We start from the raw sequence: 71785 nt of genomic DNA on the forward strand, positions 1-71785 counted from the left end.
CCCAAGAGGGTGGCATCAAGGAGTCGGTCTCCTGGGGCACTCGGAGGACCCAGGAGGTGCCCTGCGAGGTGACGATGCCCCTGGAGCATGGCCACTCCACGGAGATCCCAGTGGTGCAGACAGGAGAACCAATGAGGGCTCCCAGGGCTGGGGGGCCGAGTTGGGGGTGGGGTGAGAGTGGGAGGGTGAGGGCGAGAACAGGATGGGGGGGAGGCTGGCATGGGGGAGAAGGTGAGAGTGGGATGGGGGTGGGTGTGACTGGGGGGCTGCTGCCCCCCCAGGCTGTGGATGTCCAGATGCACAGCATGGCCCTGAGAGGCCCTGACGGGGAGCCCCAACCCGGGCTGGAGAGCCAGGGCCGAGCGGCCTGGCAGCCGCCTGGCAGCGGAGACTCAGGTGGGTGGTCTGGGAGGGTTGGGGTCATGGGAGGGGGGTGGGGGTGAGGAGAGTTGGCATGGAGGAGCTTGTGTCCCACACGCGGGCTTTGCTGGGGTGGAGCCTCCCCGAATGCACTGTAGCCTGGACACCACCGGCCCTGTTTGGAGCCCTCAGAACACGATGCTGGCCTCGAGAGGTGTGGCCAGGCCAGCAAGAGTCCCCACTGCCCCGTGTCACTGGCCCAGCCCTTCCCTGTCTCTGGGACACGCCTCTCCTGCTCCAGCTCTTCACTCCCCCAGAAATCACACACAGGGCCTCCTCAAGCCACCCTTTTCCCTCATGTCCTCTCGGAGGCCCTGGGGGTGACCCTGCTCTCTGTCTGGACACTGGAGGTTCTTTCTCTGGGACTCGCTTGACCACCTGGCAGGAAGCCCCTGGCCTGGGGGCTGCAGCACTGTTTCCCGGGCTGAGCCCTTGGGTTGAGCATTCCTCTTCCAACCCCTCACTCCCCCGTCTCTGCCCACTGCGCCTGGTGCCCTCCTGGCCTGGCCACCTCCCTTCGGTGCCATGCTGGCGCCTCTTCTCCCTCCTTGATGCTTGAGCCCGAGCAGTGGCTCTGGGTGAGCCCATTTCCGTGGGTTGTGCTTTCAGCCCTGGGGGAGCAGCCTCACGGTGCTGGATGGACGGAATGGCACAGTGGTCTCGGAGGCACAGTGGTCTCACCGTGGCCGCCGAGGCAGCTCTGGGCCCCACCGGGGATCCTTCCTGCCAGGCCAATGGCCTCCCTCTTCCTGGCACCCTCCCTGTCCTGTAGGGACGCTGAGGCCAAGAGGCCTCCTGGGCCCCGCCCGGCCTGGGAGAGACAGGCACACAAACAGCATTTTGTGCAAAGAGTGCTTCTGAAGAAGCGGTGGGTCTCGGGTGGGCAAGAGCAGTCCAGGGAGAGGGAGGGGCTTGGTGGTCCCTGAGCCCCAGCCCCTCAGTGGGCCTCCCCAGGGACCCTGCCAGACCGCAGGCCAGGCCCTCCGTGGCGCCATGCTCCCCCCTCCCCACCAGCCCCCTGGGGCACAGCCTCCCTTGTCTGGGGAGATGCCCTAACTTCAGGGATAGAGTCCCAGGCCCATTCCTCCCGATGGGACGTGTCCTGTGGCCCGCCCAGCCCCCGTGTCATGGCGGCTTCCCCGCCGCTCTGGGCCTCCCCGGACCCCATTCTCAGGCCGTGCGCCCGCCCGTGTCCCCGCCCGCAGCCGGCCCCAGACGCCAGCCCCATGAAGCGCTCCGTCTCCACTCTGGCGCCCCAGCGCCCCCCCGTGGCTCGTCTCTGCAACGCCGCCCTGGACCGCGCTCCAGCCAGCCAGGCCGCCCCCCACCATCACCACCGCTGCCATCGCCGCAGGGACAGGAAGCCGAGGTCCCTGGAGAAGGGGCCCAGCCTGTCCGCAGACACAGGTGGCGGAGCGTGCGAGGGGTCTCTCGAGGGGCGGGGGCTCGAGCTGGGGGTTCAAGAGCACATGGGAGCACCTCACAACCGCACAGCCAGCCCTGAGCCTGAGACCAGGCAGGAGCAGCCCCCAGCTCTGCCCTGGGACCCTCTGCTGGGGGGGCCAGTGCCCTGGGGGGCCAGGCCGGCGTGGGGTCTGTCTCGCCGCCGGCTTGGCTGTGCTGACTTCTCCTCTCCCCCCGCCAGCACCCAACAGCGCCGCGGGGCCAGGGCCGCCCCCGGGGGACGGGCCAGCAGGCTGCCGGCGGGAGAGCAGGCAGGAGCGGGGCCGGTCCCAGGAGCGAAGGCAGCCCTCCTCCTCCTCCTCCGAGAAGCAGCGCTTCTACTCCTGCGACCGCTTTGGGGGCCGTGAGCCGCCACAGCCCCAGCCCCCCCTCAGCAGTCACCCCGCGTCGCCAGCCGCTGGGCAGGAGCCAGGACCCCCGAGACAGGTACGTGGGCCTGAGGACCCCGCCTCGCCCGCGCTCCCTGGGGTCCGGGAGGGAGCCCCTTCCCGTCCTGGTTCCTAGGCCCCAGCCTGCGCTCCTCGCTTCCCGGGCCCGTCCGTCCCGCCGGGCGGAGCCCTGGCCCTCCCGCTGTCCGGTCCCTTCTTTGCTTTCCTTCTGACAGAGGTGGGCTGGGCTGTGGTCTCCTGGTCCCTGGCCCTGTGCCTATCCCTTGCTGTCACCACCATCCCCAGACTGCCATCCCACCCTCCTGGGGCCGCCCCGGGTCCATCGCAGCTGCCCGCCCCCGCCCCCCGCCGTGGCTCTCCCCTGTGCCGTGCCCTGTTCGCCGTGTCCTTTGACTGGGATTTGCTGTGTTCCCGTTTCCTGCAGGGCAGTGCTTCAGCGAACGGGAGCCCCCTGCTGCCAACATCTGGTGCTAGCACCCCTGGCCGCGGCGGGCGGAGGCAGCTGCCCCAGACCCCGCTGACCCCCCGTCCCAGCATCACCTATAAGACGGCCAACTCCTCGCCCGTCCACTTTGCTGGGGCTCAGACCAGCCTCCCTGCCTTCTCCCCCGGCCGGCTTAGCCGTGGCCTTTCAGAACACAACGCCCTGCTCCAAAGAGACCCCCTCAGCCAGCCCCTGGCCCCCAGCTCTCGGATCGGCTCCAACCCGTACCAGGGGCAGCGTCTGGACAGCGAGGCTGCTGCCCGCACGCAGCCTGAGGACACGCTCACCTTCGAGGAGGCCGTGGCCACCAACTCGGGCCGCTCGTCCCGGACTTCCTACGTGTCCTCCCTGACCTCCCAGTCGCACCCCCTCCGCCGGGTGCCCAACGGCTACCACTGCACTCTGAGGCTCAGCTCTGGCGGGGGCGGCCGCGGGCGGCACAGCTACCACCACCCCGACCAAGACCACTGGTGCTAGCCGCACCGCGACCGGCGGGCGCGTCCCAGGTGATGAATTTTATCATCCGCGCTGGGCTCCGGGGCGCTCGGGCGCTGAGGCGGGGGCAGCAGCCCTGGGAGGAGAGCCTCGCCCCTGTGTCTCCTCCCTCGCGCTGGGCGGAGCGGTCTGTAGAGGGCTGTGGCTCCCTCTCTACCCCTCCCGCGCTGCCTCCCTGGGTCTCAGAGCTCAGAGCCTACCCAGGACGCGGCTGTGTGTGCTGAGCCGCACTGGGTGAAGGGCCCAGCATCCGAGGTGTGTGCTGGGGACGTTTTGCAGGAGGGCTGGATCTTGTGCGGATCATCCTTCATCCAAACGTGCGGTGCAGAGGAGCGGGCGAGACCTCAGGCCAGAGTCGGTGGTAAACCGAGCAGGTCTCGTCAGCCCCCGCGCACCAGCAGTCCGGTGGCGCCCTTCGCACCTAAAATGGCAAATAGGCGCTAGAAACACACGCAGATGCTCTGTCCTCCCAGACACGGTCAGCCCTGACGGGGACCAAATCTGGACCACGTTCTTGCTGTTGGTTTTGATTTTTAGTCACGACACCCTTCACTCGTTTGACTCTATATACTTGATCAGAAAATAAAAATAAAAAACCAGAATAACGGGGAAGGGAATGTTAACATGACTGTGAAACATCAAACCTATAGGAGGATCTCAGCCTCTCAGGATGTGTGTTCTCGGCTTGCTCGAGGAGATGCTCTGTGTCCAGTCCAGGCGGCCAACCAGACCACCCCGGCTCCCGCGGCTCTCGACCAAGTGCCTGACCTCCTAGCCCCTCGCGCAGGCTCCCGGGGCCGGGCCGGGAGGCCTGTGTGAACTGCGAGTGGGCTTTGTGGAAACTACTCCAAAGAGCAACTGAGTAGAAAGCGGATGTAATGGAGAACGTGCAGCAAACATCCAGTAGGTCCGTCGTAGTTGGAATGCAGCGGCCGTTTGCTCTTTTTCCTCGAAGCAGTAGAGGCTGCAGGGCACGGGTAGCACGGCCCGCGTGGGCGGGTCAGTCTTTCTACACGCGATTCTCAGGGACGGGGTGCCTGACAGGCAGGGCGCAATCTCTGTAGTTGTGCAAATTTCTTTTCACAGAAGGCTCATCGGGGATAGGCTGGTGGGAAGCGGGGGAGACTGGGGATGGGGTGGGGACTGGCGGAGCGCCCGCATCTGAGCAGATGAGGGCAGCTGGGAACCAAACGGGAATGAGGCCGGAGCTCGGAGGAAGGAGCAGCTCAGCTGAAGCTGCTGAGCTGGGCATCTGAGTCCACACTCTTTCTGGCACAAGAGGTGGGAAAGCAGGCAGCCAAACGAAGTCCTGCTTCAGGGCCACATTCAAAGGAGAAAGACCACTGTTAGGACGTGGTGCATAAAACACTGGGAGACCCTTTGTTTTGTGAACAAAAGGAGCATTTAGATGAGTAGATTCTGGTGTGTCCTCCATATTTTGAAATGTGAGATGATCTCTTTGCTGGATCATTTGAGTGTTCCCATTGGCTTTTACCCCATGATTCTCCTAAAGAAACTTGGAGTGTGATGTGTGTGTGTGCGTGTCTGTGTGTCCCCGTGAGTGGATGCCATTAACCCATAGGGCTGTGCAACAAAAGACACACATTTATTATTAGAAATAAAACACACAAGACCGCCACCTGTTCTAGGGTTTGAGCATGATTGTGACCAAACCATTTTATAGAATTTCCTTACTTGAAGGCACAACACTCTGAAACTTTAAAATAACAGAGTATTTTACTCAAATAGGATATAATTAAAATCGGAATCTCGGACTGTGCATGTCATCACTGGTTCCTGTTGCAAAGCAGAAGGATGAGTATTTTGGGACTGATGTTTTGTCTCTGGTCCCCCACCCCATATTACTTTGAGTGTATTCTTCTGTGCAGAACCACAGCTGCTTCCCTAGGCCATGCTGGGCAGAGAATCCACTTTTCCAGACGCACACAGCCATGCTGGCTTGTCTGGATTCTTCTAGACACTGGAATTGGTGAAAATTACAGACAGCGGGGGATATACTGTCTTGTTTTCCTGACTCTGCATTTTGTTTCTGTACTGTCTCTTCTCAGCTGTCACGTTTCCCCCCAAATCTCATAGTGAGTTGCCAAATTTGAAGTGCATCAACCAGTTGTCTGCATCTGGAACCAGTCAAGCAGTGGCTGTAGTTTGAATAAGTTATGTGTGCATGTAAAATATATACGTATATACATATATTCAAGTATGTGCATGACATGTATATCTTCATACTTTTTGATAAAATGTATTCATTTGTTAATTTTTAATTATATTTGATATAAATCAAGGGTTTGTTGCAAAACTTTATATTTAAGAACAGTGTTTAAAAAAACAAAAACAGGGCTTCCCTGGTGGCGCAGTGGTTGAGAGTCCGCCTGCCGATGCAGGGGACACGGGTTCGTGCCCCGGTCCGGGAAGATCCCACGTGCCGCGGAGCGGCTGGGCCCGTGAGCCATGGCTGCTGAGCCTGCACGTCCGGAGCCTGTGCTCCACAACGGGAGAGGCCACAACAGTGAGAGGCCCGCGTACCGCAAAAAAACCCAAAAAAACCAAAAAAACAAAAACAAAAAGAGAAGTGCCAACCATGCAACACAACTGGGACTTGCTTTAAAAAAAAATTCTGTGATTGACTAGTTTGCTGCCTGAGTAATATTTATCAGCCAAACTTTGGATTCTGCTATTGTTTCTACAATGACATTTTGTATGAAGCAAAGTCCTTGGATTAAAATAAAACTTAGCAAAAAATCAAAAACAAAACCCCACCATGCTGCTGGGTGATATATGCAAGGGGTGCGGAGCCAGGTGGATGAGCCACCTCCGTGGGTACGGGGCTCGGGGGCGGAGTGCACAGGGCTCAGAAGAAGGTGAGAACCTCTTCAACTTGCTCTGGGCCTGATAGGATGCAAGGGTGGATTAGGCCCAGCTTCACGGTGAGGATCAGGGTACGCTTGTGGCTGGAGGAGCCAGGATGGCTCACGGGGGATGTGGTTGTGTTTTAGGGTTAGGAATACAGTTTGGGAGTTGAGCAGGCATTGGCTGAGGTTTGGGGTGGCTGTGTTGGGTGGGTTAGTGGTTAGAGGTTAGAGTTAGGTTTGGGGTTGAGGTTGGGGTGTAAGTTAGAGTTGGGGTTAGGAATTAGAGGTTAGGGTTAGGTTACAGGCAAAGGGTTTGTCTATATAACTACTAACAGTGTAGGGTTATGTGGGTATAAGAATTAAGGTTTTGTTCAGTCTACTGTACATTAGAGCTCATTTAGAAAAGGCATAATTGAACAGGCTTAGGTTTCAGACAAAAATGAAAATTGTGGTTCTGATTACACTGGGAAAAGGGACTGGAGTAGGGTTCAAGTTTTTCATCTGTTCTGATCTGGGCCTGTATTTGGATTAGGGTTAAGGGTGGTGTAGGATCATGGTCAGGCTCAGAGGTTAGGGTCAGGGAGCAGAGTAAGGTTCAGAGTTCGAGGGTCAGGAGTGAGGATGGGAAGTCAGGCTCAGCGCTCAGGGTTAGAATGTAGGGTCAGGGTCAGGGTCAGGGTTAGAGGCTCAGGGACAGAATTAGAGGGTACATTAAGAGGATGAGGGGCTTCCCTGGTGGCGCAGTGGATAGGACTCCGTGCTTCCAGTGCAGGGGGCCTGGGTCCGACCCCTGGTCAGGGCCCTGGATCCCACGTTCATGCCGCAACTAAGAGTTCGCATGCCACAACTAGGGAACCCGCATGCCACAACTAAGGAGTTGGCAAGCTGCAACTAAGGAGCCCACGAGCCACGACTTAGGAGCCCTGGAGCCACAACTTAGGAGCCTGCCTGCTGCAACGAAGACCAGGTGCAACCAAATAATAAAAAAAAAAAAGAGGATGAGGTTTTGAGGGATAAGAGTTAAAGGATGCAGGCTAGAGGGTCAGGGTTAGAGGGTCAGGTTAGATGGTCTGAGTCAGGGTCAGGGTAAGGGTTAGGAGTTTACAGGTCAAGGTCGAGTATCTAGGGGCTAGGGGTTAGGAGCATTAGGGTTTAGGATTCGAGATTAGGAGGTTAGGGTTAGGGAGTGAACAGTAGAGGTTTGGGTGTTAGGGTTAGTGGGTTAGTGTTAAGCACAACTGGCCCACGGCCCCCCTAACCACACACCTCTGAGTCCTGTAGGGTGGACAGGACTTGCCCGGGGTCACTCACGAGTGTGGGGTTCACCTGGACCACTGGTTATCTACCCCCATCCTGTAACCTGAGAGCAGAAGAACGAAACGTCTGCTCGGGTCACTGACTGTTTCAAATCCAACTCAACCTCAGTCAACGGCTGTTAGGGCCTCAGAAGCCCAAAGGGTTTCCTCCTACCATCTGAACTGGAAAGAGTAGTGCTGGCCCCACTTGGCCTGGACAGCCCAGGTCCAGCACAGGCCTGACTGAGCTCACTCCATGGTCATGCCATGAATTTATACAGAACTTGGTGCAGCGACCTACCAGCACCTAGGTGCTGCCTCCTGAGGGCTGGTGGGGCCCTCCTGGGACTGCAGGCATCTTTTGTCCCATCTGAGTGGGCATCAATAGACATCAAGTCTCAGGACGGCCCTTGACCTCTGACCATCCAGGCAGTCATCTGTGGTCCTCCAGGTCAGACCAGTCTGGTCCCTGTCAAACCTCTGTGGCCAATTACTAAGCTGACCTTGCTGCTGGGAAATTGAACAGCTACCTGGGCAGCACAGACAGCCCTTTGGGATGTTTCAGTTACTAACATCCATGTGGTTGAGAAAAGGGCCTCGCCGTCACAGGCCCATAGCCTGCCAAGCGAGGTAATAACCGTCTAAACATTTGAGTGTGTCCCTGACACAACAACCATACAGCAGATCATGGCCTTGGAATCCTTTGGGCTTCCAGCTGTAACAAATTTTTGATATATATATATATTTTTTGAGTCTTAAGTAATTAATTTATGAAATTCTTTTCTTAAAAGACTTGATATTAAAGAAAAAACATGGGTTAAACATATCTGGGGGAAATTGATATCTTTGCACAAGTCCTATTTGTTGTTCTACACCTGTGTTATTATTCCTTGGGGTTCATATAGTTTATCTTTTTTTTATATCTTTATTGGAGTCTAATTGCTTTACAATGGTGTGTTAGTTTCTGCTTTATAACAAAGTGAATCAGTTATACATATACATATGTCCCCATATCTCTTCCCTCTTGCGTCTCCCTCCCTCCCACCCTCCCTATCCCACTCCTCTAGGTGGTCACAAAGCACCAAGCTGATCTCCCTGTGCTATGCGGCTGCTTCCCACTAGCTATCTGTTTTACATTTGGTAGTGTATATATGTCCAAGCCACTCTCTCACTTTGTCACAGCTTACCCTTCCCCCTCCCCATATCCTCAAGTCCATTCTCTAGTAGGTCTGTGTCTTTATTCCTGTCTTACCCCTAAGCTCTTCATGACATTTTTTTCTTAAATTCCATATATATGTGTCAGCATACGGTATTTGTCTTTCTCTTTCTGACTTACTCCAGGTTGTGTGATTACATCTAGAATCATCTACAGTGCTGCACAGGGCAATGTGTCCTTTTTTGTTCCTTGGCTAATATTTTGTCTGTACTTGTACCAGTTCTTCTTTGTCCACTCATCTGTTGCTGGACTTTTTGGTTACTTCCATATCTTGGCTATTGTAATACTGTGCAGTGCACATTTGCCTTCCTGTGCCTTTCCAATTCTGTCTTCTTTGGTTATAGGTCCAGGAATGGGCCTGCTGAATGATATTGTAGCTCAATGTGTACCTTTTAAAGGCATCTCCATTCTGTTCTCATTAGTGGATCTTTCAAGGGTACGTCCAACTGAAAGTTGAGGTTATGCATTTCTCCAAAAACACTTCAGCATTTATTGTTTATAGGTTTCTTGCTGATGGTTATTCTGAGGTGTACCAACTGAAACCTCTTTGTAGCTGAATTTGCGTGTGTCTCATAATCCGTTGAAATTAAGCTTTAAGGCATGTCCATTTTATTTTTCAAACTGTGATTATAGCTTAGCTCTTCAAAGTGTTTTCTTAAAGTATGTGTCACATTTTGAAATTTATTGGCCATTACCTCCCTCAAGGCATTTTGTGGGCAGGTCTCATTTACAGCCATGCAGTACTTGTTCACATGAAGTGACCATTAGCACAGGTTTTAAGCTGCTTTTGCAGGTAACGGCCAGAGGGTGGCAGCCTTTCTACGTTCCCCATGCTGGTACTAGGGAAACAGACCTTCCTGCCACTGGTGTTCCTCGGTTATAAATTAGAGAGAAATGTGCCCAGATAAACCCCCAATTGCTTCTGTCTCCTTACTTATATTTCATTTTAAATTTAAATTATACTTTTTATTGGAGTAACATTCCATTGTGTACATGGACCACTGCTTCTTGGTGCACTCCTCTGTTGATGGACATTTTCGCTGCTTCCAAGTGTTGGCTATTGTAAGTATTGCTGGAGTGCAGAATTGCCAGTCTGTGAGGTTTTGATTCTCATTTTCTCAGGTGACAGGTCCAGCAGTGGGTATGATTGATTGCCTGGTAGCGCAATGTTTCCCTTTTCAAAGCACCTCCATTGTGTTTTCATTAGTGGCCCTTACCACGTCCCCCTTAGAACGGAGGGTACGCACTTCTCCACAATCGCTTCAGCATTTATTGCTTGCAGCATTTTGTTAATGGCCATTCTGACTGCTGTGAGCTGATAGGTTTTTGTAATTTGGGTTTGCATGTCTTTATAAATTCCTAAAACTCATCATTTTTCCAAGCTTTTTTTGTTTGTGTTTTTAAAAAAAGGAGAAAAAAGTATGCATACAATAAACCTTTTCAAATTGTCCTCTAAGAAGGTTGCCCTCTTTTCAATTTCTTATTCAATTTTCGACCCCAGGATTATTTTGGTGGACAGGTGTCATTACAGAACTGCAAGATTGGTGAATAGTTAAGTGACCATTAGCAGTGGGTTTAAAGCTGCTGTTGTGTGAAACGGCCACTAGGAGGCAGCATTTCTCCATTCCCCAATCTGGGCAGTAGGGCAGCAGAGCCTTTCTGGAAGTCGTGTTCCTAGGTTGTAAATTAGAATGGAATGTGCCAGGAGAAACCCCCATAAGTTTATGTCTCATTACTTCTTGTTGGTTGTCTTAATTTTTGTAATCGGTGTAATGATTAGAATATTGTTTGTCCTAGGTGTACACAATCTGGTTCATTTGTACATTTTATATGTCTATTCATATACAGATCCTCTTCCCATGCAAAATATTACACAGTGTTCCGTAGACCTCCCTTGCTATATGGTCGGTCTTTTTGACACATGTATATAATATGTATTGGTATACATAACACTGATCTTCATTTATCCATTCCACCCACCTTTCCTTTTAGATAAGTATATTTTTTTCCTACATTTGTTATTGTCTTTCTCTGTGGAAATATGTAAATTTGGGTCAGCTATTAGATAACGCCTATAAGTAATATCATAGGATATAGGTCTTTTGCTTTGCAAATTACCTCATGTTCCATGATTATCTCTAAGCTCATTTGTGGTGCCTCAAAGAGCAGTGTTTCATTGTTTTAAATGGGGAACGTTCCACTGTGTACATGGACCACTACTTCATTATCCATTCACCTGTTGATGGACATTTTGGTTGCTTCACCATCTTGGCTATTGTGAATAAGGCTGCAGTGCAGCTGTTGCAGCCTCTGTCTTCCCGATTCGGCACTTCTCAGGTGAGAGGCCTGCTGGTGGCTCTGCTGCATCGAATGGTAGTTCAATTTTTGTTTTTCTAACGCAGCTCCTTTCTGTTCTCATGATTCACTCTTACCACTTTACATCTCACCAGCAGCTAGAGGGTACACAGTCCTCTAAATATCCTTCAGTATTTATTGTTTGTAGAATTTTTGCTGATCGTCAGTTGACAGGTGTGAGTTGTAAACTTTCTGTAAATTAGAGTTGCATGAATCTAATAATTCCTAAGGTTAAGTTTTTATTCATTTTCCATTTTTTTTAAAGAGAGTGAGTCAAACGTACCTCTTCATACTCTCTTCTTGAAACATTTGCCTGTTCTGAAATTTTTTGTCCATTCCCTTCCGCAGCACAATTTTTTTAGGGCAGGTGTCCTTTACAGCGCTGAGTCCTTGTGAGTGTTAAGTGACCATTAGCTGTGGGCTTAAAGCTGCACTTGTGGGAAACGTCCACAAACCAGCAGCATTTGTACATTTCCCACTCCATTTTTGGGCAGTACAGCCTTCCAGGAAATCGTGTTAGTAGGCTGCAAATTAGAGTAGAATGTGCCAGGGAAAACCCCCAAGAGCTTATATCTCCTTTCTTCTTGATTGTTTTTAAATTTAGTTTTTATTAATTATCAGAGCAAATTCGATAAAAAAATATTTTGTTTCTCCTAGGTTTACAGAATCTGGTTCATTATATCAATGTATCTGTCTACTCATCTTTGGAGCCCTTCCCGTGTAGGTTATTACAGAGTGTCGAGTAGACCTTTCTTCGTATTCCATAGGTATTTTGTGATTAAATATTTCATATGTATTAGTACATGTCTCTTAACCCCCATATCCTAATTCATCCATTCCTTACAACTTTCCATCAGGTTAAATGTCCTTTTATTTTCTTAATCCATGCTTTTCCTTCTCTTGGAAATAAGTTTGTGGGTATCAATTTTTAGCTAACACCTATAAGTGATGTCATAGGATGTCTGTCTTTCAATTTTTTTCATACTTCAAGTTGGGTGATGATCTTTAGGTCCTTCTATGGTGGTGCAAACGGCACACTTTTATTCTATTCCATGGCTAATATTCCATTGTGTACATGGACCACTTCTTCCTTGTACATTTTTCTGTTGATGGACCTTTTGGGTTCTTCCAAGTCTTGGCTATGGTTAATGTTCCTGCAGTGCAGGATTGCCAGCCGGTACCTTTTTCATTCTGGTCTGCTCAGGTGATAGGCGCATGAAAGGACCTACCAGATCACATGGCAGCTCAATTTTTACCTTTAAATGCACCGCCACTCTCTTCTCCCTACTGTCTCTTACCAGTTTATCTACCCGCAGCGGCTAGAGGGTACATAGTTCTCTAAAACCTTTTCAGCATTTACACCTTTGTACACTATTCTCCTGGTGATCATTCTGATGGCTGTGTGGTAAAGGTTTCTGTAGATTGGATTTGCAATCTTTATTAATTGCTGACGTTGAGCATTCCCATTCCCTTTTTCTTAAAGAAAAAAAAAAGCAAGAAAAGACAAAATGTGCGTAAAATATGCCTCTTGACTGTGTTTTTGAAACGTTGACGTCTTTTGAATTTTCGGATTGATTTACGACCCCAGGATTTTTGTCTTTGATGGTAGGTGTCTATTACAGGCCTGCAATTATTTTGAATATTAAATGACCACTAGCGCTGGGTTCAAAGCTGCTGTTGTGTGAAACGGCCAGAAGACAGAAGCATTTCTCCTTACCAAATCTGGTTTCTAGGGCAAGACAGCCAAAATGGAAGTTGTGCTGTAGGTTGTAAATTGGAACGGAAAGTGCCAGGAAAATCCCCTTAAGATTATGTCTCATTCTGTCCTGTTCGTTTTTTAATTTAATTACTATTTTTGATCACAGCCAATTTGATTACAATGTTTTCTTTGTTCTAGGTGTGCAAGATGGGGATGTTTTACACATATACATATATCTAGTCTTCTTCAGATCCTTTTCCCATGTAGGTTATGACACAATGTTGAGTAGTCTTCTCTTGGTATGCCGTAGGTCTTTGGTGATTATATATTTCACATGCGTTTGTATATCTCTGTAAACCCCAATAATGTAATGTATCCAGTCCTCACACCTTTCCTTATGGTGGACCCTACGTTGGTTTAATGAATCTGTAATTGCCTTTCTCTGTGGAAATATCTTCATTGGTATCAACTTTTAGCTCACACCTATAAGTGATATGATAGGATATGTGTCTTTCACTTTCTCACTTACAACAACTCGGGTGATTACTTCTAGACTCATCGATGGTGCTGCAAATGGCATTGTTTCATTTTTTCCCCAGCTAATATTCCATCTCTACGTGTAGCAGTTCTTCTTTGTCCACCCATCTGTTGCCGGACTTTTTGGTTACTTCCATATCTTGGCTATTGTAATATGTGCAGTGCACGTTTGCCTTCCTGTGCCTTTCTAATTCTGTCTTCTTTGGTTATAGGTCCAGGAATGGGACTGCTGGTTTATATTGTAGCTCAATGTTTACCTTTTAAAGGCATCATCTCCATTCTGTTCTCATTAGTGGCTCTTTGCAGGGTACATCCCACTGAAAGTTGAGGGTATGCATTTCTCCACACCACCTTCAGCATTTATTTATTTATTTTTGTTTGTTTGTTTTGCGGAACGCGGGCCTCTCACTGTTGTGGCCTCTCCCGTTGCGGAGCACAGGCACCCACGGCATGTGGGATCTTCCCAAAACGGAGTACGAACCCGCGTCCCCTGCATCGCAGGTGGACTCTCAACCACTGCGCCACCAGGGAAGCCCCAGCATTTATTGATTATGGGTTTCGTGCTGAAGGTTATTCTGAGGGGTGTGAACTGATACCTCTTTGTGGTTGAATTTCCGTGTGTCTCATAATCCCTTGACATTAAGCTTTAAGGCATGTCCTTCTTATTTTTCACACTGTGATTACAGCTTAGCTCTTCAAAGTGTTTTCTTAAAGTATGAGTCACATTTTGAAATTTTTTGGCCATTACCTCCCTCAAGACATTTTGAGGGCAGGTTTCATTTACAGCCATGCAGTACTTGTTCACATGAAGTGACCATTAGCACAGGTTTTAAGCTGCTTTTGCAGGTAACGGCCAGAGGGTGGCAGCCTTTCTACGTTCCCCACGCTGGTACTAGGGAAACAGACCTTCCTGCCACTGGTGTTCCTCGGTTATAAATTAGAGAGAAATGTGCCCGGATAAACCCCCAAATGCTTACGTCTCCTTACTTATGTTTGTTTTTAAATTTAATTTATACTTTTTATTGGAGTAATATTCCATTGTGTACATGGACCACTGCTTCTTGGTGCACTCCTCTGTTGATGGACATTTTCGCTGCTTCCAAGTGTTGGCTATTGTAAGTATTGCTGGAGTGCAGAATTGCCAGTCTGTGAGGTTTTGATTCTCATTTTCTCAGGTGACAGGTCCAGCAGTGGGTATGATTGATTGCCTGGTAGCGCAATGTTTCCCTTTTCAAAGCACCTCCATTGTGTTTTCATTAGTGGCCCTTACCACGTCCCCCTTAGAACGGAGGGTACGCACTTCTCCACAATCGCTTCAGCATTTATTGCTTGCAGCATTTGTGCTAATGGCCATTCTGACTGCTGTGAGCTGATAGGTTTTTGTAATTTGGGTTTGCGTGTCTTTACAAATACCTAAAATTCATCATTTTTCCAAGCCGTTTTTGTTTCTGTTTAAAAAAAAGGAGAATGAATTGTGCATACAATATACCTCTTGAAATTGTCTTCTTGGAAGGTTGCCCTCTTTTGAATTTCTTATTCGGTTTTCGACCCTAGGAATTTTTTGGTGGACAGGTGCCATTACAGAACTGCACGTTTGATGAATAGTTAGTGACCATTAGCTGTGGGTTTAAAGCTGCTGTTGTGTGAAACGGTCACAAGGAGGCAGCATTTCTCCATTCCCCAATCTGGGCAGTAGGGCAGGAGACCCTTTCTGGAAGTCGTGTTCCTAAGTTATAAATTAGAATGGAATGTGCCAGGAGAAACCTCCATACGTTTATGTCTCATTACTTCTTGTTGGTTGTCTTAATTTTTGTAATCGGTGTAATGATTAGAATATTGTTTGCCCTAGCTGTACACAATCTGGCTCATTTGTACATTATATATGTCTATTCATATACAGATCCTCTTCCCATGCAAAATATTACACAGTGTTCCGTAGACCTCCCTTGCTATATGGTCGGTCTTTGTGACACATGTATATAATATGTATTGGTATATGTAAAACTGATCTTAATTTATCCATCCCTCCCACCTTTCCTTTTAGATAAGTATAGTTTTTTCCTACATCTGTGAGTGTCTTTTCTCAGTGGAAATATTTTCCTGTGTGTCAGTTATTAGATAACGCCTATAAGTAATATCATAGGATATAGGTCTTTTGATTTCCAACTTACCTCATGTTCCATGATTATCTCTAGGCTCATCTGTGATGCCTCAAAGAGCAGTAATTCATTGTTCTCCAAGGTGAATATTCCATTGTGCACATGGACCTCTTCTTCTTTATCCATTCACCTGTTGATGGACATTTTGGTTGCTTCACCATCTTGGCTATTGTGAATAAGGCCGCAGTGCAACTGATACAGCCTGTGTCTTCCCGATTCTGGACTTCTCAGGTGAGAGGCCTAGCGGTGGGCCTGCTGCGTCGAATGGAAAACGTAGGGAGTAACCAGGCAAGGTCAGTTACCATGGCAGCCCTGGGAAAAACATTACCAAGTGACACTAACACTCCCAGGAGGCTACATTTGTTTCCACAATAAGTAAACCTTTCTCATTTCTAAAGTACTATACTTTGAAATATGCATCTCAGTCACAACTAGAGGTTACTCAGTGTCTGCTGTGACTGGGAGGAAAACAGAAGGGCCTTACACAGTACCTAAAGTAATGACAAGAAGAAACTAGGGGCCACGGGCAGAGACAGACAGGCTCAGACAGGCTCCTATCCCTATGACATTCTGAGGAGATCACGTTGTAAGGGCTCGAGCACGAGAAAGCAGCCACTAACCAGCTACCCTGTCTCAAATATTTGGAGAAAGTCAATGCAAATACATACCTATGTATTATTCTTTTCTGATCATTCTTTCAGTGTAGCCCTTCTGGCTTTGTGCAAAGCGATTCTTTGTTTTGTACCTGAAAGATGAGTGGCACATGTAAATGGATGAAACATGTCAGAGCAGACATCCAAGGAGCTCTTCAGCTAACGAACGAGGAGCTCCGGGTTCTGGGAAAGAATCGTAAAAGTGGTGTAGAATCACAACATCTTAGAGCATCCTTTATATGAAATCCCCTCTTGCATATCACCAGTCACTGGTCATCAGCCTATACATGAACTTTGCAGTGACAGAAAACCCAGCACTCTCTAGACAGATCTAGGCATTTCTAGTTGCTACAGCAGTCCATATCAAATTCACAATCTGACTCCCTGTCACGCATCAGTCCCAGTCTGCCTTCTGCAATGGTACACCCCATGGCACACCTCATCTCTTTTCCATCTGGCACATTTCCCAAACACATGAGGACAATTTTGTTCTTCCTAAAGCTCTCTTCTCCCACGTCACCCTCCTAAACCACTCCTTCCTGTGTTTATGACTTTGAGGAGCCCCCAAGGTTTTCTCATCCCAAGGCCATGACAAGCAATGGCATCAGTGTGCCTGCTACAGATTCTGGGAAAGGGGCAGGGCCACACAAGGGTCTGGCAAATGTGACTGACAACCTGAAGGGAGAGTACATGTGAGAACCTCAGCCTCTCTTCAGTCCTCAGCCTCTATCCAAGGTTTCTCCATAGCACACTATTGACGTTTTGGGCCAGATAATTCTTTTGGGGTGGTGGGGAGGGCTGTCCTATGCCTTGTACGATATGTAGTAGCATTCTGACCTCTACGCACTAGATGCCTGCAGCACCACCACCCCCACACCCTGGATGTGACAATGAAAATTGTCTCTAGGCATTGTCAAACGTCCTGGAGGAAGGGTGAGGGCAAAATCACCCTCACTCAAGAGCCACTGCTCTTTCCAATGACTCTGTTCACCCATGAGGACTCAAAACCCTCTCCTCCGCTGGCTTAGCATTCAACGCTCCAGAAAGTTTATCGGGTTTAAAAATGCTATTTGAAATTTGATAGTATTTATCTCTATAACGGTATCTAATGAAAGTAAAACTCTTTCTCCAGATGTTAAGAACCCCCCAGGTGATTAATCCACGTTTACCTTATCTCCTACCCAAGACACTGGAAATTACAGAAATGATTGGACACCCATTTTCGGTATCCGTTCAGGAAGTACCTGTTGTCTAAGGCTTTTTGGCAACCTGAACAACTCAATTAAAGTAAAATATTCTGCCTGACCGTGGCTTTGTGAGACAAGACACAAACCTGTAGCAGGACCCTCCTCTCTGCTGTTTACGGAATTGAGGTATCTGACTGGAAAGCCGTTGGAGGTGAACTACCCAAGAAAGCAGTGGGTTCAGGATGAGAATTTGGAAAGGGTGACAAGGGAGGGGAGAATGAACCTCAGCTGAAAAGAAAGGGGAAAAGTACCAAGAGATGAGTTCTCTTGACTGAAGAGAAGATACGCTGAAAGCCATCAGCTTGCCCTCGGGGCCCTCAGCTCTCTGGGGAGCTCTAAGGGAAGGGTGAGCCTGGACCTACGACTCCGGACTCCTGGTCTCGGCCCCCCGGCCTGACCATTCACTCAGACTCTCAATAAATACTTGTATTCAAAGACCTTACACGGGGACCACATCTGGGAAAACATCGCCGCACCCTCATCATAAGTCACAGGGGGAGACCCGAACTGGCCAAGCCATGACAGGAGCTGTGAGGGCGACAAAAGAGCACGGCAGGGATCGGACATCGGATCGCCAGAAGCCCTCCGCCCTCCTGGTTCGTAATGCCAGGGCCCCATCGCCGCGTATCGCCGGACCCCGGTCCTGTCTCCGTCGCGCACCCTTCCCCAAGGTTGGCGGGGGTCTGGAGTCACCATCCCCGGTTCGGACCTACAGACCTCGCCGCTGCTGAGCTCTACAGATCCCGCTCCTTCCACACAGTTCGCCGAGTCCGCGGGCCTTACTGAGCCGCGCCGGCCACCGTCCGCGAGGCCTTGGCGCGCCTGTGACGTCACTGTCGTGCGCCTCTCCCGCAGCAAGCGGAGTATGGCTCTGGCACGGCGGCTGCGGGTGTTGTCGCTCGCGGCTCGGTTGCTTCTGGCGCCTCTCCGGGACCTGACGGTCCGCGGTCCCAACGAGCCGCTGCCCGTGGTACGCATCCCGCGGGCTCTACAGCGGCAGCAGGAAGAGCGGCATAACGGCCAGCGTAGCCCCCCCGCGGCCGATGCTGGCGCGTCCTGGGCTGACGCTGATGTCAGTGCGGCGACCCGACTTGAACCAGCCGGCTCACCTCACGCTGGGCTCTTGGAACCCGCGCCACTCTCTTCGTGGGGCTGGAGGAATCGGTGCACCCACGCGGACCATTTCTCCATCGAGTGCGCGCAACATGAGGCTCCAGCGCTGCGGAACCTTTCGCCCAAGGGCAGCTGCACTGAAGTGTGTCTGGAGCTCCCCGTTCTGAGCGCGCTACAGGAGGCTGCTCCCGAAGTTGGCCCACAAACGTGCAGTCGAGTACCATTCCCCCACTTCTTCGCGGCCGCCACATTCTCTGCGCCGCAGAAACCGGCAGTGGCAAAACTCTCAGCTACATGCTACCTCTCCTTCAACGGCTGTTGGGCCAGCCAAGGCTGGACCCCTGTCGTATCCCTGCTCCTCGAGGCCTGGTTCTTGTGCCTTCTCGAGAATTAGCCGAACTGGTGAGTGCCGTGGCCCAGGCCTTGGGCAGCTCCTTGGACCTCCAGGTGCGGGAGTTAGGGGGAGGCCATGGCATGAGGAGGATCAGGCTGCAACTGTCCAAACAACCTCCAGCAGATATTCTGGTGGCCACTCCGGGGGCTCTGTGGAAGGCCCTGAAAACTCAACTGATCAGCCTGGAGCAGCTCTCCTTCTTGGTGTTGGATGATGCAGACATGCTGTTGGATGAAATCTTCCTGGAACTGGTGGATTACATCTTGGAGGGGAGCCATATAGCAGAAGGCTCAGCTGACATAAAAGACCCCTTCAGTCCCAAAGCTCAGTTAGTGCTGGTGGGTGCCACATTTCCCGAAGGTGTAGGCCAGCTGCTGAGTAAAGTTGCCAGCTTAGACTCTCTAACCCCCGTTACCAGTGACAAGCTCCACTGCATCATGCCTCATGTCAGACATTCATGAGGCTGAAGGGAACAGAGAAGGTGACTGGGTTGGTACAGATCCTTAGGCAGCATGACAGAGCATATAGGACTGGCGCCGCAGGAACTGTTCTGGTGTTCTGTAATTGCTACAGCACTGTGAACTGGCTGGGGTATATATTCTGGATGACCACAAAATCCAGCACTTAAGACTGCAGGGACAGATGCCAGCCTCAGTGAGAGCAGGCATCTTCCAGTCCTTCCAGAAGGGCTCCCGAGACATTCTTCTCTGCACAGACATCGCCTCTCAGGGCCTGGACAGCACCCAGGTGGAGCTAGTCATCAATTATGATTTCCCTCTCACCCTGCAAGACTACATCCACAGAGCAGGGAGGGTGGGCCGGGTGGGGAGCGAGGTGCCAGGCACCGTCGTCAGCTTTGTGACCCATCCCTGGGACGTGAGCCTGGCTCAGAAGATTGAACTGGCAGCTCGCCAGAGGAGAAGCCTTCCAGGACTGGGGTCCTCAGTGAGAGAGCCTTTGCACCAGCAAACCTTATTGCAGCAGGCTTATATATGATGCCATAACAGGGACCTTTCCCTCTGTGCTGGATGGGTGAGCACACTTGTCAGCAGGGTGCTCTGGGCTGCCTAGTCACCTTCTGAAGACCCGGGCTGCTGTCTGGCTTCAAAAGGTAAGTTGCTGGCCAACACTTGAGGGTGAACTACTGAGCTTGGCTCTCTGTAGTCTTTCACGTGAAGAATAATGTTGATCTTGGCTCTGTATTATGTCATGGTTTCTACAATAAGCGATGTTTCTATGGGTGCCCCTTAATAACAGTTTCCACTGGGGCAGAATTCAGTAGACCCTGAGAAGATTCACACTCCAAACTACCACACTTAGGACGAAGGCTCTTTCAATTGATGTTTTAGTTTAAATTTTGTTTCCTGCCCCCAAACATCCATTAAGCCTCCAGGAGAAGGAAAAGGGGATGTGACTAGCAATAAAGAGAAATTTTCTTCACAACAATGGCCATGGCAAGCTTAGGCACTTTTGGTGAAATCTCTCTGGGAAGTACTGGCAGAGGAATAAAAGGCAAACTGACACAGAAATATTGCTTGGTGTGCATTTCCAGGCTCTGCCTTCTTTCTCATCTCTTGGTGGCAGGTGGAGGAAGAGAAGAAAAGGTTAAACTTTTTTATAAACCAGCAGAATAAGCTTATAACATCCTCTCACTATCTCTGCATAGGTTCTAGTCTCTGCAGCATTATATAAGCTTTGCCCAAAGTAATGAACTCTTGAAAGTCAAATGTAATACTTCACCAAACAACTTAAAAATGCTTGTGCACTGGAAAGGGTTAAGTTGCAGAGAACACAAATGGACCCAGAGCAACCTTTGCTGAAAGAGAATATTGTGCTAAATGTACAGTCATAGCTCTTTTCCATACGAAGAAACAGTCAGAAGGATAAAAGAACTTGGTCAAAATCACACAAGTCAGTAGGAAAGAATCTGGTTTGTCTGTCCTCAGGGTTGTGTTCTTTAACCACCAGGCTAGCTTTTCTCAAATCTGATTCATGCATAGAATAACTACACACCTCTGCTTGCCTTGAATATTCCCTGTTTATACATATGCCTGCTGCAGTTTTTAATATTGCCCACTTTGACTCCCAAAAGCAACCGAGAATACACAATAATTTGGTCTCTCTATCCATGGACCACTGTGGTGGGACTGCCCAGGAAGCTTATGAAAAGTGCAGCTTCCTGAGCCCTACTCCAGATCTAGATAAGTTTTCTGAGGGTTGGCTCAAGAATCCAGGTACAAGGCTTTTTAAGTGGTTTGGTGGAACCCCCCAGGTGATTCTCTCGCTCTCTTAAGTTAATAAACCGTTTATTCTGCCTCCCCCAGATGCCCAGCCAGGTCCTGTTAAGGTAGGAGTCCCCACACCACATCAGAGGGATGCTCCCAGCCAAGTAATCTCTGGAGCTTTGGAGATTCTGAATGGTCTCATGCTGGCCCACCTGCCATGACAAACCTCCGCCAGAGCAAGCATTCCCCTTCACATTTACCTTCTACCACTCCAAAAGGCAGTCTGCTCCAATGAGGCCTGACTTCGTCTGTCCTAACGGGCACCCACTGATTCAAGCAGTTTAGGGATAGAAGGTGCTGTGGTTCTCGACCAGGGTGGCCCAACCTCTAAAAGGGTAGTCCAAGCAGTCTCTACCTCCTGGGCACATCCCCTCTGCAACAGCCCCAGTAAACGAAGGTCCCATCTTTGCTTTTTCAAGGTCGGCAACAGGGAGTCCCCTCCTAAAGAAGGTTCTCTCTCATTGCCACACTATCAAAAGCTGCCCCAAATGTGGTTCCTTCCTGTGGGCCTGATCAGGCTAAGGGCAGAGTTGTCTCTTTCCTTCTCTGAGTCGGACCAAGTTGTCTTACTAACCCCTCTTCACAGTGTTGACCATGATTTTCACGGGGGCTGCTGCTGAGCCTTTATCTCATCCTTTCATGGTGGAGAGAGAGAGGATTATAATGATTTTTACTTCTAGGGGAGAGGGGAGTGTAATGATTATGTTGTCATTTTGTATTATGTCCTTTTGTCATGAATTTGTTTTGAATTTCATATTAAAATGGGCCCACCATTCCCACTTTGTGAGGTCATTCAGCACCCTCATTTTGCACCTTTAACATCTCTCTCAGTATCACTTGGAGATGTTTGAAACGGCATGAGCTTGTCCTCACATTCCTATCAGCTGTAAATCCGGAGCCCCGACATGAACGTAACCATTGAGCAGAACCCCTCTCCACTAGCTGTGTAACACTGGGTAGGCTCCTTAACATCTTGGTTTTTCTAAGCCCTCAGGTGTAAAAATGTGAAGGTTCTATGAATTTATATTTGGGGCAGGACAAGGTCGAGAAGAGTGTGTCTTTGCTTGTATTCTTCCAAACTGGAATGTCTTCCCTCTCTTCCCCATGGGTCCAAATCTCACTTGTCCTTCAGGCCCACTGCCAAGGAGCCTTCCCTGATTCCCCAGTCCACACAATTCTCTGCCTCTTAGGGTCAGTGCCATACAACCTAGCTGTCTCTTTTAACGTTAATATTGCCTCTCAAGCCAATTTCAGAATGTGGGTCTCTCTTGCCCTCCTGGGGCCCCTGGGGCTGTACCAGCCCACCTGCACGCCCCACGTGGGGTGTCTACTAGACTAGGGCATGGGTGGGGAAGCCCAGGTGTGAGGGGCCAGGCAGAGTACCTCTGCCTCCACCCTGCTCTCCTCCACAAAACTGCCCCTCCTCCTGAAGCCTGACCGTAAGTCACAGGTTCCTTATTATGACCTCACTGGGTAGTGATGACCTCACAGGCCTTCTCACAGTTTCCATGGCAGCATAACTATGGAAATGTGCTGCCCTCAGAGAAACTTCCCTACCAGTTCTCCACCAGATACCAATCTCTTTGGTTGTCTGAGAGAGAGTGTCTGACCGGATCGTCTATATTTACTCAAACCTGTGCTCTGTTCCCTGGCTGGGCAGTGCAGCAGGTACACCGAGACCGGGCATCTGTAGAAGAGGCATGGTGTACACACAACCTCACCTGGCTGCCACATGTTCCTGTGGGGTTTGCCCACTATGTAAACCTCAGCACTTTCCCAGCTGTAAGTAACATCAGTGACCTGGGACACCTTCAGGGTCCCACAGTGCTCACTGCTGAGGACAAGTGAAAGGTCATCCCTGAACTAGTGTTCAGGAAGCTTCTGATCTTTATAAATGTTGCCTTCCGCTTTGGGCTACAGGATGCTTCCATTCAGACCCTTTCCTGATTGGCCTCTTAGCAAAAGGCAAGTGCGTTTTTGTTGGCAGATGGTAAACGGAGCAGTTTGAGGAAGAGGGCCACTCCTGAACCGCACCTTCCAACCCAGGCACCTCTGTGCTGTCCTGTACACATCTATATCGGTCCCCTCAGACACATCCCATACTGAGCTGCTGAGTACTAGGGGAGAGGGTGGTGCCCTACTCATGGGAAGACCGGAAGAACCAAGGGGGGTGATGAAGCGCTAGTGAGACGGGAGGGCTGAGCAGACGGTGTCCCAGGAGGCTGGGTGGATGTGAGCCTACACTTGGTACCCAGAACCCGGTTCTGAGTCTCCTGATCACTCTGCCTCAGTACTTGGCCTTGTTCTAATCTAGATAAAAGTATCAGAGGGCTAGAGTTCAGTGTGGTTGTAACAGGCAGTGTAAATGGGGCCCAAGAGGGGTTGCCAAGGTGGGAGGGGTCCTTAACCAATTTATATTACATTATCTTTTTCCAAAACTTGAAAGACGTTTCCATTAAAGCCTCAGAAGTGACACACTGCAAGAAATGTTTTCTCTGTTGTGGAAGGGAGAGATGGAGAGGATCATGATTGCAATTTCTTTCGGGTTCTACTGTTTTCCCTGGCAACGGTGAAGAGACTACCTCACCTGATGCAGCCGTAGGCTCTAGGAATTGCTTTTGCAGCCAGTGTCCCTTCTCTAGGGACTCATAGAGGTGATGGGCCAAGTCTGTGTTTTGGATGTCAAGTAGATTAAAGGTCTTCAGCCAGAAACTGGGAGAGACATGAGAGAGGGAAATTCTGGCAGGAGACTGTGTACAGCAGAAGTGACTGATCAGTTCTGATTTTCTTTGCAGCAGCTGTGGCTCCCATTTCTCCTCCTAAACCTGGTCACTACCATGTCCTCAACCGAGGGTGTGGAGAAACGCAGTTGGGCCGGCATGGGGAGACATACTGCCTGGTTGGTGGCTACCGGGCCTACGGGGATGCTCCTTTGGCCATGCCAGCAAAGGCGGAAGCCGAGAAGCCAGTCCCCAGATGTGCTCCCGAGAGAAAGCACACTCCGGAAGAGTCAGACGAAGATCTCGGTTGCTCCAGACCCAAAATCCGGCGATTGTAGCATGGTGCCAGGAGGCGGACTCCACAGAATCTTGCTGGCTGAACCATTCTGAAGACAGGGCAATGGTTTAACTGCCTAAGACAGCGAATGCCTCTTCCTGCAGTGACCCCTCCCGCCCCCCCCCCACTGCCCACTACCACAGATTAGAACCTGCGTCGTTCTGTCTGAGCCTTCCTCAGCCAGGAGCCTCCCTGCACACTAAATGGCCATAAGCCAGGAGCCTCAGAAAGTGAGGTTTGAAATGAGAGTCTGCCCTGAACATCTCAGGGCGGAAGCTGGCCTGGAAGAAAACCTGGCATTCCTCTGCTCAATCCTCACGGGCCCCTTTGTGAGCTGGAGAAAGTGAAGTCTGCACTCTGCGAGCCGAGGAGGATGCAGGAGCAGAGACAGGGTGCAGAGAAGCCTTAGCAGTCTACCACATGGGCTCCTGCCCTGAGCCATTGTCAGCGGCCACCACCACAAACCAGTGGGGAGCTGGGCTTTTTGAAACTGAAAGCAGCAATGTGTGGCTTCCCAAAGAGCCTCCTGCCTGGGGTCTCAGGAGGCAGGATAGAGAGGCCCATGAAGCCCTGCTCCCTGAAGCAAGAACAGGATGGAGAGTCAAGCAGCATGCACCCTGTCCCGAGGTTCACATGCTCCTTTATTGCCAGGCCTTTCCGTCCCCAGTGGCGTCCCTTACTGCTCAATAAAATGCTTTTCTGTAACAGATTTCTAGGGTCGCCAGTGCTCAGACTTAGGTCACTACCCCTGTGCTAGGCACTCCTGCCACCTGGGAAAGATTCCAAAGGTGGAACAGCTCCAGGGGGTGCCAGAGATCAGAGCAAAAACTTGAGAGGCCGGGGATGCAGGAGTTTGGGCACAGTCCCTAAATCATCTCAGTGGTTGAGCTGCTGTGAGAAGGCACGTCCCCAGTGTGTGTGTGTGTGTGTTGGGGGGAGGGGGTCCCTAGAGGAGGCAGCTAGAGGGAGGGCCTGAGGCTGGAAATGGGGAATGGCGTGCGGCCTCTGAGCAAGCACAGGCACTTAGCCCTTGATGTTTCTGGGAAAGCTAGAGCCACAAGGGCCACGAGATAAGGCAAGTGTAGCAGCAGAACCCAGGTGCCAGGTCTTTCTTCAGAACCTACACTTCTCCACGAGGCCGAGCCTTCCACGCTGAGGTAGGAGGGATCCTGGCCAGAAGGTCAGCCAGCAGCTCTGGGACGAAGGTTGCTGCGGTGGGGGCTTTTCTGCCATGGAAGCGACTTCATTTCCTTCCACACAAATAGCCTACTGACTGAGTTCCTGCTCTGTTGAGTAAAAGGGTGTTGACTCTCCCCAGAAGGTTGTTCAGTTCACATCCCAAAAGTCCCTCTATTCAGGCCCTGGGGAGGTGTAGCAACTCCTGATGGCGCTCTTTCATGAGGCTGGCTGACAGAAGTGGGGGAGGTTCCTGATAGTTCCCAGGCGCTGGTTCAAGTCCCCAGAGAATGGTCATGCAGGTTGGGGAGTCAAGTAGGAGGAGAGAGAAGGTCGGGGGCAGAGAGCCCCCTCCTGAATCCAGAGCTCACAAGGTTACCCCCCCATTTCCAGAAATTATCTCTTCCCCCACACCAGCCCCCATGGCCCAGTACCGGGAAACCGGGAGCCCAGAGCACGTGTGGCCACAGAGACCCTCGCACGCAGCCCTCGGGGTGGGCGGGGCCGGCTGCAGGCAGATGGGGACGAGGTGTGCTCCCGGGAGGCCACGGGCTGCAGGTGGTCCTCTGAGAGAAGCACCTCATTTTGGACAGGAAGGTTAGAGGCGGGGGAGAGCACCCTAGGGCGCCCCCTCGGACCAGTGGGTGTGGGAAGAGGGGCAGGGGCGGAGGGAACCCGCGATGGGAGGCGAGTGGGCTCTCAGCAGAGGCCAGGTTAGCCCGCGGGAGCTGCCTCTGAGCAGGGGGCGGGAGGGCAGTGCCGCCCTGTGGCTGCCGGGCTTCCCGGATCACGGCTCTCCGCACACGGGTCGCAGGGTCCTGTGACTCTGTATCCCCTCCCTCACCCCGCCCCCCTCGCGAGGCCGCGCCGCTGGGTGGCCTGTGTCGACGGGCAGAACCCCATCGCCCGCCCCTCTCAGACCCGCCTGTGCCCGCCTGCCTTGCCCTGCGCAGCTTGAGGCCCGGGGGCCTCGAAGGTCCCCGCGCATGCAGCCAGCGGCCTCTGCTGTGCCTGCTGCTCCTGCTGGGTCTGCTGCTGCGGCCGGTAACCCTCGTGAAGACCACGCTGGGCACCTCCAGCACCCCAAGTCCGCGGGAGCGCACGCGGGCCCTGATGCGGGACTTCCCGCTTGTGGAAGGGTGGCTGCAGTGTGTGCGGGCTGCTGGGGGCCGGTGGGGGCCTAGCCTGGCCCTGGGCAGGGGAGGAGGTCCGGAGCATGTAGCGCTAGTGGGGAGGCTCCCTCACACCACCCCTGGATGTCCTCTCCATCATCTATGGACGCCCTTCCCCTTCTCTGTCATCCCCTCCCTGGTGGGAAACCCTCAGCCCAGGCCTCAGCTGCTCCTAGTATAGTCTGTGTGACAGTGTGAGGTGGGGGACCCCCAGGCTGGCCCAGGCCAGGCAATGTGTCCTGCCCGATCCCAAGACCTAAGGAGCCCACCCATTTGCCTTGACCTCCCTCCAGCCACAACAACATGCCCCTGGTCCTGAGGCAGTTTTACCACAATGGGCTATACCATGGTAATCTGCACAATTTCAGCCATGGCTAGACCAGCTTGGACAGGCTGAAAGATGGTCTCGTGGGTGGCCAGGTACCAAAGGGACACACAAAGTGCCACCATGGCTGCTGGGGAATGTGGGGCAGTTTGGGGGCCACAGAGACCACAGGTTAGTCACATTGGAACGAAGTTACCATAGTGACCTAGAAAGTGCCATGCCATGGATGCTGGGGGCTACAGGGGTCACAGTGAGCCCACCTGACGGGCTTCCAAGTACCACAGAAAAAGCAACGCATTACATGTGACTTCTGGGCACAGTTAAGTGTTGTGCCAGCTGAGGAGGCTATGAGAAGCCCAAGGAGTTCCAAAGCCCAAACTAAGCCCTGGCCTTCCCTCAGTTCTGGTCAGCCTACGTCCCATGCCAGACCCACGAATGGGATGCTGTGCGCCTCATCCTGGAACAAATTGACCTCATCCACCTCATGTGTGCCTCCTATTCTGAGCTGGAGCTTGTGACCTCAGTTAAAGGTAGACGGGGGACTTCCCTGGTAGTCTAGAGGTTAAGACTCCACGCTTCCACTGCAGGGGGGTCGGGTTTGATTCCCGGTGGGGGAACTAAGAGCCCTCATGCTGCGTGGCACGGCCAAAGAAAAGGTAAACAGACTGGTGGTAGTGGGTGTTAGGGACTTCAGTAAGCTACCCCTGCCTCTGAAAATGATCATCTGACCTACGTGCCCCCAGCTCTCAACAATACGCGGAAGTTGGCTTGCCTTACTGGTGTGGAGGGCGGGCACTCACTGGACAGTAGCCTCTCCATCTTGCGTACCTTCTATGCGCTGCGTGTGCGCTACGTGACACTCACCCACACCTGCTACATGCCCTGGTGAGCACCTGAATATATTCAGGAAAAAACGCATTCGCCCTTTTTGGCCAACCAAACAAGCGGGCAATGCAAATCAACACTGCAAAGAAGTCTCACTAGGCATTGGTCAAAAGGGCCATGCTGAAAAAGTGTAAAAACCAGAAATGCAGGGCAAGTCAAGGAGAAAAGGGAGCTTTTTTACGCTGATGGGCGTGATATAAATTGCCAACGGCCACTCTCGAAAATTTTATGGTGTTTCCTAAAACATCTAAAAAACAGAGCTACAGAGCACAGGGCACTTCCACTCATGGGCTTATATCTTGAGAAAACCAAAAATCGACAGGACACAGGCACCCCAAATTTTAGGGCTGCTGTGTTCACAAAATCCTCGACTCGGGTACACCTTAAGTATCTCATGAAAGAGAAAAATGGATAAACAAGTTGTAGTACTTATGTACAATGGAATATCACTCAGCCATGAAATCAATGTCCTAAGGCTAGTAGCAGCATAATGAGTGGATTTAGGTACGATGATTCTAAGAGAAATACGTCACACAGATAAAGAAACTTATCATAAGATATCAGTTATAGACGGAATGTAAAAATCGCTATATGAACTAAATTACAAAACAGAACAGAGTCATACATTTAGAAAACACACTTATGGCTGCTTAAGGGGAAAGGTGAGGTGGGGTGATGCATAAAACAACAGTTTGAAATTAGCACAGATACCATTCAATCAACCAAATATGTAATAGAGAAGACATACTCATTGCTCAGTGAACTGGACTCAACACACCTTATTCACCACAGAAGAATATATCTGCGTAGTAAGAATCTTAAAAAGTATTTATTGATATTTCTCGGTAAGTGAATATAGTGGGTGTAAAGGGGCACAAACACAGCATTGAAAATCAGCTAAATCCCATTATAAATACAAATTACAAAAAAAAGCAAAGATAGTGAAAGAGAGAAATTCTTACAAAATTCATTCAGTGGCTGTGATGCAACCTGGATTGACCACATCTAGACCCACAGCTGGAAGAGACATAAGGCTGGACACTCTTGGGGGCGACCGGATTGGTGAGGTTGCGTGAGCAAATGCAGACCCTTTAAAGTAATACTGCGTGCTACCCATTCCATGGGTCAGAAATCTCCAGGTTCAAGGGAATCTTCCTACAGCTAAAACATGCATGGGAAACCCAGAGGATGGTATACCATATGATCGGGAAACGTTTCTAAAACGCACCTCATTTTTCATCTCGTGGTGCTCGGGTTCGCCATTCCAGCTGCTTTACCAACAATCTCCCCACTTGGAGAATCAGCACCTTTAACCTCCTGTTTCGTACAGTTTGCAATTTGTCCAGAGGTTGAACGGGTAGAGGGGGAACCAATGAGAGATCAGCTCTAGGTGTTTGGACAGACACATGTCACTCTAATTTCCAATCAGGAAGAAGAATTAACCAAAGGCTCTGCCTGCCCCCCGGAACCAGAATAGGGCCTGAAGCAATCCTGCGGTTTGGAGGCCAGCTCCCAAAAAGGCGAGTTGAAAAATGGATCTCAGAGGCACTAAAATTCACAAACCTGCAGGATAATAAATGATAACTTTCGTACCTTATTGAGGTAAGGCAATGAAGAGGATTTGAAAACAAGGCAGAATTGCAGGAAACCGTTTTCAAGAGGTAGATCGGAGTCGCCTTTAAAGCACATGAAAAGCGGCAGAACTTCGACAATGATGCAGTTGGCCAAAATGGGCGTACGTTTTTTTCCCCTGAATATATTAAGGAAAAAACGCGTAGGCCCTTTTTGGCCAACCAAGCAAGTGGGCAATGCAAATCAGCACCACAAAGAAGTCTCACTTTGCATCGTTCAAAAGGGGTTTTACCATGTTTGAAATTCCAATATTTTAGCCTGACACGTTTTTGGATTTTAGAAAAAAAAATATTTTAAATGAGACAAAAAATCTTTTTTATGACCCAAAAAGACAGCAATAGTTTTATATTTTTATCTATTTCACTTGCACACAAAAGTCTCATGGGGTTATGTAAAGCAGTCCTGTTGGATGCTGTGCATGGTGCAAATATGGATTAAAGCTTTGGAATCTTAAGCTTCACTCACCTGAAACTTTTAAATTAGGATGCAAGCAATCCTTTCCAACATGTGAACAGAGAAGGACACTGTCTTTATTTTATTTGTCAGGTAATTAATCTGTCTTTTGCCCCAAGGAGAGAAACACCTGGCACTTCTATCAATGTGTTGTACAAAAATCTTTGAACACAGAGTGCAAGCAGAGGCTGATACAAGATGTGAAAGAAAAAAAAAAAAGAGAGAGAGACCCCTGAGGCATTTTCTCCTAACTTATTGCAATCTCCCATTTAAAATGTGGGAATAATCAATCTCCTGAGGAAAAAGGCCCAAGGAAGCTTTTTGCTTTTGTGGAATAATGCAATCAATGCCTAAAGATTTCATGAGGCAAGAAGAATTAATGAGAATGACCATGAGAAATCAAGAAAAGTCAGATCCATGGATGAAGTGATGTTTACCTCTGTGAATCAATGAGAAGTAGGAGCAAATGAAAAGAAAGCTGAATACAACATTTTCTGAATAAATGTAACCTTTCAGCTGTCACAGACAAATTAATGCTCACTATGATACAACATATTTAGTTCAGAAAGTTAACTTAAATTTAAAGCTTAACAATTAGATTTATTGAAGAAACGAAAACATATTTGTGGTTTAGAATATATAATGTGTTCTGCAACAGATAAGAAGATTACATAAATAAATAGAAATAAGACTAAATAGAGGAAAATAACAAATTAGATGTTAACATTAAAAACTGACACTCATCTAAAGAAAGGGGAGAGACAGAAAGACAGAAGAACTTATATCAAGTATATATTTAAAACTCCTAAATAAGAAGTCTTCAGATGTTAAAAAAAAAAAAGTCTTCAATAAGAAGATAATGTAATAGCAAAGATGGGAAAAATATACCAAAAGATATTTCAAGAAAGAGAGTACAGAACGTTAAGTAAACATATCAAAAGATGCTTGGCTTCTTAGTAGTCAATTAAATGCAAAAAAGTCATACCTGGAATTATCACTCACCAACCAGAAAGTTCAAATGAAAATGACAGGTATTATCAAGTTTGACAAGAATGTGTGTAATCCTTGAATCTCATTCACTGCTGCTGAGGATGAAAAATCATACAAATGTTTTGAAAATATTTAGAAATATCTAAAAAGATAAACAGATGAAAGCTATGAGTCAAAAATTTTACTACTACATGTATATTGAACAATAATTTATACACATACCACCAAAGCTCAAGTTCTAGTATGTATATACCAGGGCAATTCTCAATAGACCCAAACTGAAAATCACTCATACTGTAATACATTTTGGAAAAAATTGATTAATAGTTAAATATTTACACTATGGAATCCTATGCAACAGTGTCAGTGCATGACAACAACAACAGGCAACCATATAGGCATATTCATAAACAACATAAAATAAAAAAGCCCAATCCAAAAGTGATTTTACTGTGCCATTACATTTATATAAAATACAAAATACAGGTAAAGTGATCTTTTTGTTAGATACCAGAACAATATTAAACCTTAAGGGGAGTCACTAGAATTGGACAAGGGGGGCTCTGAGTATCTGGCAATTTTCTGTGTCTGTATCTAGAAGCTATGTATAGAGTGTATGCAGATTTTGAATTTTCTGAAATTTGTCATTTCCTTACAAACCATGCATATTTTTAGTTGTTTTTTATACATAACAAAAAGTAAAAATGATAGACTAGGGAAGGTAATTATATTAGCACTTTAATATCCATGCTTTTCAAGGTGGAAGTGAAAGGTATTAAATACTTGACATTGTGATTACTTCTTAAAAATAAGGTGAAAATTTCAGATTAATAAATAAGACATACTTCTTCATATATCATCCTCAAAGAGGAGGGGTAGAAAGGAGTATTATTATTTTTTATTTAATATAGAACAGTTAAGATAGAAAATAATGAAAACAGACTAGGTTTAAAAAAGAGCACACTGGACTTCCCTGGTAGCTCAGTGGGTAAGAATTTGCCTGCCAATGCAGGGGACAGGGGTTCAATCCATGGTCTGGGAAGATCCCACAGGCTGTAGAGCAACTAATCCCGTGTGCCACGACTACTTGGCCTGCGTTCTAGAGCCTGCAAGCAACAACTACTGAGCCTGCGTGACACAACTACTGAAGTCCATGCACCTAGAGCCCATACTCCACAAGAAGAGAAACCACAGCAAGGAGAAACCCATGCACCACAATGATGAGTAGCCCCTGCTCGACACAACTAGAGAAACCCTGTGCAGCATCGAAGACCCAACACAACCATAAATAAATAAAATTAAGTATTGTGACTTGTGAGATGACTCACTCATGTGGCTGTAAGTAAGAGGCCTCAGCTCCTTGCCACATGAATCTCTCCTTAGGGCTGCTTGAGTGTCCTCATGACATGGCAGCTGGCTTACCCCAGGATGAGTGATCTAGCAGAAACCAAAGCAGAAGCTCCAATATCTTTTATACCTTTGGAAGCTGCACTTTGTCATTTCTGCAATGTCTTATTAGTTAAAACATCAGCCCTTTTCAACTGTGAGGAGGCACACAGGTGCATGATGACTGGGAGATAATTAGGGTATGATTAGGGCCTTCTTGGAGGCTGGCTACCAAGGTGGCTGACTCACCGAACACTGAATTTTGTTTTCTTCGCTGATGGAGAGAAAATGGTGAGTGAATCTCATTGGTGTTCTTTGAGATGTACCAAAGCTAGCTCTTGCTCTCACCCCCAGCTGTGTGGCTGAGAGGGTCTTGGTGCTCCAGCCGGGTGTCAGGCCTGTGCCTCTGAGTTGGGAGAGCAGAGTTCAGAATATTGGTCTACCAGGGACCTTGGGCACCTTATAATATCAAAACGGTGAAAGCCTCCCAGAGATATCCGTCTCAATGCTAAGACCCAGCTCCACTCAAAGGCCAGTAAGATCCCGTGCTGGACATCCAATGCCAAACAACTAGCAAGACAGGAATGCAGGCCCACCAATTATCAGAGAGGCTGCCTAAAATCATAATAGGTCACAGACACCCCAAAACACAACACCGGATGGGGACCTGCCCAACAGAAAGACAAGATCCAGACAAACCCACCAGAACACAGGCACCAGTCCTCTCCACCAGAAAGCATACACAACCCACTGAACCAACCTTAGCCACTGGGGGCAGACACCAAAAACAACGGGAACTACGAATCTTCAGCCTGTGTAAAGGAGACCCCAAACACCGTCCACAAAGCCAAATGAGAAGACAGAGAAACACAGAGCAGATGAAGGAACAAGGTAAAAACCCACCAGACCAAACAAATGTAGAGGAAATAGGCAGTCTACCTGAAAAAGAATTCAGAGTAATGATACTAAATATGATCCCAAATCTTGGAACTGGAATGGAGAATATACAAGACATGTTTAACAAGGACCTAGAAGAACTAAAGAGCAAACAAACAATGATGAACAACACAGTAAATGGAATTGAAAATTTTCTAGAAGGAAACAATAGCAGAATAACTGAGGCAGAAGAATGGATAAATGACCTGGAAGATAAAATAGTGGAAATAACTACCACAGAGCAGAATAAAGAAAAAAGAATGAAAAGAATTGAGGACAATCTGAGACACTTCTGGGACAATGTTAAACACACCAACATTCGAATATAGGGGTCACAGAAGTAGAAGAGAAAAAGAAAGAGAGAAAATATTTGAAGAGATTATAGTTGAAAACTTCGCTAATATGTGAAAGGAAATCGTTAATCAAGTCCAGGAAGTGCAGAGAGTCCCATACAAGATACACCCAAGGAGAAACATGCCAAAACACATATTAATCAAACTATCAAAAATTAAATGTAAAGAAATAATATTAAAAGCAGCAAGGGAAAAACAACAAAAAACATACAAGGGAATCCCCATAAACTTAACAGCTGATCTTTCAGCAGAAACTCTGCAAGCCAGAAGGGACAGGCAGGACATATTTAAAGTGAAGAAAGGGGGAAAGCTACAACCAAGATTACTCTACCCAGCAAGGATCTCATTCAGATTCGACAGAGAAATTAAAACCTTTACAGACAAGCAAAATCTAAGAGAATGCAGCACCACCAAACCAGCTTTACAACAAATGCTAAAGGAACTTCTCTAGACAGGAAACACAAGAGAAGGAAAAGACATACAATAACAAACCCAAAACAATTAAGAAAATGGTAATAAGAACATACATATCAATAATTACCTTAAATGTAAATGGATTAAATGCTCCAACCAAAAGACATAGACTGGCTGAATGGATCTGAAAACACGACCGGTATATATGCGGTCTACAAGAGACCCACTTCAGACCTAGGGACACATACAGACTGAAAGTGAGGGGATGGAATAAAATATTCCATGCAAATGGAAATCAGAAGAAAGCTAGAGTAGCAATTTTCATATCAGAAAAAAGAGACTTTAAAATAAAGACTATTACAGGAGACAAAGAAGGACACTACATAATCATCAAGGGATCAACCTAAGAAGAAGACATAACAATTGTACATATTTATGCACCCAATATAGGAGCACCTCCATACATAAGGAAAAGGCTAACAGCCATAAAAGGGGAAATCGAAGGTAACACAATCGTAGTAGGGGACTTTAACACCCCTCTTTCACCAATGAACAGATCATCCAAAATGAAAATAAATAAGGAAACACAAGCTTTAAATGATACATTAAACAAGATGGACTTAATTGATATTTATAGGACATTCCATCCAAAAACAACAGAATACTCTCTTTCTCAAGTGTTTGAGGAACATTCTTCGGGATAGATCATATCTTGGGTCTGAAATCAAGCATTGGTAAATTTAAGAAAATTGAAATTGTATCATGTATCTTTTCCAACAACGCTATCAGAATAGATATCAATTACAGGAAAAAAATCTGTAAAAGAATACAACCACATGGACGCTAAACAATACACTACTTTATAACCAAGAGATCACTGAAGAAATCAAAGAGGAAATTAAAAAATACCTAGAAACAAATGGCAATGAAAACATGACGACCCCAAACCTATGGGATGCAGCAAAAGCAGTTCTAAGAGGGAAGTTTATAGCAATACAGTCCTGCCTCACGAAACAAGAAACATCTCAAATAAACAAGCTAAACTTACACCTAAAGCAATTAGAGAAAGAAAGAAAAAAAAAAAACCCAAAGTCAGCAGAGGAAAGAAATCATAACGGTCAGGTCAGAAATAAATGAAAAAGAAATGAAGGAAACAGCAAAGATCAACAAAACTAAAAGCTGGACCGCCTGGAGGGGTGGGATAGGGAGGGTGGGAGGGAGACGCAAAAGGGAGGGGATATGGGAACATATGTATATGTATAACTGATTAAATTTGTTATAAAGAAAAAAAAAAGAAAAGGCTCTCATAATTGAGAACTGGAAAAAAAAAAACTAAAAGCTGATTCTTTGAGAAGATAAACAAAAGTGATAAAACCATTAGCCAGAGTCATCAAGAAAAAAAGGGAGAAGACTCAAATCAATAAAATTACAAATGAAAAAGGAGAAGTAACAACTGACACTGCAGAAATACAAAGGATTATGAGAGGTTACTGCAAGCAACTATATGCCAGTAAAATGGACAACCTGGAAGAAATGGACAAATTCTTAGAAAAGCACAAACTTCCAAGACTGAACCAGGAAGAAATAGAAACTATAAACAAACCAATCCGAAGCACTGAAATTGAGACTGTCATTAAAATCTTCCAACAAACAAAAGCCCAGGACCAGATGGCTTCAAAGGCAAATTCTATCAAATATTTTGAGAAGAGTTAACACCTAACCTTCTCAAACTCTTCCAAAATATAGCAGAGGGAGGAACACTCCCAAACTTATTCTATGAGACCACCATCTCCCTGATACCAAAACCAGACAAAGATGTCACAAATAATGAAAACTACAGGCCAATATTACTGATGAACATACATGCAAAAATTCTCAGCAAAATACTAGCAAAAAGAATCCAACAGCACATTAAAAGGATCATACACCATAATCAAGCTGGGTTTATCCCAGTGATGCAAGGATTCTTCAATACATGCAAATCAATGTGATACACCATATTAAAAAACCTGAAGGATAAAAACCATATGATCATCTCAATACATGCAGAAAATGCTTTCGACAATATTAAACAGCCATTTATGATAAACCTCTAGAAAGTAGGCATAGAGGGAACTTTCCTCAACATAGTAAAGGCCATATATGACAAACCCACAGTCATCATTGTTCTCAATGGTGAAAAAGTGAAACCATTTCCACTAAGATCAGGAACAAGACAACGTTGCCCACTCTCACCACTATTATTCAACACACTTTTGGAATTTTTACCTACAACAATCAGATAAGAAAAAGAAATAAAAGGAATCCAACTCGGAAAAGAAGAAGTTAAGCTGTCACTGTTTGCCACTAGAATACATGATACTATATATAGAGAATCCTAAAGGTGCTACCAGAAACCTACTAGAGTTAATCAATGAAGTTTGTAAGGCTGCAGGATACAAAATTAATGTACAGATATCCCTTTCATTCCCATACACTAAAGATGAAAAGTCTGAAAGAGAAATTAAGGAAACACTCCCATTTACCCATGCAACAAAAGGAATAAAATACCTAGGAATAAACCTACCTAAGGAGACAAAAGACTTTTACTCAGAAAACTGTAAGACACTGATGAAATAAATCAAAGATGACACAAACAGGTGGAGAGATATACCATGTTCTTGGATTGGAAGAATCAACACTGTGAAATGACTATACTACACAAAGCAATCTACAGATTCAATGCAATCCCTATCAAAATACCAATGGCATTTTTCAGAAAACTACCACAAAATATTTCCCAATTTGTATGGAAACACAAAAGACCCCGAACAGCCAAAGCAATCTTGAGAAGAAAAACAGAGCTGGAGTAATCAGAATCCCTGACTTCAGACTATACTACAAAGCTACAGTAAATCAACACAGTATGGTACTGGCACAAAAACAGAAATATATATCAATGGAACAGGAGAGAAAGCCCAGAGATAAACCCAGACACATATGGTCACCTTATTTTTGATAAAGGAGGCAAGAATATAGAATAGAGAAATCACGGCCTCTTCAATAAGTGGTGCTGGGAAAACTGGACAGCTACAGGTAAAAGAATTAAATTAAAAGACTCCCTAACACCATACACAAAAATAAACTCAAAATGGATAAAAGACTTAATGTAAAGCCAGACACTATAAAATTCTTAGAGGAAAACATAGGCAGAACACTCTATGACATCAATCACAGCAAGATCCTTTTTGACCCACCTCCTAGAGAAATGGAAATAAAAATAAAAATAAAAACATGGGACCTAATGAGACTTAAAAGCTTTTGCACAGCAAAGGAAAACGTAAACAAGATGAAAAGACAACCCCCAGAATGGGAGAAAATATTTGCCAATGAAGCAACTGACAAAGGATTAATCTCCAAACTTTACAAGCACCCCCTGCAGCTCAATATCAAAGAAACAAACAAGCTAATCCATAAATGGGAAGAAGACCTATTAGACATTTCTCCAAAGAAGATATACACATTGCCAGGAAACACATGAAAGAATGCTCAACATCACTGATCATTAGAGAATTGCAAATCAAAATTATAATGAGGTATCATCCCACACAGGTAAGAATGGCCATCATTCAAAAAATCTACAAACAATAAATGCTGCAGAGGTGTGGAGAAAAGGGAACCCTCTTGCACCGTTGGTGGGAATGTAAATTGATACACAGACACTATGGAGAACAGTATGGAGGTTCCTTAAAAAACTAAAAATAGAGCTACCATATGACACAGCAATCCCACTACTGGGCATATACCTGGAGAAAACCATAATTCAAAAAGAATCATGTTCCACAATGTTCATTGCAACTCTATTTGCAATAGCCAGGACATGGAAGCAACCTAAGTGTCCATCAACTGATGAATGGATAAAAAAGATTTTGCACATCTTCAATATAAAATGGAATATTATCAGCCATAAAAATAAATGAAATTGAGTTATTTATAGTGAGGCGGATGGACCTAGAGTCTGTCATGCAGAGTGAACGAAGTCAGAAAGACAAAAACAAATACTGTATGCTAACACATATATATGGAATCTAAAAAAAGAAAAAAAATGGTTGGGAAGAAACTACGGGCAGGACAGGAATACAGACGCAGACGTAGAGAATGGACTTGAGGACATGCGGAGGGGGAAGGGTAAGCCGGGACGAAGTGAGAGAGTGGCATTAACTTATATATACTACCAAATGTAAAATAGATAGCTAGTAGGAAACAGCTGCATAGCATGGGGAGATCAGCTCAGTGCTTTGTGACCACTTAGAGGGGTGGGAAACGGAGGGTGGGAGGGAGATGCAAGAGGGAGGAGAAATCGGGATATATTTATATGTATAGCTGATTCACTTTGTTATACAGCAGAAACTAACACACCATTGTAAAGCAATTATAGTCCAATAAAGATGCTAAAAATAAATAAATAAATAAATAATTTATACCTCCCCCAAATTAAGTCTCTTTAAAAATAAATAAATAGGGCTTCCCTGGTGGCGCAGTGGTTGAGAGTCCGCCTGCCGATGCAGGGGACGCGGGTTCGTGCCCTGGCCTGGGAAGATCCCACATGCCATGGAGCAGCTAGGCCCGTGAGCCATGGCTGCTGAGCCTGCACGTCTGGAGCCTGTGCTCCGCAACGGGAGAGGCCACAACAGTGAGAAGCCCGCGTACCGCAAAAAATAAATAAATAAATAAATAAATAAATAAAAAATGGGTACTCAATAACATGGTAACTCTAAACCTAAGTATTTTCAATACTACAGCAAAGGTAAATGGATTAATGTCTCCTATTAAAGTGTAATTTTTTATATTATGTGCAACTAAAATTTTTTCCCAATATACAGGTAAAATAAAATAATTACTTTAGAAAGGTGAAAACATTCCATGTATTTAAAAACAGTAAAACGATAAGCATATGATATGCATCTTAGATAAAGTAGTGTTTAATTTCAGAACAATTTGTCATTATTGTAACTAGTACTATTATCCCAATTTCTTAAAAATATTTCAATACTTTTTCTATTTGAAAAAATACTTTAATATTTTTTTCTTTGCTCTTTTGTGGTCTAATACATGGTAAGTATTTAGCTGCTAACATAACTTAAAAATATATGTTGTGGGCTTCCCTGGTGGCGCAGTGGTTGAGAGTCCGCCTGCCGATGCAGGGGACATGGGTTCGTGCCCCGGTCCGGGAAGATCCCACATGCCGCGGAGCGGCTGGGCCCATGAGCCATGGCCGCTGAGCCTGCGCGTCCGGAGCCTGTGCTCCGCAACGGGAGAGGCCACAGCAGTGAGAGGCCTGCGTACCGCAAAAAAAAAAAAAAAAAAAAAAAAAAAAAATATATATATATATATATATATGTTGTTTTTTACAGCCAAACAAAACTGAATCAAGAAGAAATAGATAACTTGAACAGACTGATCACTACAAGCAAAATAGAAACTGTAATTTACAAAAACTCCCTACCCACAAAAATCTAGGATCAGATGGTTTCACAGGCAAATTCTACCAAATATACAAAGCAAAACTTACACTGATTCTTCTGAAACTCTTCGAAAAGATTGAAGATTAAGGAATACATCCAATGACATTCTATGAAGCCACCATCACCTTGATATCAAAACCAGATGGGGGGGGACTTCCCTGGTGGCACAGTGGTTAAGAATCCATCTGCCAATGCAGGGGACATAGTTTCAAGCCCTGGTCCGGGAAGATCTCACATGCCATGGAGCAACTAAGCCTGTGTGCCACAACTACTGAGCCTGTGCTCTAAAGCCCACGAGCCACAACTACTGAGCCTGATAGCCACAACTACTGAAGCCCACACACCTAGAGCCCATGCTCTGCAAAAAAGAAGCCAGTGCAGTGAACAGCCCGCACACCAAAACGAAGAGTAACGCATACTCGCCACAACTAGAGAGAGCCCGTTCACAGCAACAAACACCCAATGCATCCAAAAATAAATAAATAAAGAAATTTACTTAAAAATAAAAAAACACAGATGGGGACTTTTCTGGTGGTCCTGTAGTTAAGATTTTGCCTTCCAGTGCAGGGGATGTGGGTTCAATGCCTAGTGGTGGAGCTAAGATCCCACATGCCTCACAAATAAGAAACCAAAACATAAAACAGAAGCAATACTGTAATAAATTCAATAAAGACTTAAAAAAAAACACAGAGAAAGACACTAGCAAAAAAGAAAACTGCAGGCCAATATCTCTGATAAATATGGATGCAAAAATTCTCAACTGAATATTAGAAAACCGAATCTGACAGCACATAAGAGGATCATACACCATGATCGAATCTGATTCACCCCCGTGTCACAAAGTTGTTTCAACATATGCAAATCAATCAACACGATACACTCCATCAACAAAGGAAAAACACAAAACAAATGATCATCTCAATAGATGCCGAAAAAGCATTTGAGAAACTTCAACATCCATTCATGACAAAAACGCTTACTAAAATGGGTATAAAGGAAACATCTCAACATAATAAAAGCTAATTATGACAAACCCACAGCCAATATAATATTCAATGCTCATGACAAAATATCAAAGAAGCACGGAAAAGTGATGGAGGAGATGGAGAAACTTCTCAGTGTGCAGGTGCAGGATCAACATCAGCGCTAAATCCTGCTCAGCTTATGGTGATTCAAGAGAAAGCTAAAAGCCTTTATGAAGACTTGAAGAAGAAACACGGGAAAGAATCAGAGGGCATATTTTTTTTTTTTTTTTTTTTTCTTTTTGCGGTATGTGGGCCTCTCACTGCTGTGGCCTCTCCTGTTGCGGAGCACAGGCTCCGGACGCGCAGGCCCAGCGGCCATGGCTCACGGGCCCAGCCGCTCCGCGGCATATGGGATCCTCCCAGACCGGGGCACGAACCCGTATCCCCTGCATCGGCAGGCGGACTCTCAACCACTGCGCCACCAGGGAGGCCCGAGGGCATATTTTTTAATGCCAGCCATGGCTGTTTTCATCGGTTCAAGAGTAGAGCCAACCTCAACAAGGTAAAAGTAAGTGGAGAGGCAGCAGGTGCAGATAGGGTAGCTGTCCAGGAACTTCCTGAAACACTTTGAGAAATTATTGATAACGGTGTGCATTTACCCAACCAGGTGTTTAATGTGGATGAGACACAACTGCACTGGAAGAGGATGCCAGACCGAAGTTACATCAGTAAGAAGGAAAAGTTGAGGCCGGGCTGTAAAGCGGCAACGGATAGGCTAACTGTTGTTTGGTGGCAATTCTTCCAGTGATATGAAGCTGAAGCCTCTCTTAGTTTATCATTCAGAGAACCCAAGAACCCTTAAAAACATAGCCAATGACTCTCTTCCTATTGTGTGGAAGCATAGCCCCAAATCCTGGATTACACAGGCCACATTCCAGGACTGGTTTTGCCAACACTTTATCCCAGATGTAGAGAAATATTGCTCGGAGAAGGACGTCCCAGAAAAACATTCTTTTGCTGCTCGACAATGCTCTGGGCCACCCCCCTTTCATGGATGACTTTTCCCAACGTCAAAGTAGTGCATCTGTCACCGAATACTGCATTGCTCATCCATCCTATGGACAAGGAAGTTATAGCGACTTTCAAGAAATCTTATTTATGATGTCACACTTTTTGTCAGGCAGTAGAGGTAAGTGAGAAATCAGGAAGAACCTAGGGACAATTTTGGAAGGACTATAACATCTACAAGGCCATAAAAAACATTGGCTTTGCATGGTGTGAGTGTATGGTGGTCACCATGAATGGGGTTTGGAAGAACCTTTGCCCACAGTTTGTTCATGATGTTTGTGGATTTGAGAAGGCAGATCAGAAGTCTGAAGAGGTCTTCAGCAACGTAGTGACCCTCAGCGAGAAGCTGGAGCTAGATCTGCAAGAGGACGGTTTCATTGAACTCCTTGCTGTGCAACATGAGGAGCTTACTGATGGAATTGGAGGCGCAGAGAAAGGATGAAGAGGGACAGGAGGAAGAAGAAGTAACTGAAGAACTGAAGAGATTCATGACACAGAAAATGCCAAGGGAATTTTCTAACTTTGAGGAGGCACTGTTAGTTTCTGAGGCACAGGGCTCGAACCTACATTGGTACCCAAAGGTGGCAGCAGCCATTCAGAACGCAAACCAGTGCTACCGTGTCATCATCTATGATGAGAAGAAACGAGCTACGACCCAGACATCAATGGGTCAGTTTTTCAAGAGGGTAGATAGAATTAAATCCAGCAAGGAACCAGAACCTGTGTCATCAATGTCAGGTATGAGTGAAATTGGAGCTTGCCCCCTGTCTCCCACTGCTGATAATCCTTCACCTCTACCACCTCCCATCTCCTCTCCCTCCTCCAATCAGTAACTCTTCTCGCCTGTTCCCTCGATGCCAGCCCCAGTATCCCAGCTGTTGTACTGTATTACTGTACTCTTCAAGTCACTGTACTGTAAGACTAAAAATGTCTTCTTTGTTTTTGTGTTTGTTTCCTATATACTGTTTGTGTGAAAAGTATTATAAACCTATTATGGTACAATACCATATAGCCGACTGTGTAACCTGGGTACCTCGGCTAACTTTGTTGGACTTACAAACAAATTGGACTTACAAACGCACTCTTGGAACAGAACTTGTTCATACGTAGCGGACTTACAGTAAAAGCAAAAAAGAAACAGGGACTAATCAAACTTATAAGCTTTTGCACAGCAAAGGAAACCATAATCAAAATGAAAATACAACCTATGGGCTGGGAGAAAATATTAGCAAATGATGAGACTGACAACGGCTTAATTTACAAACTATACAAACAGCTCCTACAACTCAATAACAATATAACAAATAACTCAATGGAAAAATGGGTAGAAGACCTAAATAAACATTTCTCTAAAGAAGACATACAGATTGCCAATAGGCACATGAAAAGATGCTAATCATCACTAATTATTAGAGAAATGCAAATCCAAATTACAATGAGGTATCACTTCACACTGATCAGAATGGCCATCATTAAAAAAAATCTACAATTAACAAATGCTGGATGGGGTATGGAGAAAAGGGAACCCCTCAGCACTGTTGGTGGCCATGTAAGTTGGTGCAGCCACTATGGAAAACAGTATGGAGGTTCCGCAAAAAAACTATAAAGAGAGTTGCCATATGATCTAGCAATCCCACTTCTGGACATATATCTAGACAAAATTATAATTCAAAAAAATATATAAAACCCTATGTTCATAGAAGCACTATTTATAATAGCCAAGACATGGAAACAACCTAAATGTTCATTAATAAATGAATGTATAAAGAAAGTGTGGTATACGTATACAATAGATATTACTCAGACATAAAACAGAATGAAATAATGCCATTTGCAGCAACATGGATGGACATAGAGATAATGATACTAACTGAGGTAAGTCATAAAGAGAAAGACAAATACCATATAATATCACTTACATGTGGAATCGAAAACAGGACACAAATGAACATGTCAGCAAAACAGAAACAAACACACAGATATAGAAAACAGAGTTGTGGTTGCCAAGGAGAGAGTGATGGAAAGATTGGGAGTTTTGGAATAGCAGAAGCAAACTATTCTACATAGGATAGGCAAGCCACAAAGACCTACTGTACAGCAGAGGAAACTATATTCAGTATCCTCTGATAAACCATAATGGAAAAGAATATATATATATATATATATATATATATATATACACATACATATATATATATGACTTAATCACTTTGCTGCACAGCAGAAATTAATACAATAATGTATAAAGGTTGCAGAGGGTGTGGAGAAAAGGGAACCCTCCTGCACTGTTGGTGGGAATGTAAACTGATACAGTCACTATGGAGAACAATATGGAGGTTCCTTAAAAGCTAAAAATAGAACTACCATATGACCCAGCAATCCCACTACTGAGCATATACCTGGAGAAAACCATAATTCAAAAAGATACATGTACCACAATGTTCACTGTAGCACTATTTACAATAGCCAGGACATAGAACCAACCTAAATGTCCATCAACAGAGGAATATAGAAAGAAGATATGGTCTATATATATAATGGAGTATTACTCAGCCATAAAAAGGAATAAAATTGAGTTATTTGTAGTGAGGTGGTTGGACCTAGAGTCTGTCATACAGAGTGAAGTACGTCAGAAAGAGAAAAACAAATACTGTATGTGAACACATATATATGGAATTCAGAAAAATGGTACTGACGAACCTAGTGACAGGGCAGGAATAAAGACACAGATGCAGAGAACGGACTTCAGGACACAGGGCTGAAGGGGACACAGGGACGTAGTGAGAGAGTAGCACTGACATATATACACTACCAAATGGAAAAGAGCTAGTGGGAAGCTGCCGCATAGCACAGGGAGATCAGCTCGGCGCTTTATGTCCCCCACAGGGGTGGGATAGGGAGTCTGGGAGGGAGCCTCAAGACGGGGGGATATGGGGATATATGTATACATATAGGTGATTCACTTTGTTGTAAAGCAGAAACTAATACAGTGTTATAAAGCAATTATACTCTAATAAACATGTATTTTAAAATACCACAACGTTGTAAATCAACTACACTAGAAAATATTTAAGTGAAAAAGATTTTTTGAATGTGTGCTTTATTGTGTGTGTACCACAGGTTCAATATATATGAATTATGTCAAATTGATTACATTGTTTTTCAAAATAAAGAATTTTTGATATTCTATATCAGCTGCATAATATAAATGCAGAAAAACTATATTATTTTTTTCTAAAGTTCAGAAATACCCATTTTGCTCATTCGGTATACTATAAACCACTAACTGTTAAAAAGGGATTCATGATCTCTTTCTTCCAAAGAAATATTTCTGCATTCACACAAGTTTAATAGAATGTTCCACCATGAACTGGCTTCCCACGTTAGAGACACGAGATTTGCATCCTGAAATTTCTTTCTTGCAAAAATGTCCAATTAGCATCCTAGCATTACAGAAAAGAAATGCTTTTTGCCAGATCTCAAATTACATACAACTTTATCACGACATCATGTATGTTTTTTTTCCACACACACAGACTGCATTTTATTTTTACAAGAGAAAAATCAACTGACACCAAACATTGTAAATGGATGACCACAGCAAAAGCAACAATGATTGTAATTACCAAACATGAAACACACTCATACTATTGTCATAATATTGACATTCATTCCAGGAATCCTCCACAGCTCCTTTATTTTGCAGTGAAAGACACCATGTTTTTTTGTTTTTTTGTTTTTGTTTTTTTTTTTGCAGTACGTGGGCCTATCAGTGTTGTGGGCTCTCCCATTGTGGAGCATAGGCTCCGGACGTGCAGGCTCAGAGGCCATGGCTAACAGGCCTAGCCGCTTCGTGGCATGTGGGATCTTCCTGGACCGGGGCACGAACCCGTGTCCCCTGCATCGGCAGGCGGACTCTCAACCACTGCACCACCAGGGAAGCCTGACATCATATATATTTAAATTATCAGCACTCACCTGAGATCTTCAAAAATCAACAAAAACATAATTTTGTGCTCTCTATCATTTATTCTGGTTCTAAGTGGTCATTTCTAAACGAAAGTATTTAAGTATGTTAACATCATCTTATAACATCATATTTCAAATGACTACCGTCTCTCCAAAGATGCAATATGAGGAACTCATAATTAGGCTCTCCAAAGTTTTACTCTGTATTACACTTCTGTATTACACTTCTGCTGAACTTCACACTGTTCATTAACTTCACACTGTTCATTAACTTCACACTGTTCATTATTCTCTGAGAATATTCTTTTTCTTGTATGCCCATCTCACATGCTCTTTCATTTCATGAAGTTTTTTCCTACAATTTTATGCCTAGTTTATTTCTGAGAAAATGCATTATTCCAGATTGATAATTATAGACACAAAAACTTCTATATAATTCCCTGAGAGTTTCAAAAACTCCTTCTTCTTTTTTTTTTAAATACCTAGATTCTGAAGCTCTCCACAAAGCATTACTAAAATTGCATTTACATAGTATCTACATAGTAATCACACATTAATGAATTTACAATTGTATTATGCTTTATTGCTAATTTTGGAGCATAAACGTAGCTGTCTTATTTACCACCCTCTTGGAAATCACTTTAATATTTGCACTTAGGCCTTGAAAGAGAATGGATAAATAAAAACCTGAAGAATATGCAAATACAATTTATATATTTCTCATAAAATTAGGTGATTATCTAACCTTTATCCAAAAAAAAGAAGAGCCCACATACTCTGCAGTCATGATACTCGAGAATGTGTGGTCTTCCAGCAGGAAAACATGCGGTAATCCACGTGGCAGAGTTTACCTGTGACCAGCTGGGGTTAGTGTCCTATGCATTCCTTACATGCAACATATCAGGAGTGGCCAAAGTGAATTTGTCAGTTGTGGCAATAAGTATAATGAAGATTTGTAGCAGGTCATGCTCATATATGCAGCACAGGTACAATCAACATTTTGCTCAATTCTGGTAGATCTAAATCTGTATCTGTTACCTTGTCTTTAACGAGGAAATGTCAGAACTGACTTACCAAAAAAAAAGTGTTTTGTTTGTTTGTTTGTTTTAATTACAGTCACGGTGAGTAAGACATAGCTCAGAACAACTAATGTGACTTAGTGATTCTCTCATCAGGAAATGCAGTTTCTACTTCCCTGTTTATTCTCCACATCTTGTAGTAAGTTAAGTTTCAGTGAAAGATAAATCTACAGGGTGAAAAGAAAAGAAAACTTACATGTGTTGATAAGATCATTCTGACAGGTTTTACCACGTATGTCAGTGTTTCTGGTGATGGACACAAGCTAGAGCTCCCTACTGTGACATTTTCACTGATGTCATTCCCCTTGATCCTCAATTTGAAAGTGGATAAAAATGTTTTCTATGTTTTCTTCTTTAAGAAATTAAATAAAGAATGCTGTCTAGACATGATCCTCTAATGACTTTCAGTCAGTGGTCATCAAGAGAAGAAAAGCACAGAATCTCATCCCCACAGAAGGGTGACATTCAGTCAGGTAAGAAAATTCTCCCCAAAATCAGAGCTTCATCTTTAACATTCAATCAAAGGCTTTCACAGGTGCTTCATACTCTGCACTCAGCCTTACCATATGGGATTGGCTCTGAGAATCTCACACCAGATGACTGACAAACATGTCATAGTGCACTGATCTGGTACCAGATCCTGCCTCTCTTAATGATCTCCCGCAGGGACATTTCAATAATCTAGGATATTTCCTGGAACCCTCTACTCTATACAGGTACACTTCCAAGTAGAAACAGAAGCTTTGATTCTCACTGGGACCCCTGCTCTGTCCCACCAACCTCTCTAGAAATATGATGTTCTAATCTCTCCTGATTAGAACATTGCACGGTCTCTCACTGTGCTAATTTAGTAAAGGTAAAAGAGAAACAAGAAAGAGCAAACTATGTAGGGAGCAATATATAAGATTCCTTTAATGTATTTATCTGATATACACAAACATTGAGAAATACAGACTCATTTCATAACGGTCAAGAAAAGAGGAGGAGGAACCTCCATGCCAAAAGTATATATAAATTGGAATCAATCCTGCATAAGCTCCAGCTAAAGCTTAGCTATGAGGTACTAACTCTTCTCATAAAGAAGCAATAGTTCTCCATCATTTGAAGCACACTGAGGACTCAGACAGCTGGACGCTGAGGGTGTAGTCTCCTCACTCGAATTCTGTACCTGCATCACAGAGCAATGAAATATTCCCAAAGAATTATTAAGGATGAGGTGGGGAGCCGAAATAAAAAAGATGAAACCACAGTCTGCCCTACCATCCATTCTGCTGGATATTACCACCATCTTGGCCCAGTATGACCTTCCCACTTTTCTCTGGGCCTCCCTACTTCCCACCTCCATCCTCTCATTATATCTTACCTACACTTGGAAACGACTCTAGTTTTTCCACTTATCTTCATCAACAAGCAATCCAAATAGCAACTGTGTATATAACTCCTTAGAAACCTCAGGTATGACTCATTTGAACGGATCCTGGGTCACACCTACCTCCTGATCTTGGAGAGTCTCCCAGAGAGTCCAGAGGCAACTACAGCACAGCCTCAGGGACATAGACACTGGCAGCAGCCACTTGGGGGAGCTCCTTCTACCTCGTGGCCACTGGTACCAGCAAGCATAATTTCAGAGTCCTCCCTCTATCTTTTTAGCCTCAGGGTCTAGCCCTACCCATTTCCACCAGACTATAGACACAAGTACTAGGATGCTGCAGGCCAAGCAACTAACTGAGCAGGGGCATAGCCCCATCCACCAGCAAACAGGCTGCTTTCAGACCCTCTCAATGCACAGCTGCCGCTGGACATGGGCCCAGCAACCAAAAGCCCCAGGACCAGCCTCCACACCTAAGTGGAGAGGCACCAGCCCCAGAGTCCTTGGCCCCTCTGACAAGTGAGCCTGCTCTGGCCTTGGAATCAGTCTCACCGTCGGCAGGTGATTACTGCACAGGGAGTGGATGGAGCTTGGACCTACCCAACAGCAAATCTGCTCTAGCAGTGGGATCAGCCTCATACACCAACAGGCACACACCAGCTCCAGGAATACCACAGCCCAGCAGCCTGTGTGACCAGAACACTCACTTGCAGGCCACAAGCAGCCATGGACTCACTTGGGTCTTGACCCTGCCCATCAGAATGACAGCACAAGATTAGGGATACCCCAGACCCTGCAGACAGCTGTGTCAGGAACAGTGATCCAACACCAACTCTGAGACTCCTGGGCCCTGCAGCCAGAACTCAGGACCTGTGTCTTCCTCCCAGTAGCCAGCATCACCGCAGTGACTGGGCACTAGCCCTGATATCACCTGGACTGCAATTCTACCCATAAGTGAACCAGCACTAGATTTGGTGTCCCACAGAGTCGTGCAGCCAACTGCCTTATGATTTAGCCTCACCAAGCAGCACAGACAGCCTCCATACAAGGCAGAGTCTGTCAAACAAGCAGTCTGGGGGCAGCCAAGCCTACCAGACCACCCACAGTAGTCAGCCCACCACAATAGAAGAGCCCAAGTAGCCAACATAGGGGCTACACCTAGAACATATAGTTCTAGTGACCAGGGGACAGTGGGCTTCAGGGACACATAGGACCTCTCCTACAAAAGGCCACTTCTAGAAGGTCAGGAAATGTAACGAACATACTACATACATAGCAATAAAAACAGCAAGTTAAGAAAAATGAGGTGACACTGAAACACGATCCAAATGAAGGAACAAGATAAGAACTCAGAAGAAGATCTAAGTGAAGTGGAGGTAGCCAATCTCCTCAAAAAATAGTTCAAGGTAATGACTATAAAGATGATCAAAGAACTCAGGAGAAGAATGGACGACCAGAGCAAGAAGGAAGAATTTTTTTAAAAAGAGTTAGAGCACTAAAGAACAATAAAACAGAGATGAGGAATACAATAACTGAAATGAAAAATACACTAAAAGGAAACTACTGTAGACTAAATGACAGAGGAATGAATCAGAAAACTGATGGACAGAGTACTGGCAATCACTGAAGATGAACTGTAAAACAATAGATTAAAATGAAATGAAGAAAGTTGAACAGACATGTGAAACATCAAGTGTACTAATATTTGCATTATACTGGTCCCAGAAGCAAAAAGGAAAGAGAAAGCAGTGTAGAGCATACCTGAAGACATAAGAGCTGAAAACTTCCATAACCTGGGAAAGAAAACAGACATCCAAGTCCAGTAAAAACAGTAAGGCCAAAACAGGATCAACCCAAAGAGGACCACACCAAGACTCATTGTAATTAAAATGGCAAAAAAATAAAGATAAAAAGACACTATTAAAAGGAGCAAAGGAAAAGCAACAAGTTACAAACATGGAACTTGCATTAAGTTATCAGCTGACTTTTCAGGATAACCTCTGCATGCCAGAAGGGCGTGGCATGGTATATTTAAAGTCATGAAAGGGAAAAGCCTATAACCAAAAATACTCTACCCAGCAAGGCTCTCCTTCAGATTTGATGGTGAGATCTAAAGTTTTACAGAGAAGCAAAACTAAAAGAGCACAGCATCGCCAAACCAGCTTTATGAGAAATCTTAAAGGGGCTTTTCTCAGTGAAAAAGAAAAGGCCATGACTGAAACATAAAAATTAGAAAAGGAAACTTACTAACGGAAAAACCTCATTGGATAAGGCAAATATTCAACAAAGGAGGTAAATCAACCACGTACACAGCTAATAGGAAGGATGAAAGAAAACAGTAATAAAATCATCTATATTCACAATAAGAAGTTAAGGGACACACAAAACAAGTAGATGTAAAATATAAGGTCAAATTCAGTAACTGTGGGGGAGCAGAGTAACAATGCAGGGTTGTTAGTGTCCACGTGAAACTAAGAGCTCAGCAACTTAAATAATCACACACACACACACACACACACACACACACACACAAACTGAAAGAAATCCAAACATCATATTAAAGGTAGTCCTCACATCACAGATGAATAAAAGGGGAAAAAAGGAACAGTGAAGAAATTAAAGAGGGATTCTAAAAATACCCAAGAGAAATGAAAATGAACACACAGTGATCCAAAATCTATGGGACACAGCCAACGCAGTTCACAGGGGGAAGTTATAGTGATAAAAGCTTATTCTTAGGAAACAAGAAAAATATCAAATAAACAACCTAACATTACACCTGAAGGAATTAGAAAAAGAAGAAAAAAACAAAACTCAAAGATGTCAGAAAGAAAAAAATTAAGAAAACAATACCATATGCAATCACACTAAAAATAATAAGATACCTAAGAACAAACACACCTAAGCAGGTAAAAGACATGTACTCAGAAATGTATCAGCCATTGGTGAAAGAAGTTGAAGGCAACAGAAAAAGATGAGAAAATATAGCAGGTGCATGGACTGGAAGAATTAATACTGTTAAAATAACCATACTGCCAAAGACAATCTACAGATTTAATGCAATCCCTATCAGAATACCAAAGCATTTTCACAGAACTTGAAAAAGTAATTTTAAAATTTGTATAGAAACACAAAGACCCCAAATAGCCAAACAATCTTGAGGAAGAACAGAGCTGGAGGCATCAGGCACCTTTACTTCAGATTATACTGCAAAGCGACAGTAATCAAAGAGCATCGGACCGGAGCAAAAACAGACACAAAGATCACTGGAATAGAATAGAGATCCCAGAAATAAGCCCACACACGTATATTTAATTGATTTATGACAAAGCAGGCAATATGGAGAAAGAACTGTCTCTTCAATAAGTGGTACTAGGAAAACTGGTCAGCTACATGGAAAAGACTAAAATTAGAGTATTTTAGCACACCGTATATAAAATTAATGCAAAACTGAATAAAGACCTAAATGTAGGACCATAAAACCCCGAGAGGAAAATACAGAACATTCTTCAACATAAATGATAGCAACAGTTTTGCGTTCAGTCTACTAAGGCAAATGAAACAAAAGCAAAAATAAACAAATGGGACTTCACTAAACTTAAAAGATTTTGCACAGCAAAGGAAACCAAAGACAAAATGAAAAGACAACCTGCTGAAGGAGAGACAATATTTGCACATGATAAGAGGTTAACACCAAAAAGATGACCAAGCAAGGGTTCATATCTAAACTACAGAAACAGCACATACAACTCAATATCAGAACTGCACCCAAAATATTTTTTTAAAAAATGAGAAGACTTAAATAGACATTTTTCCAAGGAAAAAATGCAGATAGACAGCCAGAATGCACAAAGATGCTAAACATAGCTAATCGGCAATAAAATGCAAATCAAAACTATGAGATATATCACCTCAATCTTGTCAGAATGGCTGTCATCAAAAAGGTCACAAATAACAAAGGTTAGTGAGGATGTGGAGAAAGGGAAACTCTTGTAAACTCTTGATGTGAATGTGAAGTAGTGCAGCTACTGTGGAAAGAAGAATGGAGGTTCCACAAAAAACTAAAAATAGAACTACCATAATATCCAGCAATTTCCCTCTTGGGTATATCAGAAGAAAACAAAAACACTATTTAAAAAAAAAATAACTGCACACCAATGTTCATAACAGTGTTATTTGCCATAGCCAAGATATAGAGTCTAAGTGTTCATCAATAGGTTAGGGGATAAAAAAATGATATTTACGATGACTTCAGCAAAAAATGAAATGTTGCTATTTGCAAGAACATGGATGGACTTGGAGGGTATTATGCTTAGTAAAATAAGCCGCAGAGAAAACAAGCCTGGTAGGTTATCACTTACACGTGGCATCTAAAACATTGAATACAACAACAACAACAATGAAACAGACTCACAGATTAAAGAACAGACTAGTGGTTACCAGCAGGGAGAGACAGGGTGGAGGAGCAAAATAGTGGTAGGAGATTCTGAGGAAGAATCCACTATGTATAAAATCAATAATCTACAGTGACGTTCTGTATAGCATGGGGAATAGAGCCACTCTTTTATAATAAGTATAAATGGAGAAGAACCTAAACATTTATGAATCACTATGTTGTACCTCTGAAACTAATATAATAATGTAAATTAACTATAGATCAATAAAATATAAAGTAAGAAACAAGGAGAGAGATTATTAGATAGAAATCAATTAAATAAACACAAGTTTTGGAAATCAAGGAATTAAAAAACAACATGTAAGACAACTTTGGCCTTTAAAGTGTATGATCTATTCATTTAAAAGAAATCATTTAAGTGGTGAAAAATGGTACCCATTCTCACAATTTTGTATATCTAGGATAAATTATTATCTACAAAAATATGTTAGAAATATTCACTCAAAAAGAAAGAGAAAATTTGGATTAACCCATTTTAGTATACAAATTTAATATCAAAGTCTCTATGTAACATTGATGTGAATAAGTTCTGTTAGCCACTTCTAGTTTCTTTGTGATGTAAAACCTTTTTTTTTTGTTTTTTTTTTTGTTTTTTTTTTGTGCGGTACGTGGGCCTCTCACTGTTGTGGCCTCTCCCGTTGCGAAGCACAGGCTCCGGACGCGCAGACTCAGCGGCCATGGCTCACGGGCCCAGCTGCTCCGCAGCATGTGGGATTTTCCCAGACCGGGGCACGAACCCTTGTCCCCTGCATCGGCAGGCGGACTCTCAACCACTGCGCCACCAGGGAAGCCCTTGTAAAACCTTTTAAAGCATAAAAATCAGCCTTTCTACATCATTCCATTAGACATACATAGAAGTTAAAAGAAATGAGAAGACAGAAAAATCAACCAGGAAGGTGAATTTACCGAGAAACAGCCATTCGTTCTCCCTCCTCCTTTGCTTTTCCTCCTTTTCCAGGTCTCTTTCGGTTCCAATAAAGAGAAGTCTTGAGAATTCTGAGAATATTTCTTTGAGGGCTTCAAACCACCATACCTACGTCCTCTGCCACAACTACACACACGGGAACAAAAATAAACCTCTGCTATCTACTCGTGTAGGAGAGATTCACGCAAAATAAACTCCTACATGGAGACCAACAGGTGGGTTTTCTACCTGTTCTTTATAATGTCCTTCCATTATAGTAAATCCCACACATTATGAGGCAGAAGGGGTTATGTGAGCTCTTCCTTGAAGTCAAAAACCTTGCATTCATTTCAAGTACCTGGTGATCATAGGGTAAAGCCAGGGAAGGTGCCATCGCCCTCGGTGGGGGGCGGTGAATGGGCTTCCGCAACCATGCACCTCCTGATGAACAGATTCTGAAGAAACAAAGGGCGGTCACACCGCAGCCAGCCTGTCAGACTGTCGGGCCACTGGGCAACCCCACCAGTCTGGAAGTGCCCCATAAGTTGCTCAAAGCAAAACTCTGCCCCCCCGTGAAGCCAGGCAATTTGGGCCAGAGAGTCAGAGGAGACCGGTAATCAACTCCTCCTCTCTGCTCACCTCCTTGGGGTTACAGCAACCCCATCTCCAAACCCAACTCTGATCCTGGAGTGCCAAGGTGGGAGCGCAGGTGGGCTCTGCCGGTGCTTCAGCGCCTTCTGGGAAGCCCCCTAGTTTGAATATGATTTGAGTTTGATCCTGAGAAACCATCAGAACTTCCCACCAGAGATAAATGAGGAGATTCTGGCCTTTATTAGTGCGTACGGTGAACCCGGTCGTCCTGGCTGTACTTGCCAACCCTCCTATTTTACGCACCTATGTTTATCCACCTTCCTCCCTGTGAGTACCTTTCACTAACCCTGAGCTCAGACTCCTGACCTATTACAGTGACTTTTTCAGTCTTTCTTTAAAAATGTACAGGTAGGGCTTCTCTGGTGGCGCAGTGGTTGAGAGTCCGCCTGCAATGCGGGGGACACAGGTTCATGCCCCAGTACGGGAGGATCCCACATGCTGCGGAGCGGCTAGGCCTATGAGCCATGGCCGCTGAGCCTGTGCGTCCGGAGCCTGTGCTCCACGACGGGAGAAACCACAACAGTGAGCGGCCCGCGTACCGCAAAAAAAAAAAAAAAAAAGGACAGGTAATAAAATGAATTTAACCTAGAAGCAGCAGCTCAGTAAGGGAAATAAAATCGTCAGAAGTTATCTAATCACAGCCACAGCCATCCAGGGCCCTGTCTTATCTGCTGGGGCATAAGAATGGGACCTTCCTAAACTTGAAGGGCATCCAATCAGATAAGTTGATTACGCTCACCTCTGGCTCTTGGAGGGACTGCTAGGCAGTCTACCCAGTGTATACTGACTGCAAAACACGGTCATGGTTTTGAAACACCTATGCTCCAGGAAAGATTTTTGTGGTTCATGGGGAAGGTTTCTTTTTGACATCAAGCAAAAAATAAGTCACCAAGCCCTTTGAGCACAGGGCTTCTTAAGAGGGAAGTAGAAGGAAGGAATGGGCAGAAAACATGATCTCCTCGGAAGTGCAGGGCGTTTTCCCAAAAGAGTAGGATTTAGTCTCAGTTTAAGGAGAACACCTTTAAATAGCTGGGACAGCTCCAAACTGCAGTTTAGGGAACGAGTGCTCCAAAAGAACAGTGCTTTACAAGTCCTGGCCAGGCAGCAAGAGGATGAAGAGTTGGTTTTGCATAGTTTTGAACGCAGGAGTAAAGAAACCGAGGCATCTCTGACTAAAAGGGCCTGAGATCCTATGGCATCAGTGGGTCAGTCAGTTGCAGGGAGCAGGGGGTGTGGGGGGCGATATTTCTCTCTCAACATCTCCCAGGGCAGCCACCCCTCCCAACCCCACCCCCCTACTCCCTTCACCCTTCCTCCCTCCACTGTTGGGTCCCCAGGGACAGCACTTCTTAAGCTGGAGCGCTCAAGCACCATCTCTGCAGTCTGGATTCTTCTGGAGCCTGGCAAGTTCTGGGACAGGAAGCCAGGTCTGCAAGGCCGCTGGGGTGCAGTCAGCCCTGGAGGTCTGGAGGGGAAATGGAGCCCTGAAGCCCACCCACGTCCTTGAAGCCGAGGGAGGAACACATCCTTCTAACAGTACTTCTCAGGGGTCAGCATGCTCCCCACCCAACAGTGATCCATACTCACTTGAGGCAACAAGGACTGCCTCTAACTGGCCCCCTCGATTGTGCCTTAAGGGTCCTCGCACATGTGTGATAGCGCTGGCCCTGGATCTCTTTAGTCAGCCTAGGCCAGTGCTGCCGGGGTCCCTCCAGTCCCATCCCCCAGCCCCTCCCTCTGGGACTGTATCTAATAGAAGAAAGAGCACAGAGGAATTGGCTAAATCAAGGGACCTGGGAGCCTGGGTATGAGTTTGAAGACCGAGAACCTAAGGCACAATTACATATTATTGGAGACTCTTGTGGGGTGTGTGGGGTGAGGTTAGGAGGCTGAGAGGCTGAGTCGACCTGGTGAGTCCAGCCCCAGGACACCACACAGCCCCGTCCCCCCTTCCCTGCCATCAGACAAGGGGTGCCGCAACTCCAGCCGGGACTCTGCACTTCCCCCTCCCTGATTCTCCTCCAGAAGAGAAGGTGGTCCCGCTCTGAGGGCAGCGGCAAGACAACGGACCAAGTCCCCCCCGCACTAAGGCACTACTGGAAGCTCTTCCTGCACAGCAGTGCTGGCTTGGAGCAAACCCGAGCAGCGCCAAAGTTGGTCTCGTCCTGCAGCGGAGGGACGCAGGGTTTAAGTCAGCTGCCCTGGCTTTAAAGCAATCAGCCCCCCCTTTAGGTCAGGTGACCCGACTTTAAATCACTGTGTGCCCCTCAAGCCTGCAACTTCAAAAGTTGGGAACTTCACTTTGATCCCAGCACCTCACATAGCTGAATGCACACTAGTCACCCCCAAGCCTGCCTTAGAGGCAGGATATAAGGTAAGGGGATGGGCGTGCACTCATGGTGATGAGGGTGTACTTCATGTACCAGAAGGGTCTAGGCACTCTGGGGTACAGCTAGCAGTGCACGATACAGCAGCTCCCTGGCAAAGCTGGTGAGGCCCAGGGAGAGCAGACACACCCATGCGTGCAGAGGTTCCAGGACGGGAGCTGGGGCACAGCCAGCCAGGAGGGTGTGAAAGTGGAGGATCTGAGCCTTTTGTGAAAGGCAGACACAGAGGATGGATGAGAAACAAAGACCAGATGAAATATGGATTTGAAAAACACACCCTGCTCTTGAAATTGGGGTGGGGGGGCACCCCAGACTTGAGACTTCTTACTCCCCAGTACCTAGTGCTTTGGCCTTTGCCCAATTACTTATAAAATTTACTGATAATATCTAACCCATAGAATACTGCATTTGTAGTGCTATTGCATGTTAATGTTTCTATAGTGGAAAAATCTTTTCTACAAGAAACAGGTACACTATCTGAAATCAATTAAAACCCCTCTTTATAAAGTACTATATTGGACTTCCCTGGTGGTGCAGTGGTTAAGAATATGCCTGCCAACGCAGGGGACATGGGTTCGAGCCCTGGTCAGGGAAGATCTCACATGCTGCGGAGCAGCTATGCCCATGCGCCACAACTAGTGAACCTGCAGGCCACAACTATTGAAGCCCGTGTGCCTAGAGCCGGTGTTCCACAACAAGCGCAGCAAGAGAAGCCACTGCAATGAGAAGCCCGCGCACCACAACAAAGAGTAGCCCCCGCTCGCCGCAACTGGAGAAAGACCGCGCACAGCAACGAAGACCCAACACAGCCAAAAATTAATTAATTAATTAATTAATTTTAAAAAGTACTATATCCTTCTGTACAACTTCTCTGGGAAGCACAGAGATGGCGTGGGAGAGTGAGAAAGACCAATATTTAGTGCACATCTCTCATGCAGGTGCTCTGCTGGCTCAGATACATTTATCCCCACTTTACAAAGGAGGAAATAAGCTCAGAGAGGTTTAGTAATTTTCCCAAAGCCAAACAGCTATTGAGTGGCAGAACCAAGATCTGAACCAAGTCTGTTACCTCCAAAGCCTAAGTCCTCATCACAACAAAACTCAATTAATATTTACATTTATCGAATTACATTGCAGCCTGGGGAGTTCTTGGCACAATCCTGAATAAGAGTGAGAAAGAAAGAAATAGCATTATTCCTACAGTCAACCAAAATTTTTGGAGCAGCGGCTAGATGCCTGGTCCTTTTTTGGGTTCAGCAGTGATCACGACAGGAAAAGTCGTGCTTTCATGAACCATGTAGTGGGGAGGAGAGACGGGTGCAACTTGGGTGAGGGATTTCACCTTGCTGGGCCTCTGTTTTCTCATCTGGAAAATGGGATGGGTGTTCCTCATTTTCTGGGATTGTCCGGCTGGACATTCTCTGATTCCATAAGAAGCATTTGTTTTCCTGTTTCTTTAAAATTCATTCAAGCCATGAGCCGTGATGCATGTTGTTAGCTGCTCCCCAAATCACTCTTCCCCACCCTTTTCCTGTGATCAGGTCTTTCCCGAAACATGACTCACAATCAGTCAAGTCACAGAACCTAAGGGGCACCCAGCAGAAAAATTCCAACCCTTGCTTCTCAGGAGCTCTGTGGTCTACCTGCCAGGTAAACTTAACTCACCTGGAACAAGGTGGCCATCCCTGGTTTCACATCAACATGATCTCAGGCACAAACCTCCTTTTTTTCCATTTGGTCTTTAAGTTACTTGTTGAAACAACTGTACAAATATGACAAAGGTATAAAATCAGGCATCTTCTGCCCCTAGCGCTTACTAATACATGATGTTCTGCCACTTTAAGGATAAAGATAGAACATTTCAACATTCTGCTGCCCTCATTATTTGTCATTTTTGTTGATATTTCTATTGAATACATCTTTCAAAATTTTAACAATGGAACATTTATTTAGGTTGCTCCAGACCCAGCCTTTAGTGGTAAGGGGTTTTTTGTTATATTTCTATTATGTTTCCTTTAAAGACCATTATCCTATTTAAATGGATTAAGTCAATTCTATAGGCATGTATCTTATGATATTCATGAAATGCATCCATAGAGGGCAGTAGTACAATTGATCACACTTGAGAACCTCTAGTAGCACAGTTAAGTGTACATATTATCTATGTGTAAACCAAAGTACATGCCGAGTGAGATTCTCCTACCCTTTTCACTCTGTGCCCCTCAAGCCGGTGAGAAATGGAATATTTCTTGCCATCTCAGTAAACAAAGGATATCACAGTCATCAGCCCTTGCAGCCCTCCAGTGTGAGCCGCGAGCCCTGAGGATCTCAGGATATGCAAATACAGAATGCAGGCCCCAGAGCGCTGAGGTGCATATGAAAGGAAGGAATTCAGGGAGCCCAGCCTCTGGCATCTCCGCAAACAAAGAAAAGCGCTGCATTCCTCACGTTGGGAGAGCCGGTTTTCCTTAGTTAACAATCACCTGCTGATGGTCCCCATTACCTGCGCCAGTGCCCTGCCCTGTCCCCTCCCCCCGGTCCTTTAGCTCAGGGAGGAAGGAGGGCAGAGGGACTCCGCTGAATAAGGGGCCTGCGAGCCTCGGGAGGAGTTTTTAGCCGCCTTCCCCGCAGTCGGGGGGAGGCGCGCTGACGCTGCAGCCGGGCCCTGCGCCTCCCTTGCCCCGTTTCCCCTCAGGACACTCAGGCCGACCCCCTCCCCACGCCCCACTGGGCCCCGCGAGCCAGGCCGAGGGCAGGGGCGAGAGGAGGGACCGAAGTTCCCGGGACCAGACGCTGGGGGCCGCCCTTTCTGCACAGCAGCGGCGGGTGGCAGCGAACCCCTGCCCCTCAGAAGCTGGTCTTGCCCTGCCGCCAGGGCACCGTACCAGGCGGAGGGTCGGCGCCCACTTACCCGGCCCGCCGTCCGCACGACTGTCGCGGCTTCGGCCTCCGGGGCCCCTCCAGAGCCGGCAGCGTCAGTGAGGCCGCCCTCGCCGCGGGCTCCGGGGCAGTTCCGTGAAGGCGGAGGGAAGAGACCCCGAGCCGGGAGCTCCAGCTCTGCGGAAACGCGGGCTCCGTTCTGGGCGCAGCGGGTGGGACCGCTCTGCCCCGAGGCCTTCTGGGAGGGACGGAGGCGCCGGGGGAGGGAGCCGCCAGGAGCGCAGGGCCCCGTCGGGGGTCCTGGAGGGGCGGCCCGGCCTGAGGGCCCCGCCCACTGTGACCGCAGCCCAGGCATTTTTCCTGGAGTCCTACACTACAAAGTTAGAAAGATACACGGTCTATAGTAAATATTCACAAATGATTGTTGCTGCTGTGCTTACTATCCTATTAAAGGTGTAAAATCCATAAAACACTTTAAGTTCAAAATTAAATATGAATTTTTACCTTTCTAATTATGTCTCTGCTATTCACAATTGTCGTTAATGAATCAGAGACTGTGGCATCACTAGTTAAAAGTGAGCTTGTTAAAAAAATAGAACTCAGGCCCACCGGACCTACTGAATCACAATCTGAACTTTTACAATCTCCCCAGTGTACTTGTGTACCCATGAATAGTTGAAAGGTACATTTCTACCTCGACACGTCTTTTCTGTCTGAGAAATACACACATTTTATCCAATTTGATATTAAAAAAACACTCAAAAATGCATATGCCTGTGTTGAAACCATCATTTTATCATTTCTTTTCCAGATAAGTATAGTCTCTATACTGGTTTTGTGGATCACATGCCACACTCTTTTCTTGTAGTTAGAAATAAGATAGAGAAACTTACTTTGTAAAAAAAAAAAAAAATATATATATATATATATATATATATATATATATATATATATATATAAGTAGGGTAATTGAAGACACTTCTAAATTAAAACCAGTTCTCTTAACTTGCTCTTTTCTTCTTGGGTCACATTATGAACTCTTCCTGTGGCCACACGGTATGTATACTTTTAATTTCAGGGACTGCTGACATTCCAGGATATAGCCATAGTTTTCTCTCAAGAGGACAGGCAATGCCTGGACCAAGATCAGTGGGAACTGTCCAGGTATGTGATGTTAGACAAGTATAGGAACCTGCTCTCCTCGGGTGAGGATACCTTCCTTCCAGAATTCCTTATCCAACCACAGGGTTTAGAGTCCTTCATTTGTAGAATGTCTCCTGGAATCTTCTGCTTCCTACAATAGGGTTCCAGATTGCAACGTTTCAGGAAAGATTGGGAGTTTGTGGGTATAATTTATCTTATTCTTTTAACATTGCAGCCTCCCTCAGCCGCATAGCACAGGGAGACCAGCTCAGTGCTTTGTGACCACCTAGAGGGGTGGGATAGGGAGGGTGGGAGGGAGGGAGATGCAAGAGGGAAGAAATATGGGAACATATGCTTATGTATAACTGACTCACTTTGTTATAAAGCAGAAAATAACACATCATTGTAAAGGAATTATACTCCAATAAAGATGTTAAAAAATAATAAAAATAATAATAAAAATAATAAAAATAATAAATTGCAGCCTCCCTTTTAATATACTTTGTAACTGCTTGGGCTGTGTCTATATGAACTGTGTACTATATGCTTCTGTCACAGTCCTTACAATATTTTATTGTCTTATTTTCTGTAACAATTCTCCATGGATTCTTTGGGCTTAAGATATACTAAAAGGGAGACTGCGATTCTGGGACTTCCCTGGTGATGAAGTGGTTAAGAATTCGCCTGCCAATGCAGGGGACACGGGTTCGATCCCTGGTCTGGGAAGATCCCACTTGCCACAGAGCAACTAAGCCAGTGGGCTACAACTACTGAGCCTGTGTACCACAACTACTGAAGCTGGTGCGCCTTGGGCCCGTGTGCCATTTATTTTTTGGAGAAGCAACCACCTCTGAGTGATCAAAATTTAGACCAACTAGTCAAAATGCTTTATCACCTGTTCTAAAACACTGATCAACAGAACAAGTTTTACTAGGGATAACAGTGTAATTGTATTCTGGAGTTCATAGCGGCAATATGGTTTATGACCTTGATGCTGGATCACGACATTTCAATGGTATAACTGCTTTTAATTGTTCAACGATTAAAGTCTCACGTGATCTGAGTTCAGACTGGAGTCATCCTGGTTGCTTTCTGTCTATTGCAGATTTCTGCCAGTAGGAAAGGACAAGGGCATTACGGCTTACTTTACAAAATGTCTGGAAACTAAATGATGATATAATCTACATTCAATTAATTTATACATAGCCTACTGTAGAACCATGTTTGTTAAAGTGGCAGAGCCCGGTAATTATGTAAAACTGAAACCTTTATCTGCACTGGTTCAAGTCCTCTTCCTAAGAATATGTTTATAATCAACATTCTTTCACAAATGACCCAATTTAATTCACCATAGCATTCCTCATATTAATTAAATGGAAAATCCTAGGCTACATACAAATCCAGAAAGGGCCAACAATCCTCAGCCCCCATGGATGATTACAAACCATTGCTGAGGCATACAAATTACTTATTAAAGAACCGCTATGTCCATCAACATCATCAATTTATATATTATTGCCCCAATGCTAACCTTAACCCTGGCTCTCAAAACATGAATTCCTCTTCCCATATCTTACCCACTAATTAATATAAATGTTGGCATATTATTTATATTAGCCATATCACACTTAGCCATTTATTCCATTCTCAGATCTGGATGAGCTTCACATTCAAAATACTCACTCACTGGAGCCCTAGGGACAGTAGCAGACACAATCCCATATGAAGTAATGTAGCAGTTATTCTATTCTCAGTCTTACTGATAAATGGATCATTTACACTTTCAACAGTAATTATTACACGAGAACGCCTATGACTAGTTTTCTCCTGACCCCTACCCAGAATTTATCTCCGCGGTAGCAGAAATCCAATGAAGCCCCACTTGATTTAACAGAAGTAGAATCAAAACCTGTATATGTCTTCAATGTAGAAAATGTAGCAGGCCCATTCACCCCGTCCTTCCTAGAGAATATGTTAATTTCCTTATAATAAACGTTTCCACAACAATCTACTTTTAGGAGCATTCGACAATCCTTAGGTGCCAGAATTATAGATTCTTTCATCTTGTGAATATAGTTTTTTTTAAAAAATAATTTTTTATAGTTTTACTGCCTTTAAACAAAATGTACTCCATTGCTGTGGAATATTCCTTCATAGGAGCGTGCATGGTTCATTTCTGCATCTGCTTGTGATGGTCTTCAGGTTCTTTCAGGTTTGGCTCCTGTGGCTGCTGAGTCCATGTCCGTGTGTCCTGGTGCAGGGCTGGGGGGGTTGTGTTCAGCTGGGAGGAACACTGTGGGTCTGTGTGCACGGACTTCGCTCTCTGAGGCCCGATTGTTTCAGAAGTGGTTGCACCCCCCGCTGCGCACCGGGCTTTCCATTGCTCCACATCCTGCTGATATTTGATACTGTGTCTTCATGTCTGCCACTCTGGTAGGTGTGTGCACAGTAGTTTTCTTACGGTTTTAATCCCTCGGTCGTTAGTGAAGTTGTGCATCTTGTGTTATTCACGGACTACTTCCTGTTGTTTTTTTTAAAAAGTTTTAAAAAGTGTGGTCCAATACACAAAACATAAACTTTATTATCTTAACCGTTTTTAAGTGCACATTTCAGGGTCCAGAAGTAATTCGCACTGTTGTGCAAACCTGACCGCCATCGTCCTCCAGAATTTTTTCATCCTGCAAAATTGAAACAGTCCCCATTAAACACTCAGTCACCATTGTCCCTCCCTCAGCCCCTGGCACTCACCATCCTACTTTCTGTCTCTATGTTTCCGACTGTTCTAGGGGCCTTGTATGAATGGATCAAGCACTGTTTGTTTGTTTGTGTCTAGCTTACATCACTGAGCATTAATGCCCTCAAGGTTCATCCCTGCTGCAGCCTGTGTCAGAACTGCCTTCCCTTTTAGGCTGAATAACATTCCCTTGTATTGATGGACCATGTTTTTCTTCTCCATTCATCCATTAGTGGACACATGTACTATCTACATTCATTTCTCCTGTCATAATATTTGTGGAATAACGTCAGAAAGTCCTATGAATCAAAAGTCATTTGCCATTAACTTTTTCCTTAAACTTTTTATTGTGAAAAACATCAAAGCTAAGAAAAGGGAAAAATACATGTCAGCTTCACTTGTGTTCAGGACTTAATGCTTTACGGACTCACTTTATGGATTCACTTTATTCCCTGTGTGTGTGCTATGTACATGCGTGTGCATGTGCCTGTTTGCATACCTATGCTGTGCATGTGCATAGGTATGTGCACTTGCACACGTTCGTTAGTGTGCACTTGCTCACGTTAGTGTGTGCATGGGCATATGCGTGCATGTGTGTTCATATGCTAGTGTGTGAATATATTTGTGCTGTGCACCTACATATGTTTGTGTGTGTGCTGTGCCCGCCTGTGTGCACAACTGTGTGTTTGCTGGAACCACTTGCAGATATATCCACACGCAGCTGCTCTAACAATCCTGCGTAGCCACGTAAAGGTCACAGATCTCAGGGATTTAAATGGATGGAGCAGGATGTCCTGACACAGAGTCTGTCTTCCAATGACTGTCACGGTCTCAGTAACATGCTTCACACCTTCTTTAAGCCCCATTCAGGGTGCAGTTTAGACCCCCATTACATTCAGTCACCTGCCCCAGGTCCCCTAAAGCTACAATGTCACAGTTGGAGAGTCCGGCCAAGGCTGGGGATGCCCCTCCTGTTGGCCTGGCCTCCAGGCCCTGCACTTGGCTCCTGTGTTCCCATCTCTCAGCCAGGCCCCGACTTGGATGGGGCCGCCACCTCTTTCCTCACAGTGTCCCATCGCCCAGTCAAGGGGGTTCATTCTCCCAAAGTCAGCATCAGGAGTGGGGGCGTGACAGTCCCCACTGGGTCTCCTTCATGTGAGACCTTGTCCTTTTGAAAGAGCAGGCGCCCTGCCCTCGGGGGTGGGGGCTGGGGGGTGACATGCGGCCCACGATGGGCAGGCGGGTCACCAGGTGGGGCGAGCCAGTGTGCAAGGAGCTCCGCGGTGGGTTCTCCTCTCCAACAGCTTCTGTGCCCCTACCTCTCCCCGTGACTCCCCTCGAAGACAGCGCGGTGCCCGGGACGGGAGCCATGGGAGCCGTCAGCCACCGCCCCCTCTACACACACCCACACACACACGCACACACACACACACACGCACATGCACATGCACACGCTGCAGGGAAGCAGGACCTGAGTGCAGGGCTCTCAGCGGCCCTGAGCGCCCCGCCAGGAATTGGCCAGTGGAATGGACAGACCGGATCTCCCAGCCCGGACCATGCAGGACTGTCCTGCCTGGGTTCCAGTGTGGCTGCCTCCTTCTGGAAGCCTGGGAGGCTGGAATCAGGCCACTTCTTGTCTGTCCTGGCAGCAGACGGGGCTGCACTCTCAGAAGTTCATGGCTCACCCATGGATCCTGACCATCAGGTGGCCAAAGAAACTGGTAACATTTCTGTTTTGCCTGTTGAAATGTTTAATGACAAAGATTTTGTTCAGTTTCCTGATGTGGGTGTCCAAAGATGAGAGACCCATGTGTGTGATCTGTACCTCCTATGAGATCAGCCCTAAGCTAGTTTAAACATGGTCAAGTTCTGTCTACACGGTAGATTTAGACCTCTGCATGTCCTTTCTACTGATTATGTTCAGAGCTGACCATGTGTTGTCTATAAGAAGAAGATTTAGGCCTGATCATGTTCTGTGTATGCTAGGACTATGGGAACCTGGGTAGAAACCCGGCCTGGCCTCAGGACTGGGAAGCTCCGTGCCTGCATCTGAAGGTGAGTGCTTAAATGTCTGGGGTCTGGAACTGAGGTGGGCTTCTCTAAGTAACAGCCTCTCTTCTGAGTGTGGTTACTTGGTCCTCCCAAGGGTCAGTGCTGTGGTCGGGGCCTTAGTCTTAATCCCTGTAAGGTTCACCTTCCCTGGGGCTCGTGGAGAATCCACAGGAGGGCTACCTGGCAATAATTCCAATTCACCAGCACGTGCATGGTGCGTAGGGAGGCAGGTTTAGCTGGTGAATTGATTGCAGGGCACGCAGATCGGGCAAAAGCCCGATGGGTAACAGCTGAGGCTGCTGCTGAGCTCTCCTTCCAGTCTACCGTCCCTACTCAGAAGCGTCCAGAGCTGCCCCTCTGCTTTCAGCCCTGCTGTCCTGTGAGTTATCTCAACAAGCATGTGAGACAAGAAAGGACTGAGCCTGCCAGAACCAAGTAGTGTGCTCAACTTCAGCATGAAAGCTTTAAAAACAAGTAAAATCAACAGAATCAAACTGAAAAGAGGAGGACTTCTCTGGTACAAGTGTGGGGAGAGGAGATCCACCTGCCACATTTTCCCATCCCAGGAGGCCCCAGGAACACAGCTTGTTTCCACATGAGGGGATCCACCAGCAGAGCCATGGTGTCCTGACCAAGGGGACATGTCACCCCAGGTGCAGGGTCTGGGGAGGTGAGGTCACCCTGGAGACTGTGCACGTGTGACCCCAGTTGGGGGAGTCTGGGGAGGGCGGTTCACCCTGGGACTGTGAACATGTGACTCAGGTGGAGAGGTCTGGGTAGGAGGGGTCACCTGTTGAGAGAGAACGTGTGACTTTAGGTGCAGGGTCTAGGGAGGTGGGGTCACCGTGGTGAGTGTGGACGTGCGACCCCAGGTAAAGGGTGTGGGGACTGTGTGGCTCTCACCACATCTGCATGGGTCAGGATCACATGTACGGGGAGAGCCCATATGTGCTCTTTGCCTGCAGTGTGTCTTTTCCCCTTTGAGATTTCCAAGCTCTGCATTAAGGGTGTTGACCTGATTAACCTGTGGTACCTTTTCTTCTCTTAGTCTTCTCACGTTCATGTGAGGTCAGGCATGTTTGAGTGGGTTGCTGCTCTGTGTTCTGGTGAGTGACAATGCTTGGTGGTATCATATTAATAACATATCATATCATATGTCTAATCTATGGGGGTCACCACTGCCTGGGTCCCCCTGGACAGAGGTCAGGTGAGCACAGACTAACCCCCCCTAAGAATGGTCTTCCATGTGCCATGTGAGGGTACCGTGATGGCCCCTAAGGTAGGGGACTGTGTCTGGGCCTCCGACATCTGTGATGAAGGGGAGTCGAAATGGAATCACAGTGAACAAGACATTATTTTAAGAATTTATTTTAAGTGAAATAAAACACACGTCACATACCCTTTACCATCTTCACCATTTTAAGTGCACGTTTCTGAGGCATCAGATCTATTCACTTTCTCGTGGAGCCATCACCACCATTCCTAGGACTTTTCATCTTGCAAAACCAAAATTCCACAACCACGAACGTCTCACTCCCCATTCTCTCCCACTGCCCCTGGCACCGATATCCACTTCAGTCCCTGAGTTGTGGACTCCAGGGCACCCACTGGAGTGGAATCCTGCAGTGTTTGCTGAGGGGTCACTTTGGAAGAGCTGACTTTCAGCCTGAAGCTCTGCCTGTTTGCATCTGAAGAATCTGCATTTAAGGAGAGGGTATATGAGGAAGGGGCTGTATGAGGGACAAAGGTGTCTAGGGTAAAGATGAGCCAGGACCTGACCAGCTGCCTGTTGGGTCCTCTGGATCCATCTCTTGGTCTGTGCCTCATCTGCATCATCACTGTTCCCGCTGGCACCCCTGGGCTGTTGTCTGAGTGAGATTCCCCTGGTGCCCCTGCTCTCCTCCCCTCCTCCTGCTGGTTGGGGAGGAAACTGCTTGCTGTGGGGTCTGTACTCCTGAGGCAGGAAGGACCCTGCAGCGTGGACCTGCAGAGTGTGGGTGTGGTCCCAAGAGCATGGGACCCACATAGGACACAGCATTGGGGCGTGACAAGTGCTAGGGTTGCCTTATCACTGACGCCAAGATCCTGCTCGGGAGGGCGTGGTGGGTGGCCTGGGATCCCAGAGGCCCCATTCCTATCCTGGAGCTTGGAGGGTGCATCCCCATGGGCTCCAGATTCACCCCATATCTCAGCCATATCCCTCTGTCCTGTCTTTGACCTCAGGAAAACGACCTCTACTGATCATTGTCCACAACATAGGCCTGGTCCTGTCGGTATTAGGATTCTTTAATTTAGGCATCCTGGGATAGCAGCTCTTTTTAGGCCTGAGAAGGAACAGCTCAGGAGTATACAACAATTTCAGATGAAACTAATATTCAATGACTATCTCTATAGTGCTAGGTTGTTGACTTCTATTAATCACTATTCTCCTGGTTTTAGCTCTGATGTGGGGATTACAGAGCAGTCAACATTTAAATCTTCTTAATCTGTGTATTTGTAGCATCAGTATCATTACTGACCCATAGTTTTTATGCTTTGGGAAGAGTTATTGATTTCATGTATCATGTAAAGGATTCACAATGATGATAGAGCAGCTAAGATTACAATAATGGCTGGTAAAATGTTCAAATTTTCTCTACCTGTGCATCTATTGGACATATATGAGTTAGTTTAATTGTCAATATTAGTGAAATAATATAGAGGACTAGAGAACTTCTTTTAAAAATCACTATTAATGTGTGTGATGAAAATGTAAAAGTTCTTCCATAATCGGTGATGTTGTATCTTGAGAGCTTAGATGAAATTGATATGCCTTTGTGATATACACTATTTTAGCCTATAATTTCACTTTGAAAATTTTACATCACTTTTTACTTTTATCTCATTTATTGAGAAAGACATAATTGTTATGCTGTTGGCTTCAAACTGCTTGAAAAGGACTTGAGTCCTACCTTATTTTACATTTACATAGGTAGGACTTCAAATATAGGATATGGTGGAGGGCATCCGTGCAACCATTCTAGGTTAGGAGCAGCAGTTTCCACTGCTGAGACTTCTCGTTTGGACACAAATGGTTTTCACAGTATGAAGATTATTAGCATTACTGCTGCTACTGAGACGAATGAGCCTAAAGACAAAATATTTCATGTTGTGTGTGCCTCAGAGGAATATAGTAACCTCCCTGAGAGGCCAAGAAAGTGCTGCAGGAAGTCATATTTACTACTACAAATATACCTGTGAAGTGAGTTTTGCTACTGCTGAGTTAACTGTGTAACCTGAGAATAGTGGGAATCAGTGTAGGAAGCCTCCTATAATAGTGAAGACTGCTCCCATGGACACTACGTCATGGAAGTGTGCTACTACATAGTATGTATCCTGGAGGACAATGTCTGGGGATGAGTTGGCTAAGATGATTCCTGTCAAACCACCTACTGTAAAAAGGAAAATAAAGCCTAAAACTCATAATAGAGTGGGATCTCATATAATATTACCTCCGTGAAGAATTGCTAATCAGGGACTTCCCTGGTGATGCAGTGGTAAAGAACTGGCCTGCCAATATAGGTGAAATGGGTTTGATCCCCGGTCCAGGAAGATTCCACATGCCGCGGAGCAAAAAGCCCGTGCGCCACAACTACTGAGCCTGACCTCTAGAGCCCGTGAGCCACAACTACTGAAGGCCACATGCCTAGAGCCTGTGCTCTGCAACAAGAGAAGCCACCGCCATGAGAAGCCTGCGCATGGCGACGAAGAGTAGCTCCCGCTCAGCGCAACAAGAAAAAGCCGGTGCGCAGCAATGAAGACCCAACGCAGCCAAAAATTAAAAAAATAAATAAAGAGCTTCTAGTCGGCTAGATACTTTTACTCCTGTAGGGATAGAAGTAATTATGGTAGCTGATGCAAAGTGTGCTCCTGAGTCGACAGCTACCCTTATGGTAAATATGAGATGGGTCCACGAGAGAAATCCTGAAAGGCCAGTGGACATGACTCATAATATTCCCAAATAGCTGAAAGGCAGTTTTTGTCCTAAATCGTATGTAATGATATGTGAAATTATAACAAACCCTGGTAGGCCATGAATACACACTTCAGGGTGACCAAAGAATCAAACTAGGTGTTGCTATAGGATTCGGTTTCCTCCTGCAGGGTCAAAGAATGTAGTGTTGAGATTTCTATCTCTTAACAGTGTGGCAATTCTGGCTGCTTGGACTGAGAGTGGTAATTATAGTAATATGGCTATAGTTAGGGAAGACTAAACAAATAATGGTGTTTGGTATTGGGATTTGACTGCTGGTTTTGGATTAAAGACTATAGTAATACAAGAAATAGCACGAAGAATTGAAGAGACACCTGCTAAAGGTAAGGAGGAAATGGTTAGGTCGACAGAGGCTCCTGCGTGGGCCAGATTGCAGGCTAGAGCTGAATATACAGTTCCACTTGTACCAGAACCAGCTTCTACTATTGGTAATATGAGTAGGAGTAAGAATGATGGGGGAAGTAGTCAAAAGTTTACATGATTTATTTGGGGAAATGCTACCTCAGGTATCCCAGTTATTAGTGGCCCAAGTCAGTTTCTGAACCCTGCAGTATAATGGGTACAACTATAAAGAAAATTATTACAAGTGCAGGGACTGTTATGACTACGTTAAAGATTTGGGCATCTCCAAGTAGCGCTCCAGGTTAACATAGCTCAGCCAGGATTAATATCCTCAAGGCGCTGCCTGCTACTCCAGCTCAAGCACCAAATAGTAAATATAAAACACCAATATCTTTGTGATTTGTTGAAAATAATCAGCAGTGTATGAACAGAGGTAAAATGACTTGAGCTCGCATTAGACTGTAAACGTAAAGACAGAGATGGAGCCCTCTGCTCTTGTCCCGTTTAGCTGTGGATCTAGATGGGGTCAATGCAGGTTTCATCACAGCCCCTGAACGAATTTTGTAACAGTTTCTCCTTGGTTTTTTTTTTTTTGTAATTTATTTTTATAATGGGGTATAGCTGATTTTCAATGCTGCTGCACATCCACTTGATTCACTTACAGAGAGACATCCATAAATTCTTTTTCAGATTCTTACCAGTCGTATATATTCTTTTATGGTGACTAGAGTGTGCCCAGTCTAGTTTTTGAGCTATAGAGTAGGTCTTGTCAATTACCTATTTGGTCTTTGGAACCCTATCTGTGCTAATTTCAACCCTCTGGTTTATGCCTCACCCCACCCCACCTTTCCCCTTTAGCAGCCTTAAGTTTGTTTTCTTTTTTTTTTTTTTTTCTTTTTTAAGTTTGTTTTCTAAATGTGTGACTCTCTTTTGTAATTTAGTTCATGTGTAGCCATTTTTAGATTCCACCTATAAGTGATATCTTATGCTAAGTGTCTTTTTGTGTCTGACTTATGTCACTTAGAATGATTGTACCTAAGTTCACCTGAGTTGCTGCAACTGGCCTTATTTCATTGATCTCATGGCTGAGTAATATTCCATTGTACATAAGTACCATATCATCTTTATCCATTTTTTCCTTCCAAGGACATTTATATTGTTTCTAAGTCGAGGCTCCTGCAAAAGGGCTGCACTAATAGTTGAAGTGCCTGTGTCTTATGGATTTATGGTTATCCCGAGATATACACCCAGGAGTGGAAGTGCTGTATGCTCTGTAGCTCTATTTTTTTTAATTAATTAATTTTTTTGGCCTGTGTTAGGTCTTTGTTATAGCACGTGGGCTTTCTGTAGTTGCAGCAAGTTGGGGCTACTCTTCGTTGAAGTGCATGGGCTTCTCATTTCAGTGGCTTCTCTTCTTGCAGAGCATGGGCTCTAGGCTTTGGGCTTCAGTAGTTGTGGCTCACGGGCTCTAGAGCACAGGCTCAGTAGTTGTGGTGCACGGGCTTAGTTGCTCCGCAGCATGTGTTATTTTTCTGGACCAGGGCTCGAACCCATGTCCTCTGCATTGGCAGTTGGATTCTTAACCACCGCGCCCCCAGGCAAGTCCCTATAGCTCTGTCTGTATTTCTGGCATGGTATGACATGGCTGTTTTGATAAGTACTTTATTTTCTAGTAAATTTCAAGTGTATAAAAAACTTTAAATAGCAGTATAAAGTTTTCCACATTCACAAAATACTCCAGTTTGTTTTACCCTGTGAGAGTAGGAGGGCCACTCTCCCAGGGAACGAGCACATAACCCCAAAATGAGGAATAATTATGGTTTCCACATTATAATCCTATCTACAGACCTGCTTCAACTTTCACCAGCTGCCCCCGCTTTGTGGAAATGTATTTTTCTATTCGAATCCAGTTTTCTTTTCTTGGAACCATCACTGGGGCTTTTCCTCACTTTAAAAACCTTGCTGGGTTTAAAGTGTACAAGATGAGCATGATCTGGGTGGTTTTTCTGTATGGCTTCTTTCACTTAGGATGTTTTCAGTGTTTATCCACATTGTAACATTGATCATTATTTCATTCATTTTTTTCTATTGTGATTAAAAACACATAACATTTACTATTTAAATAATTTTTTAAAAACTTTAAAAAAAATTATTTTATTTTATTTTCTATTTTTTGGCTGTGTCGGGTCTTTGTTGCTGCACGCAGGCTTTCTCTAGTTGCGGCGAGCGGGGCTACTCTTCGTTGCTGTGTGCAGGCTTCTCATTGCGGTGGCTTCTCTTGTTATGGAGCACGGGCTCTAGGCGCACAGGTTTCAGTAGTTGTGGCACGAGGGCTCAGTAGCTGTGGCTCACGGGCTTAGTTGCTCTGCGGCATGTGGGATCTTCCAGGACCAGC

General features: G+C 45.6%; 2 protein-coding genes and 1 pseudogene across 13 annotated transcripts; 2 read left to right on the top strand and 1 right to left on the bottom strand.

The window, feature by feature from the left end:
- The first annotated feature begins 1636 nt into the window (after positions 1-1636).
- LOC308630401 (voltage-dependent N-type calcium channel subunit alpha-1B-like) lies at positions 1637-3793 on the top strand. The gene is made up of 3 exons (XM_081259055.1): positions 1637-1827; positions 2066-2310; positions 2698-3793. The coding sequence occupies exons 1-3, from the start codon at positions 1647-1649 to the stop codon at positions 3232-3234; spliced, it is 963 nt and encodes a 320-aa protein (XP_081115181.1). The 5' UTR covers positions 1637-1646; the 3' UTR covers positions 3235-3793.
- An 8445-nt stretch (positions 3794-12238) lies between these two features.
- LOC308630403 (uncharacterized protein) lies at positions 12239-59684 on the bottom strand. 11 transcript variants are annotated; one of them, XR_014017839.1, is made up of 5 exons: positions 59118-59684; positions 57872-57968; positions 16052-16128; positions 15396-15638; positions 12239-14672 (listed from the first exon to the last, which is right to left on the bottom strand). XR_014017839.1 is itself a non-coding variant. In XM_081259056.1 (2 exons), exons 1-2 carry the CDS (start codon positions 59439-59441, stop codon positions 15624-15626), a joined length of 339 nt encoding a protein of 112 aa, XP_081115182.1. In that variant the 5' UTR covers positions 59442-59655; the 3' UTR covers positions 15396-15623. The 11 variants fall into 11 exon arrangements, 1 of the variants encoding a protein (XP_081115182.1); XR_014017843.1 differs by lacking the exons at positions 57872-57968; positions 59118-59684 and adding exons at positions 17727-17811; positions 18001-18085; XR_014017845.1 differs by lacking the exons at positions 57872-57968; positions 59118-59684 and adding exons at positions 17727-17811; positions 17993-18074.
- On the top strand, positions 18142-24841 carry LOC308630402 (putative ATP-dependent RNA helicase DDX28; annotated as a pseudogene). Its single transcript, XR_014017925.1, has 2 exons — positions 18142-19901; positions 23871-24841. The product of XR_014017925.1 is annotated as a putative ATP-dependent RNA helicase DDX28 (transcript).
- Positions 59685-71785: the final 12101 nt, after the last annotated feature.

This window comes from Mesoplodon bidens (assembly GCF_964165515.1).
Source record: "Mesoplodon bidens genome assembly, chromosome: 16".
Classification (NCBI taxonomy): domain Eukaryota; kingdom Metazoa; phylum Chordata; class Mammalia; order Artiodactyla; family Ziphiidae; genus Mesoplodon; species Mesoplodon bidens.

Bases quoted from the DNA above. Each gene is read 5' to 3' on its own strand.
- LOC308630401 (XM_081259055.1), top strand. From the start codon at position 1,647: ATGAAGCGCTCCGTCTCCACTCTGGCGCCCCAGCGCCCCCCCGTGGCT. The intron at 1,828-2,065 runs GTGGCGGAGCGT...TCCCCCCGCCAG, and splicing joins CAGCCTGTCCGCAGACACAG to CACCCAACAGCGCCGCGGGG. The intron at 2,311-2,697 runs GTACGTGGGCCT...CGTTTCCTGCAG, and splicing joins AGCCAGGACCCCCGAGACAG to GGCAGTGCTTCAGCGAACGG.
- LOC308630403 (XM_081259056.1), bottom strand. From the start codon at position 59,441: ATGCCTGGGCTGCGGTCACAGTGGGCGGGGCCCTCAGGCCGGGCCGCC.